Here is a 72,089-nt window from a genome sequence, read left to right as displayed (position 1 = left end):
TATCGAAGAGTTATTTTTCAATATATTCCTGGAATGAGTTCAATATATTAGACTCCTTTTCCCTATATTGAATAACACTAGAAGGGATGCAAATCCATAAGGGATTATTGAGTAGAGAAAGAGATATTCCTTGTGTTGTGTGGGCCAATGGAGGAGGGTGTTATGATTGTTTGATGGATATATAAGGTTCCTAGAGAGTTCTATAATGAATATATTTTCTAACACAAGAGAAAATGGGTTGAGTTGAGTGAGATAGAAGCCAATAAGTTCAATACATTGCTTGATCACCTCATACATTATCATGGAAGTGGTAATTATCTTAAATTCCTATGGTTCGGTGAAAATTTAGGATTATATCATTCTAAAAAATAATTTTCTATATTTTTTTTACAAATTCATTATTTAATCATATTTTGTGTTATGATGTGCATGTGATTATGCTTAAATATAGTGATGTGCGTCTGGTTTTCAAGGATTTTTTATTTTATTTCATGCTTGTTTAAGGTAATTATATTTTAATTATCACATCTACACATATGTTTATTTAATTTTCTCTCCACAAGGGACCTTCCTTGTGGAGATTGTGGTGAATGGTCTTTGATAATATGCTTTGTTACTACTTATCCAACAAATAAGGGTTATGATCATGGATGTCATAGTGTGATGTGGGAGATAAAATTTAAAAATAAACCCATTTTGGTGTTTTTACATGAGAATTTCAAGAAATGCGTCACATCTATGTAGGACAAAACCCTTTTCTTACTGATGAAATCACATATTTTGATTGAGTCAATATTGCAGTTTGTAGCATGATCCTACCATTTCTTCCTATTGCAGTTTGTAGGAGTTTCTTGATCCCACCATTTCTTCCTATTGAAGTCTTTTCATCTAGGTTGAAGGAGCTAAGGGGGTTGAGTTACAGGTGAAGCCAAGGAGGATGCAGGGACTACAACTTGCTCAAGGTTCTTGATATTTCCTATTAATCCTATTGAAATTGAACTACTTTTATCCCATTTTAAGGAGCCGAGGGGGAGATGAGCAGGTTGAGTCATAGGGATGGTCAAGGAGGATGCAGGGATTGCAACTTACTCGAGGTTCTTCATCCCACTAATTCTTCCTATTGAAATTGAATCCTTTTCATCCTGGTTGAAGGAGTGGAGAGGGGTTGAGTCATATGCACATTCAAGGAGGATACATGGACTGAGCTAGAGGGGACATGATAATGACCAAGTTAACTTTTTTTTCGTTTTATTTTAGTTTAGAAGAGGTTTAGGGTTATAATACTTTGTTTTGTGGCATATTTTCATGCCATCATGGGTGTGTGGTTGGGGAATTTCCCATTCCAAAGTTTCCTTACCACTACCTAACATACCTTATCACTCCCTGCTTGGCACGCCTAACACCCATTGACACTCCCTGACACACCCTCATATTAATTCACTTCCATTATTTTTGACCCGGTGCTCCCTTGTGTTAGCCTAGTACTCCCTAGCACTCCATGTTATGCATTGGCACTCTCTGGCACAACTTAACACTCTTCAACATGCCCTATGACTTCATAGCATGTGTAACATTCCTTGACACATATTGGCACTTGGTAAGTCATAACATGCCTAACATGTGTTGAGATGCCTTGGTATGATTTGGCATGTGTTGGCATGGTTTAAGATTAAAATTATTTGAGATCAATTATTAGAAATTAGGATAGAAGTAACAGAGGAAGATTGATCCAAGTGGATATTGGTGGCCACTCACCTACTCCACTTGGACCCCCAACACTATTTCTTTCAGTTTCATTAATTGTAGCACAATTTACTAATTTTGAAATGTTTTCAGGTCCTAAACTTCTGAAGCCATTTTAATGCCCGAAAAGACATTTTTTGGGAAAATAGGCAGGCACATACCTTGCAGTAGAGGTTTGTAATTGAAATTTGTTGCTCCTAGATAGATCTTTCCAAAGAGGTATTGTACACATCAAACGAAGATCATATGCGAAACTTACGACCCAGAAAGGAAGAACCAAAGTATTTTTAAGAGCTCATTGAGGTTCTCACAACAATCAGGACATCTAAAATACAAGTAGATGAAATAGAACAGTTATAGGATGAATGGATCATGATAAAGCTTGTAACGCTTCCAAAATTTACTAGTAAAATTTTTTATTTTTGGGAACTGTCAAAATGAAAACTTTTCTTTAATGTAAAGAGTTGATTGAGTATCGATCTAATAAGACATATGATGAAGTATGTGATGCCTTAGTATTGGATCTTATAAAAAATTCATTGGATGATAAGTCGTGCAAGGTAGAAAAAGCTACATCTTCCTAGGAAGCATGGGAGACCTTGGAAGTAGAATTTGGTATAAAGGAAATTGACATAAAGCAATAAATTCCATTACAATTCCCTTAACTAGAATGGGCCTTTTCGATTCGTTGTGTTGTCATATGAACCCATGTGAAGAAATACAGAATAGAAGTTCATTGAAAAAGTAATGTTATGAATATAATTGGGTGTTACAAACATGAAGAAATCTTTGTCTGGTCATTGTCATCCTTTTATAGACACCTCTATTGGAATCTAGTGAAATTTGCATGAAAAGGATGAAAAAGAGCGATGCAAAATTTCACTTTCAATAATGGTGAGGTCAATAAATGAGTACATTCCTAGAATACTAGGTGAAGAGGTCCAAGGATCAATAAGTGATAATCCTAGCATTAATCATTTGTAGAAAATACTAGTCAAATATGGTATCACTAGAGTTTGGAACTTATACAATGCTAATGAGTCCAACTAGCTTGGGAAAAGGAACTTCTATAAAGTAGAAGATGGAACAAAAGAGTTTCTACAAAGTAGAAGGTTGTTCCATTTCCCTAGCCACATTCCAATGAAAATATCTATACTTATAAGGATGTGAAACATCATACCGTTCATAAGAGAATGATAAGAAATCTACATTTTATGGGTGTCAAAACATGTTGAATGTAACGCACCACGGGTCCGACATCTACCCAAGAAACTGACTAGTCAGGGTAAACATGCGACAAGAGAGGCCACTATAAGGGATTCAACCTTCTTGATGACCTTTAGGAAAAGGATTTAATGGAACACATTATCCAAACCCATCCATATTAGCAACAACATGCTCAGGAGACATGTCAGCCACTCAGCCATCATGTCCCTAGGTCCCACTAATTTTTTGAGACTTTTAACCCCTAGTAACTCTCATGTTATAGGCATGTCAATGTTCAGAAACCTCCAGTCACTCTCACAGGCCTATGTGCCAGGGTCTAGGGATTCTTCCCAATAGACCCGTGTTAGTGTCGGTGGAATTCAAGGCAGTTTTTTAGTCTAGAATTCCAACCACCATCCAGAACTTGTTACAACCTCCATAATCCATCGAATAGATGATGAGAAGACTAAAAATTAAAAAATAAACCTCAGGACTAGGCCTGAGCATCCCCAACCGAGACTGACATTCTATCAAAAAATTGGCATCAATGCAACCTACAGGTCTAGGATACAAGGTAGAGCATGAATGACTTAAATCACTTATGAAAACGTAACAAGAAGGATCACCAACTTCTCCATTGAATTTTTATAACATCAATTAGGCCTTGCATCCATCATTTTAACAATTACAAGTAGATAAATGAAATAGCCATGGAACCAGTCATATAACCGTGCTTATAACCAACATTAAACCATGTAAATATCATAGATATGACAACCATCAAATCCATATATAAACAAGTGTAAAATTCTGAGAAATTAGCTTTCATTAATCATAGGCAAATCCAAATAAGTTTGAGACTTCCATGTACCACCTGGCCATAGACATGGATGAACCAAATATTTCTTTCATCTAGTCACCCCGTGCCATATTCCAAGAATGAATGTGGGATATCATAGAACAAGTCATCCAATAAAAACCAAGGGAATCTAGAGGTTAAACCAACTCCACCCTTATCAAACCATGTTCACACCAAAACTGGTGCTCCAATCACAACTGAACTGAACTTGAAATGCCATCTCGAATCCATCACTCTCTTTGAGAATTTTTCCATCTCCTTGTCTCTTATGATTTACCACAATACAATCCTGGATCATTAGGCCCTAAATCGATATCAGTCTCTTAGTATTTACCACAATCCAAACCTGAATCACTAAGCCCTAAACTGAGACTCCTCCCTCAGGCTTTGCCATGTATCTCGCCAAAACCAGTTAAGGGATTCCTAGGACTTTGGGAAAGAAACTTGACACCACCTCTGCCCCAGATTCTGAAATCCATCTAGAAAACCAGAGCTCAAAAACCACTCTCATAACCTGACAAAACCATGTCGCCAACAACAAGAGAACCATGCACCAACATGAAAAGCCATGCATGTCCAAACTAGCTAGGAAATCACACATGTAGAAGGTTACCTGCAAGTAGTTCTACTGAAGTTTTCTGATCCTGCTCTTCTTCCTTGATCCTGTCTTTCTGTCCTACCCTTTATGCACTTTTCCTTCCTTGATCCAAAGCTAGAGTGCTCCAGAAAAATCTAAGTGACCAAGAGTGAGTGAGACAGAGAGAGAGAGAATAACGAGAGAGCTCCAAACGTGAACTAAGAAAAGGTTACCAACTAATTCTCAAAATCCTTTTTATGAATGAGACCTATGATTTCTTCATTTTTCATTATTTTTCTTCAATTTTCTCCTCACATGAAACCTATGACGTTTCACCTTACTTTTCTCATAATTCCCTTTGTTTTTACAAATAAATGTGCCAAAAATTCCTTTTCTCCTTTTCGTGCCTTTGCCAATTTCCTTAGGCAAAAACACACATACAGTTATGCCCACTAGGATATCTATGCCCAACATTAAGCTTGGAATAAGTCTCCCTTAGCCATGGTCTTATTTTTCCTTTATTAACTTTTATTACATGAAATTTTCACTAGGGCTATTACATTGAAACATTTAATAAGATGTTGCATGAAAATCTATAACATGAAATACACACATAATGTTTTTCTCTCTCCTAATGTGAGATATACAAGTGTCCAAGAAGTACCAATTGAACCCTCTAAAAGTTTTCCAGAGATTGTCTTAGATTTCTACTAGGGCCATATTTATGCCCTATTCATTCTCCCAAAAAGCTTGGTCTTCACCACATAATAGACTCTTTTTTCAACTCTGAATGGGATCAGATATTATCATAAACAAGGCTTGAAATTCACCCTCAGAATGGGCTCATACTTCATCACAAAACTGGCTTGGAATTTATCTTATATAAGCTTGCATTTTACAAATTCAATATAGATGGCGTTCCACTGGAGGCTTGTTCAAGTCTTGACCTAGTCACCATAGGGTTTCAAGGAAAGATATAAAATGAGAAGAGATATCATTTGTTGGGGGTGGAGAGAGCTAATAGATTACCTCCAATTCACAGGACATATATTCTTCTCGGTCAAACACCTTAGCCTCTATGATGGCACCATCTATAGGGATACCCATGATGTAGTCTACATCCTCTAGTGTAGGTGTCATCTTTCCCAGCAAAACACAAATGTGTCTCTACTAAGATTCCAATATGGCATTACCTATACTAACTACATATGAGATGTATCGATAATTTTTACTTGGTTGGCCCTCTCCTAGCCTATCATTTGTCTCATCCATCATAGTGTGATCCTAATAAATTTTCTTGCTAAGATCCATATACTCTCTATATCTAGCCACTAGCCAAGATGACATTACCTCTCTACATGGTTTCTCCAAGATTAGTGGCAAAAGAGGTAGCATCTTTGTGACCTGTCTCATGCTCTCAATGGTATCATTTACTGGCTTTTCCTCCTATCTACCAATGTCATCATCACCTCTCAAACTATTAATTGTAGGTATATCCCTCTCCATTAGCATGTCCAATAGCCAATCCAAAGATACTAATATCAATAGACTTTCCAACTCATCCCTAGTAAAAACTTCCATTGGATGCAACTTCTATTTTCCATACTAGTCATCCGACCTTATTTACCTTCACGTCAACCATAGGCATAAAAATTCAACCCATAGATACACCTTCCTTTGCTAGTGGTACATTTGCATCTATCTCTCCAAAATATGCTTCTTGAACTCTCTTTCTATCCCCATAGATATGTTTTAAGATTTAAATAGAAAGGGAATAGATGGCTAATATGCCATATGTTGAAGTTGTAGGGTTTCTTATGTAGACTTGAAATTACACATTTAATTAGAGTTGTTGGTCTATTTATGTCTAATCCAAGGAAGGAGCATTGGATCAGTGTGAAAATATTTTTTTTGGTATTTGAAGAAGATCAAGGACTACATTTTATGTCATAAGAAAAATCAAAATGAATAATTCTATTTATGATATTTTATAGATGTTGATTAGGCTAGAGATGTAGACATCGGAAAATATACAAGTGTATTTCACTTTTTTTGATGGAGCCACCAACTAGATGGCTAAGAAGTAGTCTATTGTTGCTTTGTCAAGTGCAGAAGATGAAGACATTGATACTACCTCGGCTACCAAAGATGTTATAAATAATACTATGGGAAATTTTTTTGTTACAGTCAAAGTGCCATTATATTTAGTAGATCATAGACATATTATACAAAGACTAAACATAATATAGTTTAGTTTCGTTTTCTCATAAACATGATTGAGTTTGGTTTGATGTAGCTGGTCAAGTGTGAGACTAAATAAAATGTAGTAGATTCTATCATAAAAATTATTGAAGCTATGAAATTCCATTTTTATAGCTAAACCATCCATTAGAATATGACAAAATATAATATCAATAGGTTGGAATCATTTTGTTTCCACATAATTTTCTAACTTATTAATTTTGTTTATATTAATTATTTATTATTAGCGTACGCTACTACACTAAAGTAATTTAAAACACTCTTTTAAGATGGAATTATCCTACTAATATTTTCTTGAGTATTTCAATAGCCTTAATTAAAACAAAAAAATCTTGACTATTTTAATTATCTTAATTAACACAAAAGAAAAAATATTTATGGCGGGAATTTATAACATGTTGAAAATCTGAGGTGATAAAGATAATGTGCGGGAAGGCTCAATTTCCTTTATTTGGGAAGCCCTTGTAGATGGAGAGTTCCATATTGTGAGCGATACCCAACAATATAACATCCTTCCTGAAATTTAGAGATGACCAGATTGATGCACACATTAATAGCTACCATTAGAGCATCCCCTCCATTTTGAGATCGATGCCCAATTCAATAGAAAGCATTAGAGAATATCTGATTCCCAGATTGATAATAATAATTAGATCATCCCCTCCATGTCAAGATCGATTCCCCGATAGATAGTCATAGTGTACAACTACACAGGTAACAGTAAAGGTAGCAACTAAGCTTTTACCAGCAGACATATCGGAAAAGGTAGCAAGCATACCCAACAGAGACAGGGGAAGACATGTCAAGCATACAATTGTACAGGTAACAATAATCCACTAACCTTTTACAAGCATAGGCAGGGGTAAAGGTGACAAGCATACCTAATAGAGACAAGGGTAGACACGACAAGCATATCCAGATAGAGAATACACTCATATAACAAATACACATTGGAAAAGGCAATGGCAAGCATACCCAGAAGATACAGGGGTAGATGCGACAAACATACCTAAATAGAGAATACACACGGGAAAAGGCAATGGCAAGCATACCCAATAAATGTAGGGGCAAACATGGCAAGCATAGCCATATAGAGAATACACAGGGGAAAGACAATGGCTAGGGCATGGGGAATTCCTCGAACCTACGCGTCCTTTTAACTTTTGAAATTACCACTTGAAGGCTTCGGTCATCATGTGAAATGAAGGGCTTTTTTTAGTTGTTTGGAAGTTTGAATCTGGTTGAAGAAACCCAACTTCAGAATTTGGCAAATCTAGATTTGAGTTTAAGTTTTGTGCAAGTCTACACAGTTAGGCAATTATTGGAACACCCATCGCAGCATTCCATCCACAATGGGGGAGAAATCCAACAGTGAAATCAAGTTGTAGTGAGATGTGTTTGAATGCTCAACTGTGACACTTCCATACCTCTTCTCTTCTTTGGAACGCCCAAGGAATTCTATATGTTCCATCTTTCCTCCCACCTTCATATAAAAGTATAATTTTCTTGACCTATATTATCGTCACTAAGTTATTAATTATCATGTATCTTGTGGGTTATTAATTCTCCTGTATCTTATTCTTTTTGCACTCATGTTCATGGTTTCTAGAGTAGTTGTGGAGTCTTCAAAAACTTTGAGAAAATCATGGGGATTCCTTACCCATGATTCCTTACCCATCATCGAAGCCTATGCAAGTTATTGGGAGTCCTTGGAATGGTGAAAGTCAACCACTGATGAACGTGAAAGATAAACTAGAAGCAACTCTCTTTAGCCTAGGGATTCCTTACCCGTCATCGAAGCCTATGCAAGTTATTGGGAGTCCCTGGAATGGTGAAAATTGGCCACTGATGAAGGTCAAAGATAAACTAGAAGAAGTCCCCTTTAGCCTAGGGATTCCTTACCCATAATCGAAGCTTATGCAATTTATAGGGAGTCCTTGGGATGGTGAAATTTAGCCACTGATGAAGGTCAAAGATAAACTAGAAGTGGTCCCCTGTCATAGCCACTTTCCAAAGCTTCGTTATTCAAGGTCACAAGTGCTAGGGAGATTCTCAGTCATCCTTTTTGTCCATCCTCTCCTTCTATAGAGTGGTGGGAGGATATGGGTGAAGTGATTGAATGAAAAACACATGAGGCTACTGAGATGAAAGCCTTGGGTGGAAGGAAAGGCCTACTATTTGCATAATGCACTTGAATTTAGAGAATGCTCCAAAAACGCTACCTCTAGCTCTTAGAAGGTGTTGGTGATGATGCTCTATCGAATCCAAAATGGATGACTCGTGCTATTCTTAAAGAACTAGATTGTGAGGTGTGTCTAAAGGCTTGGTGCTCAAAGTTTTTCCTTATGTATAAACACAGATAATTATCGAAAATGATTTTTTGATGTAGGAACAGAGATCCAGAAAAAAGGTAGAAAGATTTCACTACCTAGTCCTCAAATGGGCGTTGTCCATTTTGATTTGGTTATTCATAGGATTTGTTGCATCCTTTGGGAATGTGGCAACACAAAAAAATACAGGCTTGAAATTCCATATTTCGTCTCAATTGATATTGCAGAATAGGTACAGACTACATGATGAATTCTCTTTACATTTATAGCATAAATTGCTTTCCCTATTTATTATGCGAGACTAGAGATTATTTCTCCTCAATTCAGAGCATTAGGATTAGCTGCTGGTATAGAGAATGAGTATTCTTGGCTCCAGGGAATAAATGGGTAGTGTAAAGTCTAGACTTAAATCAAGAGATTGTGATGGTGGAACAACACTGTAAATTTGATTGTCTGGTATAAATTCTATAATACAAGTAAATTTTAATTGTTGTTGTCTTATCGAATCTCTACTGTGAAATTGTATTAATTCCATATTTACTGTGTAATCTGATTGTGGCTGGCATTTGATGTCATAATCTATAACAAAATTTCTTTCTTTGTTGGTTCTCTATGTACATCACCAAGATTACATGCTATAACTCACAACATTGAAGTGAAGTATCATTTTGTTCATGATCAGGTTGAAAAAGGAAATGCACAGGCATAGCTCTGTGAGACAAGGAAAATGATGACAGATGTAATGATGAAGGTTTTAATTTTGCAAGAGAAGCTTCAACTTGATAGTAGATGCAGTTTGACTCTAGTTAACATTTTTAATAATTTGGCTAAGTTGGAATATTAGGAATAGGTAGCCAAATTGTTTACAATACAAGATGAGTAGGTGAACCTATTGTTTTTATAGATTCAATAAATGAAACAACTTGTAAAACAAAACATCATGCCTATTTGTATGTAGTTTAGCAAGTATATGAATCAGACATTGCAATAAAATTCTCATTTTCCAGTTAACTCTGTTGTGCATACTTTTTTTTCTTCGGTTTGTTTTGTTCAATTGTTCAGTTCTTGTCTTTGAACTACCATACCTAAATACATTCTCCTTTTAATATTTCAAGACTCTGAGATTTACAGGTGTTCATGACCAGCGATGACACATATATAGTTTTTTACATTAAAGTCTATATTTGAATTGCACCTAGAGAAACAAGTTTCATTCTACAACCTTGGTGGGGTGCAATGATCCATCAATTATGTGTGTAACAAACCCATCAAACCCATTTTGTGTGTTATTTTATGTTAACTTCATCAGAAAACAATATGTTGAAGGTGTCAAATATTTTTCCATAGCTTTAAATTTGTAGCTGACAACATGAAACTTATTTGAGGTGTTTAACGAGTTACACACCCACCAATAGTCCGCAAAATTGATGAATTCCCTTTTTCAAATGAATCAATAGAAATTTTCATGTCAGATATCCTTAATTTGCAAAGAAATGTACAAATTACAAGAGTTTCCATTATTAACATGGTACCCATTTGAAGATTATTTTTCTTGTCACTGAATTTGATATTTATGTAATCTTATGAATTATCAAAACACTCTCTTAGTATTGATATCTTGTCAAGTGTATTAACCATCTAGACAAAGTATGCCTCTAAAGTAATTTTTGTAAATCTTAGATAAGGAGTATCATGTCTAATTTGTTACATTCATCAAAATTCCCTTTCCACTGAAAGCATGATCATCAAGAAGTTTATACTTTGTTAAGTAGTGTGGAGATCATCCATCTCCTTTACGATCATGGTGGATATAAGGGTTCATGCTAGATATAATGACAAGTATCAAGACTACTCGAAATTATCCCCTACCCTGAAAGTGTTCTCCCCCATTTTGGGATAAGGTTGAATTCTCTACATTTTATTGAATTTATTATTCTCATTATCTCTAGAAAAGTATAACACTAATATCTCTAGTGAACAAGGATTTTTTATTGCAGGTGGGGTAAGAATTTATTACTGTGGGTCTAGTGAAAATTTCTTTATCCAAATCCAGTGTTTGAGATAAAAAATTGCTTATTCTTGATCAATTTCTCCATCATCCTCTTGGGCTTTGTCAATAATATCATCAATGACTTGCAGATCTTATTCCTCCTCTTCTCATTGAATCTAGATAGTGGATTGTATTTGAATATGGACACTAGCACAAACCCATCAAAACCTACATCAAATGTGCACCTCGAGGTTGTAACCTTCGAGGTTGCATATCCAAACTTGATAGGTTTTTCCTAGTGGCAAACATATCGAATAGTGCAACACAAAATATGCATCTTTCAGCTTGACAAAACTCAAGGTGCATGTCAGTCCTAGGGTTAGATGGTATGTACTAATACCAACATATATCCTTCATATTTCTTGAGGTACTAAGCACGAAGTGAAGGCCGACCAAAGAAACTCCAAAAAAAACATGAATCATTAGAATAAAATCCATACCTTTTGGTTTGAAGATGCACTTATATATGAATCCCATGTTTGAAGAGAAACTAAATGCATCATTCCTTTCTTCTTGTCTGCATATTTAATAAAAGAACAGGAAGGACTTTTAGAATTCATGAATAAGATATTCCAACCAAAATGATAAGGAAAAGGTTTCATTGCAGGTAATCTATCAAGATTTTATTGTAGTAACACCCCAAAAAACCTACAGGACTTACATACATGTTCATTATACAAAACATGTAATGTCAGGCCACTTTGTTAGTGACGTTGGTTGTCATATCCATTATTTTTCAAAATGATAGACTAGAGAATTGTGATATTAGATCTTCTCCATTTATGGGCACAATATCGTTTAGCTGAGCGTTAACACCAAGCACGCCAATAAAACCACATATGATCTACAATTATAGAGTTGAATTTCCCATTTCCTTGCTCTTTGAATGTAATTAATGCAAGGTCACAAGGAGATATAGCTATTTCATTTGAAATCATAGATTCATTTTATGTTGTTTGAGGATAAATAATTTATATCTAGAGGCCTATACTCTATTCTATATTCACACTCACATACCCATATAAAATTAGGTATCATGTCTAACACAAATTTATGAAGCTTCAGATGGTTTATACGGGTCTGTGTTACCATATTCAATGGATTTAATGCATTATATAGACTTATTGCACAATTAGGAAGAGACAAACATATCTAGAGGCCTATACTCTGTATATTCTATCTTCACACTCACATACCCATCTAAACTTGGGTATCATATGTAACACAAAGTTATGAAGCTTCATCTGGTTTAGATGAGTCTATGTTACCATATTCAATGGATTTAATGCATTATATAGACTCAGTGCACAGTTAGGAAGAGACAAACAAAGTTAATAGTGTCCATAGTCAATACATTCAATGTACCCTCTAGATTCAATACACATGTTGATGAACACACAACAAAATTTGATCAATTTGTATTAGTTTGTATCATAATAGTAGTGTGAAATGCACCACATTTTCAGTCGAGGAAATATGATATGGTTAAGCTTACTTTTCATAATATTACTATTATGATGTAGATATTGCTATAATTATTGATGTAAATGGTACAGTAAATATCACTATTATGATAATATTAGTTTTATGATGTGGATAACCCATGCACCCAAACCATCTAGATTCAATGCAATGTTACACAGAGGGGAACAAATGTTGATGAATTAATCCAACCTCGTTGACCTATCAATTCATTTGTTTCTATTGAATTTCTATTATTTGATGATGAGTTGTTGTTGATTGCAATAATAGTAGTGCTCAATCTATTTTTTTTTAACAGATGTTTGATACATGTTTCAATGTAGGTATCCATTAACCTTGTCAGTGCTTACATGTGTGAATCTAGTATTAAATTTATTGGTGGCAGTACTTATTGCTTATATTGCACCAATAACAGCACAGGCCAACATGCCAGAAATCAAGGGTTTCTTGAATGGGGTGGATTTGTCTACATTTCTAGGTCCAAATACCCTTTTTGTTAAGGTATGTACATATCAAACACAATTAAAATCCCATGAATTGTTAAGATCTGTGAATAGTTCAACAGAAGCATAGTCCTCTATTCAATTCCCCATGAAAAATGCAACTGAAGTGTAAGAGAATTTATGATTTTACTCAATGGTACTATGGAAAATTTCAAAAAGAATAGATGCAATGCTGGTCAATCGCTGCATATCTAAAAGTCAAAATGTAACCTCTCTAGTATTTCATTAGTTTTTAAATGGTTTTTAAATATTGGGTGTGTCAAAGTATTTTGAGGTATATGTGTTGTATCCAATGGATTGGATCTGGGGAAGAAAGGTCCCATGATACACACTAGGTCTTTCATAGCATCTCTCCTCAGTTAGGGTTGTTCAAAATTTTATCGCCTAACATGGAGATGGTTGAGGTACTTCAAAAATGATCAAGATAGTTGTGATATTTTCATATGTAGTGTTTCTACTAGTGTTGCCACAACATTCCATTCTCTGATTGGTGGTGTGGTTTTTTCCCTAGAAGAAATATCAACATGGTATGTTAACATTTCATTTGTTATTCAATTTCAATGTTGTTAGATGCATGGTAGGAATGTTGATGATGAATCTTTGTTTTGTGTTTTTTATATTTTTCTTGTTTTTTCTCTCTCCTCATTTCTTGAATGTGAAACTTCCAAACTCTATTTCTCATCCTGTTTTCATTTCTTGTTTTATTTTCCATTTCTTGTTTAAGGTAACATAGCTTCAAGGTGGAATAGACTTGCATAGTTCACTGTGTATGTGTGTGTGTGTGTGTCCATTTTTAGCTTTGGCAAGTGAAATTTTATTATCTCATACTCAAATAGGAAAGGCTTAGGGTTATTGGTTTGACAAGATAATCCTTTCCCCCTTTTAGGTCATCCCATTTTAGGCTTCAAGAAAGAGTCAACATATCATGCATTTATCAATGGACTTAATGCATGCTCTATCATAATTAAGCTTGTTAACATTGTCTTAATCATTAACCCAATCCATGCCCATAGTTAAAGCATTTGTTTAGTGCATATTATAAGAAGGAACAAGAACATAGAAGAAGCATAAAAAATCACATACTGATCAAATACAAGCCATAGTTTTATAGTCTTAAACTTGGGCACTGAAAGGGAAACCCACTTAAAGCCATTTCTTCACTTTAAAAGCTATCCATTACATAGCTTGACCATGTAACTAGTCCCTGTACTCAGTCACATGTCCTAGTCCACATTTAGTATTAGTAATGTCCACTGTCCTACAGAAAATTTAAGACATTCCATGAGGCATGTTAACACCCAGGTTGTTCCCTTTGACTCCCAAGGGAATACGGCCGGGGTAACCACTAACCAAGCTTTGGATTACAGGCCCTAGCCTACCTGTAATCAGAGAGGGCTCTCTCTTTTAGATTTAACTTTGTTTTGTGAAGATTTTAGGCTAGTTATGAGGTCAGATTGTATTTGAAATTTTGGTTGTGAACTGTTGTTTTGAGAAGGACATGAAATGTTTAAAGAGAATTTAGTCCATTGGGCATATGGAGTCAGAAGTTGAGAAGGTCTTGGTGCCTGTGATGAAGAAAGGTTTACTGCAAAGCTAGATAGCCATTCATGATACAACTTTTGATTTATAAATAAAACAGTAAGACATAGAATTTCTACACAGTGTGACAGTAAGTTGAAGAGCAGATTCTACTCAGTAGCATTTAAGAATTACTGAACAGAAACTATCAAAGATTTAGGGTAAGTTGGAGCATTTAAGAATTCCAACCAGACAACTAAATCTGAAGAAAACATTCATAACAAGAAAAGATTGAATTCAGGGTGTCTCCATGGACAAATCCTGAGTTAGTCTTTTTCTTTCTTGCTAAGTCTAGATCACATACATCAGATATAAATTAAACAGAAGATAAAACAAAAACAGAGTTAGAGAAGACTTATTGTATCATGCCATAACACCAGAATTCTGCAGCATTCAATAATTCCAACACAGCATACATCAGATGGACTCAACTTCTGAAAACCCAAAGCTTCTTTGTATTATTTCTCCAGAATCATACAGCCGAGTTCTCTTTCTTGAACAACAGAAGTAAACAACAACCCCCAAATGAGCTGCGCGGGGGTGAATATATACAAAAATATCATGTAAAATATCTGAAGTAAGAGTTATTGAGCAGTAATTGTTTCTATCAACTTTTACAATATAGTGGTTACAAAATTTAAAGCCTCTGGCACAGGTACACAACAGCTGTCTGCTGTTTGTCAGATTTATTTGACTTTTGGGCCCATGGGCCGGCTGAGCTCTTCCCCGACGGTTTGCGCTGTCTTTTCGCTTCTTTGCTGACACGCTGGCACAGTCACCTCTCAAAAGGCTGATCTGTAATCTCCTCAACTGCTTGCTGGTTGCTGTGGGATGCTTTTAATCTGAATATTCAATTTAATCAAAGCAGAGTCCTGATCATATTCGTCCACCATTCATCAATAGGCATTTGGTGTCTCTGCATCTTGTGTAAAGTTTCATCAGCATCGGTATATTTGTAGTAATTAGGGGGCACTACAAACAGATGGTTGATTTCATGTTCTATATAAAACAGATTTTCTAGTTTATCATACAATTCTTGTCCTGTAGGCGGCCCAGTTCCTTCTGAAGTGCTAGATGAGGTAATCAACTGATCAGTGATGTAGTTGTTGACTCTTTTTGCATATTTCTCATGAGACAATAGCCTTCCTGCGCTGTTTACTAAACTGGGGAGTCCCCTGTCATATAATGTTGTGACCTTGGCACCAAAAGTATTTACCTCTGCTTGAATATCCAGACATTTTCTTTCTAATGCCTGTACATAGTTTCTGAGGGTGAGTACCGTTTTGATCAGCAAAATTGTATCAGTTCTATCTCTGATACCCATGTTTGCTAGTTGTATGCCAGTTCTGTTGTTCAACACATTGATCATTCTAGTAGCTACATCTGGCATACTTCCTAGAGAAGCTCTGGCCTTTTGATTTTCTGCATAAGCCCTGCCCAGCAAATCCATTTGCTCATGGATGGTCTCTATATATTGCCATTGGTCTGTGATTGATTGACCAATCTTCAGCCACATGATTTTCTTGAGCTCCGTTATTACTTTGCCCATGGTCATCTCTTTCTCTAGCTCTTTTATCTTTCTTTCCAGGGTCTTTGCTTCCCTTATCTTTTCTGCCACTTGTTGCTTAGATCTATCATATTTCTCATTAAGTGTGGCCAATTTCTCCTTGGCTTCATTCAGCTCTGCCATCTGGGCTTCTAGGACTTGAATCTCCTTCATCATCTTCTGCATGTCTAGGCTTGGAGCCTGTTCTGGTGCCGTTGCTGGTGCTGATGTTGATGGAGCTGTTTCAGCTGTCTGCCCTGTGGGAGGAGTGATAGTTTGAGGGGACTCCTCAAGGTTTATGACTTGCTGAGGGGGCTGAGATGTCTGGCCTCCCTCTTTCTGCTTTAGTGCCTCCTGCAGTGCAGCCTCTGTTTCTACCAATTTACCTTCTGTTTGGACCAGTTGCTTATGTAGTGTTAGCAGCATGGCTGCTGTATCCTGGTCCTTCCTCTGCTGAGAAACCTCTTCTGTTTGAGGGTGAAGGGTTGCTGGGATCTTCACCATCTTTCTCAAAGATGCAATATCTGCATCTCTTTCTTTTAGCAGTGCCTGCACAGCTTTGGGATCCTTTGGGTCATGCCCAAGCTCTATAATTATATCCTCCAGAGACCTGATCCTGTTGTCTTTAGCCTGGGAGGATGCCTTTTCTAACTCAAGTTGGGCAGTTGTATTATGCAGACTGTTTTGTAATTTGTGTGCCAGGAAGGTCTTGTCTGCCAGAGTTGAATAGACCATCTCACCCGTTTGCTTGTGAAGCTCTATTTGGTCCATTGGGTGGATGTCCTTTGCAAATATTTCCAAGTTTGTCCTTATGTAGTCTGCAGCTGACTGTGGTTGTAGCATAGTAGGCATAAAGTGGCTCATGGTCATCTTGCCTTCAGTGATATCATAGGCTGACATAAGCCTCTGTTGGTTGGTGGGAGCCATCTTAAGTAAGTGATTGTAGAGCTGCAACCTCACTGGTTCATTCCTAGCCTTAATGTCTATGAATTGTTTCTTAATGCTAGATTCTGCTTTTCTTTGCTATCCTGAGGAGCTGACCTCTACTCCCAATGGTCTTTGCTATTCCTGCTGAAAGGAACTTGCTGATGCCTCAGTACTTGGGGGGCCCATACCCATGGATGGACCAACAGGCATCTCTTCCTCTGAGAAGGGATTAATCCTTTGTCTTTTCTCCCGTTGCTAGCTTGCTAATGTGGTGGGGGGAGTGTCTTCTTGTCTATCTCTCTTTTTTCCTCTCTCTTCATTGATGGGAGTTTGGAGCACAAAAGTCTCTACTGCTGTATTTTGTGCTTGGGGCTCCTTTTCTTGGGCCTGTTGCTCTCTAGGTCCAGGGGCTTCTGCCATTTCTTCCTACTACTCAGGCTGATCCTTTTGCTGTCCTTCAGGGGGTGGCTGCTCCTGCTCTTTTTCTTTTTCTCTAACTAAACTTACTGCTTGTATGTTCGTCTGGGCTACCTTTTGTGGAGCTGTAGATGATGAAGCAACTGCTCCAACTTGAGTGCTGGGAGGAGAGAAGACCTGGTCGTGGAGCAATGGCGGAGCTTGGTTGAAGTCAATTGGTAGGCGACAGCAGCTCTGGAGTGGCTTCAGTAGGTTGGCGGCAGCTCTGGACGTAAATCGCATGCAGAAGGCAGAATACTCTTTTGCGTAAAAATGTGAAAAAACGGTGAAATTCGGTGAAATATGGGTAATTTTGGCTTTGGCGCGCTTTTTTTAGATGACGTCAGCATGACGTCATCAGGTGGGGCCGAAATTTGGATGACGTCAGCATGACGTCATCGGGTGGGGTCGGGTACGGAAGGGTGACATGGCGGCCTATGAGTGGTCCACGGGGAGTGCTGAGGTGGCGGACAGCTCGGATCCATGGCGGGGGGGCGCTGATGCACTGTTGAGTTGGCATGACGTGGAAGTGATGTGGACGTGACGGGATAGGCGGTAAACAATAGGCGGTAAGTGGTTTGATCGGACCGCTCTGGATACGGTCGCGGTATTGTCAGAGGGCCGCCCGATCCAATATATTTGAGCCACGTGTCCTCACCCCTACATCAGCCTACGTCAAATTTCTGGACGTAAAGGGGGAACGTCGGGGCCGCTCCGAAATGGCAGATAGCCGTCGGATGGGAAAGCCCAGATCTGACGGTTGGCGGGAGGCCGAGATGATAGGACGATACGGACGGGCGGCCATATTAAATAAATAATATTTATCAATATTTGCGCTCGGCGGAACTTTAGAATATGATGAAAATTTGGGTTTTTTCAATGCTTTCGGGAAAAATGGGTTATAAGGGGTTTATTTACAAAAACAGGGTTAGGCTATTAAACCAAGCGGATCTTGGTTTAATCCCAAAAATTAAACTCTCGGTGCCTTTTTGCATCGCGCTCTAATGTTTAGCGCTCAAACCTTTTAAACCATATATAAAGCTATATCGCTTGGGAAAGGGGATATGTACATATTTGGGATTTTTCTATAGGATTAACCTAATAATAGGGGAAATGGAGTATAGGGAGTTAAATAATAAGAAATTAGGAGTTAATATGAATGGAAGAGGTGGATAAGGGGACAAAACACTAAGTTTTATATGAAATCAACTTAGTTTAGGGAGTAGATCAAAATGAAAAGATTTTTGCACAAGAAATGTGGATATGGCATATAATACAAGTGAAAATGGGATGTTAGTAAGACTTTTGATAGGGAAACTTGGGAGGTTAGACATGCTTCACCCTGATGCTGCAAAATGGTGGAGAAGAAGATCTTCTCTATCCAATGGTGTTTCCTTAGTATCTCCTTTGCTTAGACCAGCCAAATGAAAGAAATGATGCTTCTGCAACCCCATCTACCTACCCATCTACTTGCCTAGCATTTTTTGTTTCTTCATGGAGGGTGCACTTGAGCTAGCAAACCCTCAATTTCTTTTTTCTTTTCTTTTTCACTTTTTCTTTTGCTTTTCTGTCTAGAACTACCCTTATTGCTTCCAAGGCCCCAGATTAAGCAGTTGGGAACCTTAATTCTCTACCTAACTACCAGTCTGCCAAGATTAAATAGTTTGGACAGACTTCTTTCTCTATTCTACAAAAAGAAATTGAAGCATGGCATGATCCAGATTAGGCTATTGGATCACCCATTCAGATATAGGATAACATCAAACTATGTACAAAAATGTTTCTCCATAGAAATATGAGATCTTTGCATCACCAAAGCAGAGCATATTTGGAACTTTTCTTGCCAATCATGAAAGATGAAACCTATTGGTATAGGTAGATAACAAGGCATTCAAGAGATTGATGTTTCCTAGACAAGTTCTTCCAATACTTTCTCTCTTAAACTCACTTCTATAAATATGACATAGTTAATCTCTATCTCAAACCCTAGGGCAACCATCAAGGTCAGATTACAGTCATTTAACTAGCTTTATAGTGAATCATTTAACTATTTTAGTCCTTAGTCTATGAAAGAGTCAAATTTACATGTAATACATCACATCATTATGCCAAAATTTATCACTAAGGAAAAATCCTATACAACATTACTTTGGCTTAGATGATGAGAATGAGAGCATTTATTCTGCCAAAATAGCCCAGGACTTGTATCTGGCTTCATTTGAAAAAGCTTGTGAGATATTTGTGGTGCAAACCACAATGAGAATGGAATCATGGCCAATGGATTAACATTTAGTGAACCCCCTTATTGGTAGGTCATACCTATTTTATAGGATATTAATTTTTTACAACAAAGAATAGAGGTTCTTACAAAAATAGAAGTTAATTAAAATGATTGAAATAATAATATTTATATCTCAAATTAACTTATGCTATAACAACTTGAGTAACTAAAAATTTCAAATCCCAAGAAATGGAAATGAGTTTCTCAAAATGAAAATACCTTAGGAGATATTTTTCACTGAAGAATGCAATTCAAGTTTACATGATTTTTGCATTGATAAAAAGAATTCTTAAGTGTTGCAAATGGACAATGCATGACTCATTTTAATTCTTTTACCTAATTGAAATTCTCTTTAGATAACTAAAATGGCACATTTATTTTTATAATTCCACCTATTTTATGTTGGTGAGGACATCTCATAACTTCAAGTGACAACTTAATTTTAGAATGCTTAAATGGACCATTGTATTAAGTATTCCTCTGTTTAGCGGCAAGAAAATTACCTACTTGTGGTGGTGGAATCAATATGTTAGTTCCTAGATTGTGCTTCCTATTGCTTTGTATATGTCAATGTTTGTGGGCCTGATTTGCATGTTTTTTGATATCATAAGGTGGGACTAAGTAGTTCAATATTGCAGTTAGTGATTGTCAAATAGTGTTATAAGATTAAGTCATGATGGTGTAGTAATAATTTCATACAATACACTAAATATAATGGAAAAATGTATATCCCACTTGTCCCTCGAGAGCATAATCACTTTGGAAAATTGATTTAGTACATTTGGATTTTTTATTCTATCTAAAAAAATGAAAATATATTTCGTTATCAGTAAAAAACATTAAGATAGTGCCACATATTTCAATTTGCAAAAATATCGCAAAAAACTATTGACTTTCCAACTTGTGAATGTCATAAAGATAGCTCCTCAATTGGGGATTCGAGCTAAATTATAGCCATTGGAAAGGGTCTTGTAGAGGAAAATAAGTTTGTATCGTTAGTTTTTCAAGAAACACTATGCATCTTAAGAAAAAGTTTGTAGAATAGTGGACAGGCTTCGTTTTGACTGAAAACTGCCCACATAGACAATTCAATCAATTCGTTTAACCATTAAGAAATTATAAACATGACAATCTGACTGACATCAATTGTCTTTGCATATACATAATTTGTCTAGTGACATGCCATTAACATCTTTAAACCTAGTATTTTTGAAACAATACATTTCAAGGAAATGAAGTTTGTGCAATCTTGTGATGAGAGTGTGAACTAGTTTGTTGCCTTTACTTTCAGCCTTCATAATGCTAGGTGCCTTGGTATGATTGTAGATATATTCAATTATGAACTTGGCATTGTATACTTTTTCTTGGACCCAAAAAAGTTTTCCATTTCTCTAACTTGAGTTTTGTACAATGGGTGACATATGGTATCTATAATATAGTGGGGTTTCTCTTCATGAACAATATCTGAGAAATGACGTAGTTTCCTACATTTTTAGTGACCACTCGGAACTTGACCAATGATCGACATATTCTGTACAGAGTCTAGAAAGTTAAAGAGTGTAAGCTTGCTAAGTTTGTGGCAAAGTTGTTAAAGATCTAGCATCATATTTCCCTAAATATCAACTTTGTTTCTTGACAATTCTCGCTTCTCATACTTTTTAAGAATGTTGTCATGCATTTGATAAGGCCCCTCAAGCTATATAATAGATCTGTGATGGGCATTTTTTTCTTTTGCAGTTCTATTTGATTCAGCGTCCATCGTGGCATGTATTAGTCAATAGATGCAATTTATTTATATTGCAAAATAATGAAAAAAAATATTCAAGAAGGAAGAGTTGGGTTTGATTTTAATTGACCATGGTAGCCTTGCAAGCGAGATATTCATTCCTAGGGGAGTAGGCAGTCCTACAATGGCTTTGAACTTCCATTCCAATTCAGATTCAATTCGGGATAGGGCCTCCAATGATTCTTTCACTAGAGCATGACTTGGGCGAGTTCCCATGCATCACCATGCATCACCTACCAACACCATTGTCACAACCTCACCCTGATCCAACTCAAATCACATATTTTGGAGCCTTTTGTATTATAATTACAGTCAAAAATGGTTGTCTATTAACATTGTATTTCAAGACTGCCTGTTATGACAATGTTTGGAACACCAAAACACGACATTTTGTAAGTGGTATTTGAAAAGGAAGTATTTATTTATGATAATATGTTACAAAGGTTGATTAGTCACATTTTTTCTTTTATAAGTCTACACTGACAAAAGTAAGACAATACTTTTATAGATACCTTCTATACTTTTTCTTGGACCCAATTTTTTTTTCCAATTCTCTAACTTGAGGTCTATACAATGGGTGACATATGTTATTTATAATATAGGGGGTGTCTCTCCATCAACAACAACTAACAAATCACATAGTTGGTTGCATTTTTAGTGACCACTAACAACTTGAATGACATGTTTTACCCCCACCTATATGTTGACTGAATCAATCAAATCACCAAGAAGTTCAACATTCTTGACCTGGATAGAGGCATTTACATATTTTTTGAACATGGTACTTTTGAGGTAAGACTAGAAAACCAAGTAGGGTTAGATTTAGTTCTTCTCTGTCCACCCCTCTAACTTAGTGCATTCAATTTTTCTCCTTGAATTGTGAATTGTTTGCAAGACCTCTTTCATGATTTGAACTACTTCAACTGGCATATTAGTGTTTAACATGTGCCTAGGGGGTTTGAAGCCCATGCTAGAAATGGCAATAACATTATGATTACGACATAAAATGTTGTTGCATGGTAGCTACTACTTGTAGGTTGTTCTCTTGTTCAGTTTGTCCATTCTTTTAAAAACCATATTGTGCATTGATTGTGGACTTTTATTTTCATTATCAAGTGTATTAGGTTTTCTTCATCTAATTATATTGTTACCTTACACTTGCACAAGTTAAGCTTGTTAATTCAAAAGTTTTGTGTGAAATATCATTTTCTCTTGGTACCTCCTACTCTACCCTTGACTATATATGGTACACTTGTTTACGAGCTTTGCAGTTATGTTTTCCAAGTTGCACAAGGTTGAATGCCAATGGCATTGGAAACAATGTCAAAGCACACAGAGAATGCAGAGTGTGTAGATTGAAGCAGTTGAGAATTGGTGGTCTTTTTGGGATAACAAGAGAGCACCTTAAGAAGTTGAATTACTTTTTGGATGGTGGTTTACAACAGAAGTCTCATTCAGTAAAACCATGGTTTTATCCTAATGGTTTTTATTATTCACTTTCATATGATGATGACAATACAATTGATATTGAAGCTTTCTCTAAATGTGGGAATGCAAGGCTTGTTTATGACTGCACCAATGAAAGTTGCCGAAAGAAAAAAGACCAGGCAATTAGAGAGTGTCGAGCTTGCACATTTTGTATTGCACATTATGACCAATGTGGAAGGTGTATTGATGGTAGTGAATATGAAGAAAAAATAATGCATTCATGCTTCTCAACTACCGAGAACTTGAATATCTTGCTTGTGGTAAACACACATTATCAGAATTTTAGCTTTACTTTAGGCTTCACTGATTTTGGGCTATTGCTTTTAATTTGGGCCAAAAATTGATTGTTTTGACCCTATCTCAGGGAGGTGTCGAAGACAAAGAAAACAAATCGTTATCTTTGTGTGTTTTGAGGTGTACATATTAGTTTTCCTTACTTTGAGAATCAAAGGTCTATTGAGGACAACAAATATGAAGAAATGCTATCCCAATTTTCATGATAAGAAGCGAACAACAATTTTTCCTTTGGGAGATTTTTTAGAATGTTGGCTGATAATTTAGACCCTGTGATATTAAAATTTTTGTTTTCAGGCCTTTTTCATGAGAAGGCTACTAAACAATAAAGCTACACATGGCTTGGTTGTATATAGCAGTAGACAATAGTTGTAAATTATCTACATTTATCAATCTGAAACAAAAAAGTTATACAGGAAAATAATCTGATGGGTCAAAAGAGAGAAACAATGTCTACCTTCAAATATTGTGGTGTGTTTGTTGGGTTGTGATATGTTAGGTGGACACTATCATAGAGCTGCCCCACTTATCAGAGTATTGGAGTAGGGGCCATGGTAATGTCAGGACTAAACACAATCAGAAAGGTGGCTTACTTATCAAAATGGAGTGTTGTTTATGGTAATCTCAAGACCAGGATCATATTTTTTTAACAAAATCCATTCATTCATTTAAATAAGAAATAGGCAAGCCTAAATTACTTCTAATTTTCAGCTAATGTTGTGGTCAATTCAAAGACAAAGGAAACAAGGGATCATAGTGTGCTTGTCCCACACATTAATATGCAATTGATCAACACTCTTGAACCATATTCTTGGAAGCTTCCCTATAACATCTGTCACAACCTGACATAATTTAGTAGAAAATGTATTCACTCTTTTAAATAAGAGATGGGAAAGCCTAAATTACTCCCTTGGATTTTCAGCGACTGTTGTGGTGAATCGAAAACCCAAGGTAAACAGGGGATCATAGTGCTTGTCCCTGACATTCAGATCAATCCAAAATCCAAGGTAAACTGAGGATATAGTGCTTCTCCCTAATTGTCCCATATATTCTTACCTATCCAAAACCTAGGGGAAGCAATAGATCGTAGTGATTGTATCCTACATTAATAGGAAGCTGATAAACACTCTTGAACCATGTTTTTGGAATTTTCCCTTGAAAATAATAATCTCCAAAAATAGCATCTGCTACACCTTGGCCCTTAGTGTCAAGAAGCCATGCAACAATAAAAGCATCCACCAATGGAAGATAAGGTTCAATAATGAGTGGCCTTCCAAATACCAAGATTACAAGGCATTTCAAGGAGACACATAAATTCTTAGTTGTGTTGCATCTACCTAGGGGAATGGTCAAATTAAGTTTGTCCCCAAATTTTTGTGTATAAGGTGCCTCACCAACAACCACAATCGCATATGAAAACCCTTTTACTTTGACATAGTTAACATCTGGATTCTTCTCATAAATCACTTCAGTAGAGGGACTGACAATTGATTTCATTGCTTCAAGAATTGTAGTTCCTATGGTTAAGTTTCCACTTAATTGTTGCCATGTCATTGTCCATCCACCACACTGATAACCCAGATTATTAGGATGGGTCGCTGCAAAAATAACCTTGGAATAATTATTGTCCAAAGGGAGCAAAGGCTTGTTGGCTAACTACCCATTTTTCAACAAGACCAAATATTTCCTAACAACTTCTCTTTCCAACTCCATATGCTCCCTATGGCAAAGCTAGTTGGCGAGGCTTGGATTGGATAGAGGACACTCAAACAACGCCATGGTGAATTTTACTCTCAATATTCTTATAACCACATCATTTATTATAGTCATGGGGAAATAGTCTTAATTTTTTTTTGTCAATTTGGGCAGATTTTCCTTAATCATTTACCGTGAAGCTAGGTGAATTCCAAGGGTTCCCAAAGCATTTTGGGTCATCTAGGAACACAACCTAGGTTCCTAAATTTCCATGTCAATGCCCAAAATATCCAAACTAAAGGTGCTACCAAATCAAAAGGCAATGCTTACTTCAGAGAAACCATCAAATTAGCTAGGGTTCAAGGAAAAACTTGTATGTGCTAAGGGATCCTTCAATATCTGGTGCTCACATATAAATTATTGTTTATGCACAAGAGTGGTGAATTAAATCTCTATGGTCAATTGGATAGCTAATATGAATTAAATCTAGATTGAATTCATGTTTGTGAGATATATATTATGAAGATATTGTAATTCTCTATTCAGAATAAGGGAAGATGGCCTATGCTATAGGTAGTATGACAAAAGTTGCCACTCTGCCTCATTGGGTAATCTTGGAAAGGAGAGGAAGTTGGGTGCAGTATCTGACAAAAATGCTTGGAAATTGTCTTCTCTTGTTAGTTTTTCACCTATCTCCTTTAATCGCTTAAGAAGAAGGTAGACCACAAGATTACGTAGCAGAGAGAAGGTGGTGAATCCAAGATCTATGGCAAAGGAGTTGTAATTGAACCAGGATGGGCCAATGACAACAAACTTGCAGGTCATAGAAAAAAAGTTCATCTAAAGGGAGATTCTTTTCACGTGAAACTTTACTATGGTAGATCTTTCCTTGCCCATATACATTTGCTGTTAATTTGCGGTTTGTATGTAGGTTATTCCAGCATTTTTTTGTGCACCTACCAAAATTATTTTCAAATTATCTTGCAGGTAGGTGTCAACAAGCTTGATGATCATGTGGGAGTCACCCTTGGAGTGACGGGCGTAAATGTTGTTTTGGAGAGAAAGTATGGTTCTTCGAGATTGTCAATGATGGTGTGAAGTAGCTAAGGAGGTAAATTGTAAATGTGGGTTGTAAATCTTTTATGTTCTATATTAGTTTTCCTTGCCTAAATTTCTTACAGTCCTAGACCTCGAAGGAAAATTTTTGACATGTCATAGACAACATACTTCTCTTTTGATGATGTACCTAGTCTATGGAGTAGCCATAATAGAGTGATGAATGATGCTTTAAACATTTGAAAACAAATACTTGTGTGCTAGATGTTTGATGAGTCAAGTTAAATTTTTATTTACAGTCGAGTTAATGTATTTAAATGCTACACCCTACTTTTGATAGGTTGAATTATAGGATCCAGTTTAAAATATTGGGGCCAATTTGGTAAGACAGGTTGCAACAAAGGCAAATGATTTAGCCGGTGATGGAATTACCACATCTGTTGTACTTGTACAAGGTTTAATAGATGAAGTTGTAAAGGTAATTTATTTATCACAATTAATGGCTTAAGTATTTATTCATTTTTATAGGCCCTTGTGGTGGTTGTTGTTTAGTTATTTATTTTCTCAATTTTCAAGGCTTTAGGAGGATCAAGATAGTATCTGAGTGGAAAAATAACCTTGTTGAACATAAAATTGTGATCATGTTTTCAATTGGTATGATCTAGTTAGGAAAAACCCAACAGATAATTTTGCCTTGTATTTTTAAAGATTTGTGAATAAGAATCTGAATCATAAGCCTGTTCAGGTTGCTGCAGCTGGAGCAAATCCTATTCAAATTACAAGGGACATTGACAAGATAGTAAATCCTCTTGTTTTTGAACTCAAGAATTTTTCAAATGAGTTAAATGCACACATTTGAGCTGGTTTTAGTCTATGGTTGAGGTGGACTTTCATTAGGGGAATAGTTGACTTAAAATTGTTAGCTAGAGTTTCTTGAAGACTACAAGGTATAATTTTTAGGATTTACTTGTGGAAAATTTGGGGAAAATGTTATTTGTAACGGAGTACACATGCTAAGACTTAACACCCTGTAATTTTCATTATTCTCAAGGTTGAAGATAGTGAATTAGTTGATGTTGTTGTCATAGGTGCTGGTAATAACTATGAAATAGGAAACATGATAACAAAGGCTATGAGTAAAGTCAGAAAGGAAAGATGTTGTGACACCTAAAGAGGGGAAAAGTGCATAAAACTATATGTATGTTGTAGAGGGAACGCAATTTGATCATGGATATATTTCTCCATACTTTGTGACAGACAGTGAGAACATGTCCGTATAGTATGAAAATCGCAAGGTAATTGATGTGAATGAAATCTTCTTGCTTTTTTTGTTGTTATGCTACTAGTTATTATTGCTCCTTCTAATGAAAACAGAAAGGATAGAAATCATGTGTAACATATTTAGAATAAATTGTCATCTTAGTTGCAAAATTGTTTCCCAATTACCTCCATTTTTCATATATTCATGGCACATCCTTCTGGTTCAATATAGGTTGGTGTTGTTTTTGCATGGAATTATAAATTATGTGCCTTATGAACCTTCTATTATTTTTGGAATCTATACAATATTGGATTGATAACACTGATCTAGTAATTAGAAAGAAATATGACCACTACTAATGATGTGAAGAGGGTTTCTAAATTTCTATTTATTTGCGCTTGATTTTTCAAATTCAGTGATCAGTAAATGAGCTTGCATATTTACATTTTCTTATTATTTGCAACTATTATTGGTTCAAAAAAATATCACAACTTCAAGAGACTTTATTATAATATTAGAAGAGGCCATTCATGGGGGGTATCCCATCTTGATAATTGCTTAGGACATTGAACAAGAAGCCTTGGCTACTCTTGTCATGAACAAACTTTGTGGTGCATTGAACATTGGTGCTTTGAAAGCTCATAGATTTGGAGAGAGGAAAAGAAAATATTTGGATGACATAGCTATATTGATTGGAGGTTATTTTCAAGTTTATCTACAATAATGACTTACATGCACTAAGAGATTAAGTACAAATTTCAGTGTGTATATAAGCAGTCTTGTATCATTTGTCATGGAAACAATATTTATTTGGTGATGGGTTTTCTATACAAGTTCAACTTTTCATGTTAATAGGATAAATTCTCACTGAGCGAGAGGTCTTGAGAATAAAATATCACCACCGTGTCTATAGTCACAGGTTTCTAAAATCTTAGGTAGCTATTGTTTTTTTTATTCTTTCTCTTTGCAGGCACTGTTATCAGGAGGAAGTTGGATTTTCCCTTGGATAAAGTTGGTGTTAGAAAATTATATATTACAGAGAAATGGAACACATAAAATATATTGTAGAAATATAAACACGAAAAACACGTAAAACAAGCAAGACATAGATATACGTCGTTCACCCTTGGTCTACGTCCGAGGAGAAAAAACGAGTCCTTCCTTTTATATTATCCAGCAAACTAAAGAGATACAACCTACAACAAATCTACTATAATTCCCTCTTCGCACTCACACAATCTTCTCTCTCTTTCTCACTTAGAATACAAATCATCATAGACATAATACAATTCCCTCATATAGTGACATATTGCCTTCTAGGGAAAAAACCCTAAATTAAACATAACTTCTACCATCAAATCTCTGCCTAATGAATGGCCCAGATTGAATACAAAATTACAACATTTTACAAGGCAATTTTACATCTATTTTTTTATCTTCAAGGGCACTACCCCTGATCCCCCACCAGTGGGGGCTCCAAATAATCATCGTCACTCCCCCTTGACTCCCTGGCGGCGTACATTTTATGGGTGCCGTTGCCACCACATTGTGAATTGGGGTCCAATGTGGCAATACCTCTAAATAAAGAAGATAATCAGGCTCCACACCCAACAATCTCCCACTTGGAGACTGATTATAGAAACTCCACTGTTGCTTCATTTCTTGGACAATGCCTACACTTTGGACCTGGTTGTTTCTCATCTTTTTCATCATACTTTAAGGCTAAAATAGACTAAGCAAGATCTCAGTTTCTCCCTGGTTACAACTTTTATTAACATATCTACAGGGTTTGAGCTAGTGTGTATCTTTTCCATCTTCACATGTCTATCTTCCAACACTAACTGTATGAAATGGTACTTGAGTTGTATATGCTTAGTCTTGGAATGAAATGCAGAGTTCTTTGCAAGATGTATGGCACTCTAGCTGTCACTATATAACCTTCCCAACTCCTGGTTCTTATCGAATTCATCCAAAAACCTTCGTAACCAAATCATTTCTGTACTAGCCTTTGTAGCAACAACATACTCTGCTTCTGTTGTTGAGAGTGCAACAACACTTTGTAGTTTTGAAACCCAACTAAAAATTGTTCAACCTACAGTAAACACATACCCTGTTGTGCTCCTCTTGTTATCCCTATCACCCGACATAACTACACCAACATATTCCTGTAGAGTAATGTTTGAACCACCAAAGCATAATGCTTTATTTGGGGTAACTCTCAAATACCTGAGAATCCACTTCACCACCATACAATTTTCTTTTCCTAGATTGTTCATATACCTGCTTAAAACTCCCACTACATGTGCAATATCAGGCCTTGTGCAGACCATTGCATACATTAAGCTTCCAACTGTTGATGCATATGTAACTTTAGACACATATGCCACTTCTTCCTGAGTCTTGGGACACACCTCCTTACTTAGTTTGAAATGGCTAGCGAAAGGTATACTATCTGGTTTTGCATTTTGCATATTAAATCTTTTCAACACCTTTTCTATGTACTCACTTTGAGACAATGTTAATTTTCGATTCTTCCTGCCTCTAGTTATTCTCAAACCAAGGATTTGTTCTGTAGCACTGAAATCATTCATTGCAAATGAGTTCACCAATTTTCTTTTGAGCACATTCATTTCGTGCGTGTTATAACCTTGAACAAGCATGTCATCTACATACAATAACAATATAATATAGTTGCCATCATTTTTCCTTTTGAGATTAACACCATGATCAGAGTGACATCTAGTATAACCTTGTTCAGACATAAATCTATCAAATTTTAGATATCACTTCCTTGGAGCCTTTTTAAGCCATATAAGCTCTTCTTCAACCTGCACACTAGTTTCTCCTTCCCTTTTATCTCATATCCTTGTGGTTGCTACATATATATCCCTTCCACCAAATCCCCATGGAGAAAGGTTGTCTTTACATCTAACTGCTCAAGATGCAAATCTTCAACTACTACTAGACTTAAAATAGTTCTGATTAGCTTTATACATTTTCCTACCTCCATTTTCTTCCTTAAACCTATGAACCCATTTATTCTGCAATGTTGTTTTATCTGCAGGCAACCTCACTAAGTCCCAAATCTGGTTCTGTGCTAAGGATTCCATTTCTTCTTTCATGGCTTGCTCCAACTTCTTCCTAGTTTCTACCTACGCTGCTTCTTCATAACATTCTAGCTCACCAGAATCAGTCAAAAATACATAATATAATGAAGGAGAGTTTCGTTCAAGGTGTCTACTTATCCTGGTAGACCTTCTAACACCACATTCAGGTGTTTGAGGTGCTTGTTGATATTGTGGTTGCTATTTTTGTTCTGGTTGTTGATCATCATGATTTTCAGGAACCATCACTTTTTTTGTGATATCATAAAGCACTGTGTATTCTTTGTTTTCTTTTTCCTGTTTCTTTTCCTGCAGCTGATCCTTATACAAAATCGTTTTATTGAATATGACATCTCTGCTTCTAATGATTTTTTGCTTTTCATAATCATAAAATAGATAACCAAAATCATTAACACCATATCCAATAAAGGTACGTTTCATTGACCTTGCCTCAAGATTTGTTCTATTTTCCTTATTAATGTGGACAAAGGCTTGACAACCAAAAGTATTTAAAAATGAGTAGTTTACCTTTTTACCTATCCATGCCACATCTTGAACAACACCATCCAAGGAACTTGAAGGCCTTCTATTTATTAGACAAAAATGAGTATCTACAGCATATCCCCAAAATTGTAAAGGCAATCCTCCACGAAATCTCATGCACCTTGCGCGCTCCATGATTGTCCTATTCATCCTTTCTGACACACCATTTTCTTGTTGTGTTCCTCAAACTGTCTTCTCTCTACGAATTCCATTCTCTAAACAATACCTATCAAACTCTTTGCTGCAATATTCACCTCCATTGTCTGATCTAAGAATATTCAACCTTTTTCCTCTCTCATTTTCAACCAAAGCTTTCCATTTCTTGAATGTATCAAATACATCAAATTTATTCTTAATACAATAAATCTAGGTTTTTCTAGTTGCATCATCAATAAAAGTAACATAATAATGATAGCCACTGAGAGATGATACCTGAGAAGGTCCCCATACATCTGTATGCTCAACCTCTAATTTTTTGCCCTTCTTTTCTTTCCCAACTCTGAGGAATTTGACTCTCTTATGTTTTCCATAAACACAATTCTCAGAGAATTTTAAATCAACATGCTTCAAACCCGAGAACGAATTTCTTGAGTGAATAATCTACATCCCCTTCTCGCTCATGTGACCGAGCCTATGATGCCATAATGTTGTATCTTCTCCTGTAGAGGTTAAATCATTGACATTATTATAAATACCATTGCATAAATATAATCTACGAACCTTTTCTCCTTTTACTATTACCAAGGCCCCTTTAGTGAGATTCTAGGCTTTATATATAAAACTAGTCACATAACCTTCACCTCCCAACTGCCCTATTGAAATAAGATTTTTCTTTAGATCTAGAACATTCCTTACCTCTTTCAATAGACATTGATTTCCATTCTATTGTTTTATGAAAATTGTACCCATTCTAATGATTTTACAGGGTTTATCATCATCCAATCGAACCTGTCCAAAATCTCCTTGAGCATAACCATGAAAATGTTTCCTATCAGGTGTAGCATCGAATGAGACCTCTAAATCTACCACCCATGAATCAATAATATTTTCAAATGAAAGAATCAAATCATATTGCAACACATTTCTTGTCACATTCGCTTCATGATTGTTTTCTTGATGTGTGTCTCCTTCTTTTCCCTTCTGAGACTTGCAGTCTTTCTACAGGTGTCCTTTCTTCCCACATTCCCAACACATTATCCCCAATCTAGACTTGGATCTACCTTTCCTTGACTTACTACGATATTCTGGGCTCTTTTCTCTTTCCTTTTTTCTTCCCCTAGTCTCTATAGTGAAAGCATTACCTGATATCTTACCGGAGTATTTCCTTCGCATTTCCTCACTAAGGATTGCACTAACAACATCATCAAGCTTTAAAGTATTAGATCTAGAGACAAAGTGACTAATGGCCATAACTAAACCATTCCAACTTTTCGGCAATGAGCACAAAAATAACAAAGCCCTAAATTCATCATCAAAAGTTACCCCTATAGAACTTAATTCATTTAAATGATCAGCAATAGATCAACCTTCTGACATCTTCATATTAAATATATTCTTCATAATAAATACCTTATTTGAGGCTGAGGGTTTTTCATATAATTTGGCCAATGCCAACATTAAACCCTCTGTTGTCGTTTCCTTTGAAATATTAAAGGCTAATGATGCTGCTAGGCACAACCGTATTGTTCCAAGTGCCTCTCTGTCGACAATATCTCATTCTGTGTCTGTCATACTCGTCAGCTTCTTTATCTTTACACTCAATGGTAGGTACAAATATTTCTGATACAGATAACCTTCCATCCACATCTTCCACAACTGGTAGTTTTGTCCATTAAATTTTTCGAGCCTAAACCTACCATCTTACACCATTTCTCCCACTCAAAACAGGAACCCTTCTCTCCTGTGAGTTTATCATACAAATAGGCCTTCGGCCTTGATACCAGTTGTTAGAAAATTATATATTACAGATCAATGGAACACATAAAATATATTGTTGAAATATAAACTCAAAAAACACATAAAACAATAGAGACACAAATATATGTGGTTCACCCAATCCGGGCTATGTCCACGGAGCAACAGCTAGACCTTCCTTTCATATTATCCAACAAACTGAAGAGATATAACCTACAACAGATCCATTGTAATCCCCTCTTCGAACTCACACAATCTCCTCTCTCTTTCTCACTCAGAATATAGATCTACATAGATGCAATACAATTTCCTCATATATAGCAAAGGATTTCCTTCTAGGGAAAAAAACCCTAAATTAAACATGACTTCTACCATTAGATCTCTACCTAATGAATGGCCCAGATTGACTATGAAATTGCAACATTTTATAAGGCAATTTTACATCTATTTTTTAGATTCAGGGGCACTGCCCTCGATCCCCGCTTGGGGGCGGGGGGGGGGGGGGGTGGGGGTCTTCCAAATAATTGTTGTTGCCCCCCTGGCGATGTACATTTTACGAGCGGCATTGTCGCCACATTACAAACTCGGGTCCAATGTGGCAATACCTCTAAATAAGGAAGATAATTAGGCTCCACACCCAACAGTTGGAAGTAAGGTTCAAGGTATTGTTGTCAAGGTGGTACTTACCAAGGATGAAACAATGATAGTTGGTGATGGGAGCACTGAGGAAGGTGTTAATAAAATATTGTCTCAAATTAGAAGCTTGTTAGGGGTGTGTTACTTCTCTATAACTTAAAAATAGGTTTGTTTACCCAAATGGAGGCTTCAAATTATTGTCTTGTTTTCTCTCTATAGCCACCATATATAGTAAATTCCCCATCACCTTGTGGGGAGGAATCCACTCATTAATATAATTCATTATGATGATATTAATCTCATATTTGTTTTGTGAGTTGTCAAGACTGAAGTGTAGAAAGAAACAATTTTGATGCACAATTTATAATTCGAATATATGCACCTCTAAAGGAAAATGCAACAATAATTATAGAAATTAAATTTAAATAATTTAAGGTTTCTTTAATATCAAAATATTTTTGGGTTGATACTTAACTTCCCTACCAATATATTTTAACAAAGGTTTTCACCAATGTTATCATTCTCGCTTTCTTTGCAGGTTGTAGAATAAGACTACAAAAAAGAAAATTTGAATGAATGAATTACCAAGATTTCTAGTGGAATTGTTGTTATGCAGGTAAAGTTTGGCATGGTTGAATTAGTGGTAGGTATTTGTAACAATTCCATGTTATTGACATTGTAGCAGTCTGAATCTAGTTGATGGATGTTGGTAACTACATTCCAATGTATATTTATCTAAAGTAAGAATGGAGGGTATATTATAGTGTTCATTATTGTTGATAGGTGGGAGCACAAACAAAGACATAGTTGAAGGAAAATAACTTAAGACTGGAAGATGCCTTAAATGCAACAAAGGTATGCATGCAGAACATTATCCATAATCAATTACGAAATCTGATTCACTTTTTCAAAAGCATGTTGTCGTATGAATAAACATGAATAATGAATGTTAATTGAATCTTGTCATGCATGGAGGTGCCATTATATCATAGGAGTATAGGAAATAATATCGGAATTATTTGGAGTGAGGCTTTCAGTTGTTGCTATGTGGGATTGGTGTTTGCAACAGTTTCAAGCTAAGCATCATGTCCAACAACATAAGGATCTCACATTCCTGTTTATGATCAAAGTATGGTGGAGAGAGGGTTAATTGCCCAAGAATGAGAGAGTGCTTGGTTTGATTGTTTGATTGATTTGGCTACTTGGAACTTTGAAATTTATCCTTTCTATGAAATCATTTGGAGAGGAATTCCCTTGTAGGGTTGTTATAACATCGGTTTTGTTTAGTGTAGCATGTCGGCAATGTGTTGCTAGTCTTTCTTCCTCGTACCTCTTCGAGATCTCTTGTTGTTTATCTTCAAAAGTGTTTGGACAATAATCAACTTGTTTAGATGGAACACGGATGTCACTAGAGACGATTATGATTTGGTGAGATTCCTTATTTAGAGTTGGATGATAGGGTAGTTGTATCGCTTTTGGGCTCATCATATAAGTAGCCAGGGAATTTACTAGTTTGATTTTCTCTTGAGTATAAATTGAGAGAAGCATAATAAAAAAATCTTAAATATGTTAAGTATAGATGAAACATTATGTAATGTACCCTAGTTTTGGTAGAAGTATCACTGTTTTGGTTTGCATCCTCATGTGATAGCAACCTTCATTCCTCTACCCATTCTCTATATTTGACTCCCTATTATCTTTTCTCTATGCTCCTCCCTTATCTAATATCTATATATTTCTAAAATTTGGAGGCCATTTTCTAACTATCGTTGAGTGGTTTGTTGGGAAGTTAGGGCCAATGCAATATTTCATTTTCTTTTTCTTATTTTAGTTATCAAATACAAATACAATTCAATTAATTGGTGACTTGAATTTCTTGATTAGTGATTTGAGTGTATGTATCAATCGTTTTGAGGATGTGATTCGCCTCCCAACTATCAAATGACTTGAAGAATATCTTTCACTCAACTCACATTTATTTCAATTTGGATACTATAAGCTTGAGAGAAACTAGTGAGATGGGAAATTATAATTTTAGGAGTCCCCAACATTGCATTGTTTTTTGAAGTAGTATTGCTCAATAATGGTACTCATTTTACAAGAGCTGATGATTTTTCCATATTATTTTTTGTTTCACTAATATTCCATGAATATTTCAACAATGTTTGTACCTTTGTAATATATATGACTCTTTGCAAGCTTGAAAGGCCCTAGTTACCTTTCAAGACCACTGAATGATAATGCATACATCCTTTGATTACATATCCAATCACTAGTATCACTACTTTACGCGTTATTTTGGGAGGATTGGTTCTCTTGAGGTATTATTGATTTATGATGCCTTGATTTTGAGATATTGGTTTAATAATTCCAAGTTGATATCTAGCTTTTGTTGCTTTGAGGTAGGTCTCGACTACAAATTTTATCTGTGTAATTTATAATGATAGTTTATGTCTTCAAATAAATAGTATATTTTAATATGATTTTCGACGAGACTTCAATTGTTACAAAGTCTTTTAACAAAATTGAACCCTAGGGGTACTTAAGAAAGTTTCCACTCTCTCCTTGGTAACTCTTCCACTTAATTTAGGCCAATGTTTTTCTAGCATAATGGGTGAATCCCTATAAAATATTGGTTTTGATATTTTCTTAAGAATAATATGGATGTTGGAATTTATCGAGACTAATTCTTATACAATTGGTTTGTAGAGTCAAGACCAATGAAGAAGAGGGTTAAAATGTGATGAAGAGGCATGGCTAGGCCACGAAAAATATTATCTAGCCAACCACATAGGTCTTTTCAAATGTGGAAACCAATAGGAGGGCCCTTCTAAAGAACCCTCACAACAATTAAGAAATCGACAAATATAACATGTAGCCATGAACAAGAAATGAAATAAGAACAATATCCATTAAATGAACAATGATTACAACATGGAGTCCTACATCTCGACCTTCTCTTCTTAGTGGAGAAATGTGGCCCTTCATTAAAGACTAGATCAATCATTTGTAACAGTAATTCAAGCCCTCTTTGGATTTATGCACAATTATGGATTATTGACTAGGAGAGCCTAAATTGCAGTGACCCCAAACCCTAACCATGGACAATATACCTTAGATATTCATTCCTCTATCACAAATATATGCTTTAGAGCTTCTCTCCTCTTTCACAAATATATGCTTCAGGACTTTACTCCACTGTCACAAATAAATGCCTTATATTCGAGCCCTATATTTTCACCGGGTTCCACAAAGATATAATACATAGTTTCATTTACTTTCATAAAAGAAATATCACATATTAAGGCTCTTTCCATAGAGGATATAATTCAGAATCTTCATCCTTCTTATACAAAGCCAAACCACATAATTTGGACAAGACCACAAACTTTATTCTACAAAAAAATTAGGCTAAATCACTGCTGCCTCAAATCCATACAACAAAACTTATCTTTCGTTCCACAAGCTCTTTGATCTTTTTATGTCACCAAGTTTGATTATTTCATATCTTGGACTATTTTTGGCTTATTTGACCCACGAGTTCCTCAGTTGCTTCTTTCTCACCGAACTCCTATCCTAGAAATGGAGGAGGCATCACTTTTATATATGCGATTTCAACTTAACATAAACCTATTTCGAGCAAAGAAAACTAGAAAACAAGGAGGCCAACATGAACATAATGATAATTCAAATTATTCTCAATAAACGGGGGAGACAATAGTAAGAATTTAAAGGCATCGCCATCTAATGCTTTGGCTACTTCCTTTGGGACTAATCAACAAGGTGTTCATTTTCTTCCCTTTTACCTCTACCACATATTTTTTATTAAGTAGATGGAGAGGGAAGAACATGAGTTCAACACCCTCTCAATGCTTAGATTTTAGGACTTAGTGACAGTTTTCATTTAGGTCACTTCATTCATATATTTGGTGGGATTCTTTGGCATCGATTATGTCCAAAATTTCATCTCTAGGAACAATGATGGTGATGATGTGAATGAAGAGAAGGATCTCATGAACCTTGTTTCCAAGAAATAACTCATTGCTAAGCTCAGCTCAAGGTCATAAAGAAGTTGTTGGTAAGATCATATCAAAAGAATTGTATTGGGGGGTAATAAGGATGGTCATATTGCTACTGTTTTCTTATTACTACTTTTATAGAACTCCTTTTTCTCTGAAAAACTTCTGCAAAAGAAGAAATCGAGGAACAATTGTTGTACATTAGATCCTCTGAAAAGCACAATATCATGTATAGATCTTTTGTATTGGCATCATTTCTTAACCAGTTCAAATTCCTAAGAAAATTCATGTTGAGCTCCTCAATCTGATGTTCTCTTTGCCCTTTCACAAGTACTAAAGGATGGCCAATATAATGGCTCCTTGCTTTGTTCTTGAACATTACTCATGACATAAATACCATGAAGATTGTTCAAAATTGTATTATACTGCTACTCATTTTTACTGAGATAATCCTCTTTCCTTTTCTTAAAAATAAAATACCTCTTTTCATATTTTAATATTTAATGGTATAACAATATATATAGAATTGTCAAATTATTTTTTGAATAGTCATTCTTATTATATTTTTGGCATCACGGAAGATTACCTAGCTTTCTTCCTGTGCATACTATTGCAGAAGCTCTACTTCCCATGTTACCATCTTATATGTAATTATTTTTCTTTTTTAATATAAAAGGTACAAAACAATTTATTGAAAAAAAAGAATAGTTAAAAAATTTTAGTTGAAGTGGTTTGGTATATAATGACTCCTTGCTTGGTTATTGAAGATATGATAGGTGACCCATTGTCATCAATGACAATAACTTAACAATTTCCTCTTGGATCTTCCTAGTGAAGTTTGTCTAACTCTTCCACTTTGTTCCTCTTCAAAGATTTTCCTATAGTATCTTCTTCAACATATATGACAAACTTCATGTAATACCATATGGTTATAAATGGTAAAACTATGAGCTATCCATTTTATCATGATGGATCCTTTATTTAAATATAATTTATTCTCTCTTCAATTCCAAATTTGATTATCTTATCTTACTCCGAGGTCGATTTCGCTATGCATCATTCTTTTGTTTCTCATGTATAAAACACCATTAAATTTCCATGCTTAAAATAAGGAAATACATTGAAAGATCAAAAAAAATATCAAAACCTATTTATTTATAAGTCCAAATTAACTCAATGCATTGTAATTCATATATATTATTGAAGTGGAAGCCTTGATGCAGATGCATACTCTATTCGTTTATTTGTAGGAGGTGGTGCTAAATGCTTTATTTCTCAGAGTTATGCAAAGGATATGGGGTTGTATGGGGAGTGTCTGGGTGCTCTTAGAATTGTAAGGAAAAGTAACTTCAAAACCACTATGTTTTCAGGGATGAGTTTTATTATTAAAAATATTGTATGTTTCAGCTGACTTAAACTGTTTGAATTTGTCATATGCACAAATATCACCACTCTAGAATATCCAATTCTCTGATTAGTTTCTTGAAGTGAGAACTTTATCATTATAGTGTATTTAATGCATGAATATTTACCTTTATCACAATTGGACTGTTAAATTGAAAAAAATGACAAATTGCATTATTAATATATCTCTGGATAATCATTCACTGGCAGGGATACCTGGAGATTGGAGCCACATTTAATTTTATGGATTATAGGAAATTCTTGCGCTACTCACAGCTGGGTCGCCACCTTTATATGAATTAGCCCTCAACCGATGTGATCTAACTGAGGTATCTATAAATGCATTGACAAAAGCTTGCCAAATATTTGGGTATGTTATCATTTTTCCACAATTCAATCAACCATAATCAACTCTCTTAACATTACCTGTATTTTTCACAGAAGCATAGCCGATGTTAGGGGTGTTTTTTATTAATGAGATATCTTCTATGTGCTTGAGGAAGGCTATTGATTTTAATGCTCATTTCCAGGTTCCTGAGGATCAAGGTCTTCATTCTGGGGTTCCTCACGACTCTAAAGGTGAGTATTGCCTATTTCCAAAGTTAAAGATGATTTTCTTGCCAATACATTTATGTTGTCAATTAATTTCATGATCTCACGGAGCTTTTGCCTCGTGGATGTAGGACTTAAAATATCAATTGGGTGTTATTGATGATGTTTAAGAATGCCAATTATCAATTGGGTGTTATTGATGATGTTTAAGAATGCCAATTTGCAGTTTGGAATTTAAAATAATTTATGATTGGAATCTAGGGAGCCTCTTGTTCTCCAACATCTTGAGAGTTTGCAGTATTCACACCCTCAATTGGAAACCTTTCACCCGATTTGGAACGGTTATAGCGGACCAAGGGAAGTACAAATTTATCCCTTTACACATAAAGGCAAATGGACTATTTTGATATGCTTTTGTATAGATGATGCATGGTAAAGGGGTTTAATTATTATTTGAAATGGGCATTTAAAATCAATATCTAGATAGGGTATGTTAGATATGTTTATGTACAGATACTTTATTGTAAATTGATGGAAATTAAGGGTGCAATTATTATGTAATATGAGAAATTTAAATCAATATCTTGGGTGATTAGGAAAATTTCATTCACCTACAACATATAGTATGTTGGTAATATGTAAACAAGGTTATTAGCAAGATTTGTGGATGATTGATATTATTGGTCTTTTTGTGCTCATATTCATTCTTGTGCTGATAATATGGAATTGTAGCAATATATTGAATGGACTCCACAACCCGTGTGGGTCATGCTGCGTGGTGTGACATTCAAGTAACTCCCTTGAGTTTTTTAGTAAGTTAAAAATAAAGTTTGCATGATTATAGTTTTTATAAATATTATAGATCATGATCATGTGTCAAGAATTTGTTTTAAAATCAATGCCTATATATGTAATTTTAAGGGCTTCCATAACTCCTCAGTTAATTCTTTAAAGTGTACTAGATCAATGAACAGCGCTTGCCTTACAAGCAGGTGGTTGGAGGTTTGATTCCACTTTGTCCTAACATGAATTAGTCAACAATTTTGTTGTTTATTTTTAATTAAATGCTTTGCATATCGATTTATTTCAATGGTGAGATATTTATGGATTCATTGTTTTATATTGTCTCTAGAGAGATAGAAGTGATCTTTAAATAATTTTTTTATTATCTCTAGAGAGACAATAGCTAGTATTAAAGGCATATTGTCTCTAATCTCTAGTGTTGTCTCAACAAAGACAAAAATGAAATTTTCTCCATAGAGACACAATGAAATTGTCTCCTAAGAAACAATAATGTTTGTGTTATATATTTTCTTTATAGGGACAAATTTTAGACACCCACTTAAAGACAATATTTAACAAAATAGACATTTTTTTTGTCTCAAGTTAAGACAATTTACCCAAAAATTGTCTCAAATATTGTATTAAAACATTTGATGTATTAATAATTATCATCTTCTAATTAACATAATACATTGAATATTCTTTAAAATATAAGAAGAAAGTCCTTTATATTTATTTTTAATTAATTCAGAGTTAGGTTACTAATTAACAATTACATATACTTTTCATTGCAATCCTCCACTAGAAATAGTACACTAAATGTTATTTAAAATGTGGAATTCTTTTAAATTGTTTATAATACTTTGTATGCTCTCCAAAATGTGGGATTTTTTAAATGGATTGGTGCATTATTAAAGTGTTATTGTATATTTTATGTATTTATCTCTATAATATTTATTTTCTTTTAACATGTTTCTTTAATAAATTAGTTTGGTAAATAAATTATTTAAATTAAAAAAAATAAAGGTAAATAATATAATTTGTAATATATGTTATATCTTCTAAAATTAAAAGAATAAATGATTTATTTATATATTCAGTTATATGTTATAAAATTAAATTGAAATAAAATATTTGTAAAATATTTTGATAAAAAAATCAATTATGGTTTTTGAATATGTGGTATTGATAAGTTATGGTATTTAACTATAACATTGAGATTGGTTTTATCTAAGAAATTATTTATAATTGAATTACAATATAATGAATTGATTTTTTATTATTTTTATCTTTTTATTACTAATTTAGTTAACATTTAAATGTTTACACTCTTTAATGGACATTCTAACATGTCTCCATATACAGAACTCTATATTACTTTTAACTTTTTTATTATTTTTTAATTTACGCTACATGAAAATGTTTACAAACACTTACACCACTATAATATAACCCCGTATTAAACTATAAACAACTTTCAATATGAGCTATTAACTATTAACTAAAAGTTAAATCTCTATATATAACAACTTAATGAAAAACATCTTTACTATACTAAATTATAAAACTCTTGGAAAACAAATATATATAATTTAAATAAAATTAAAATATAACTCAAAAAGGGATCAAAATACATATAATCCATAAAAAAATACAAGAAATTCATCCAAACATGGACATTGAGTAATTTGATTGCAATTTATTTTATTTTTTGTTTTGCTAACCCACAAGGATTTGATCTTTCAATCTCATGCTTTACATATTACTTCATAACAAGGAAATCACTAATTGAACTACACCACATGAGCTATTGATTTTACAATTTTATTTGGCAACTCAAGATTTTAGTTTTCAACCTTCATAAGGTTATATTGTGGTATTTAGCTATTCAAGTTATAGAGTTATGATTACTTTTTTTACTTGTGTTTGATTAGCTAAATGAAATTTTCATGGTGGTTAGTGTTGTATTGTTGGGGTTGGGTATGGAATTTTTGTTATTGGATAGATTTTTTTCACTCAATTTGATAGTGAGTATATTTTGACTCTATCTGGGTAATGGTATTTTATTATCTACTTAAGTTGTTTGTTTATGGAATTAGATTGGTTGAAATTTTCGGTGTGTTTCTTTTCTGCATTGCTCTCTATGTGGGATTGCAATGGGGTTGTTGAGTTTGTTGAGGCTCTTTAACTACTATGGATGTTGTTCACTTTACATTGGATATGTCACAAATATATGTTCATGATAGGCTTGCATCATTGGATATGCCACAAAAATATGTCCATGATAGGCTTGCATTAGTTTGTCCATATAGTGCATGGATTTCCATATGGGGATGTAGTTTTTATTTTTGGTGTTCCTGAATGTTTACATAGGATTATGATGAGGTTATGAGGTTGTGCCAGTGTTCTATGCTTAAGGTGAAGTTTGAGTGCATTTTAGCTTTGGTGGAGGGTCCTTGCCCAGCTATGGTCTTAGGGTGGTATGTAGCTATTGTGATGCATTGCTATAGGTGTAGATCACCATATGGCATTGTCCTATAATTTTTTTTTCCATGATGAGTGCATGCAAAACAATTATATCTTAATATTGTAAAAATGACTTATTTTGGTAACTTCTAGTACAATCATCCATCTTCTACATGAACCATCTTCTACATGTTGAATGGAGGCAACTTATATTTTCAATGAGCACCAACATTTTAAATATTTTTTCCCATGTTTAAAAAACTGACATGACACTACATTAAATCTCTGGTTTGAAATCTACCAAAATTATGTTCAATCAAATTTCATTATTTTTTATTGCAATATACTTTGTCTTTATAGAAGATATCCTAAAATACTTTTTATGTCAACAAAATACCTAGCCCACTTACTACTTTATAACAAGCTAATTCAAAAAAAATAGTTAATGTGTAGTGTATGCTATACTTATTCATTCCAAGGAGATAAGTCAAAATTCCTTTTGCTAAATATTACATGAACCTAAAAAAATACTCATCTCATAATAATAATAGGTCTCCTAAGATAAATGAAAATACCTTGTAAGATCTGCATTTAGCATCTAACTTTTATGCTCAATACTCAATATATAACATTTCATATATCTTAAAAGGTATGATGAATTTAATATTTTCCAATTTTCATGTGTGAGAAAAACATATACTTTATTTTTCTTTTGAAATAAAAATGCCACCGTTCAATTGAATGACTCTTATACAAAGAAAATAATTCTTTAGTCCAAATTAACTATCTCCCATGCTCCATTCTTTTTAATGGCTAAATTATCTTCATCAATTACTTTGCTAAATTTTTAATAACTACTTTTTCTTCATCAACAATAAAATTCAATTTCTATTATCATATCTTTTATTACTGATTAAACTAACATATAAATATTTTCACTTTTTTAGAGACACTTCAACCTGTCCACCCTACAAAACTCTATAATAATTTTAACTTTTTATTGTTTTTTAAATTACCCTACATAAAAATATTACGCTAATACAACATAAGCCTTTAGAATAACTCTGAATACTATTTTATAAATATTCATTAGGGGTTAAATCTCTATTTATAAAACCTTATTCCAAAATATTTTTATTGTACTGAATTATAAAATTCTTCACGAACAAAAATATAAATAAAATAAAATTAATATATAATAACTCAGAAAAGGGTCAAAACACATACAATCCATCCAAAATTACAAGAAATCCGTCCAAACAGGGACACTGAATACTCTGACTCTATACAAATAAACAATTGATCACCACGATGGGCGCACACAAATGTCGTTAACATATTTAACATACATTACATAACTTAACCTCGTAAGTGCGCAAAAATAACGTGGCATATCATCCATTTCAATGAGATGACCCTCTTCTCATCTGATGGTGCAACTGTAAAAATTTACATTTCTAATGTCCGTAGATACAACGAATTAGAAGTACAGGATGGTGAAAGAGCATGTAATTGTTCCACAATGTAGTTTTAACGTTTTGGTGGGGCCGCAGGAGAAGAATCAGAACACAAGGAACATTTTGGATCACAAATGTCCACGGGAGAAGTAATTTGTTCGAGGCAATCTGCGTGATATACATGACCGCAACTAAGGACAGCTATTGTGCGATTATTCTCAGCTCGCAAATTATTATCGTACGAATTCATAAGCTCATACATTATATCGCTATCGCTGCTTATGACGGGAGGTCGAAATAAAAAAGTTTTGCACAACCCACAAATCGTTGATTCTGTTGCTGCTGCTCCCATAGAATTCGAACTAATAAATTGATCACAATCCATGATACCTCCTTTCATCGCAAGTTACCCCAGTAGATTTTCTGTGTTTTCAATGCAATGCTCGGATATCTAAGCAAAGCAAATGTTAATTGAATTGCAATGTCCGCCTCCAAGCTAACTTCCTGTAGACTTCTGTATTTGGAGAGCACGAGGGAATCCGTTCTGATGTGTGAATTTCAACCTCCATCTACTATATTAATAATTAATAATACTCTTCGTATTATTTTTATTACCATTAATTAGCCGACCATAACCGAGGAAAAGATGAACAGGCACTTACGGATCCTAATAGGTCTTCCATTTTTATTGGAGGGGTTCAATTAAAATTTTCAGTTGGATGGTGCGTCTCAACCAGTTGTGGTATTTACTCTCCATTTTATCCTCGCCACGACTTCGTTTAGTGTGGGTTATTATGATCTTGTCATCTGGGTATGTGGGAGTGTAGAAATAATTTCATGTTTTATCTATTATTAACAAAGGACTTTTCATATTACTAACAAGGCTATTGCAAATTGAGCTACATTTTAATTTTGGTGGAGGGTTCTTGCTAGTTTACGGTCTTAGGGTGGTAGCTAGCTAATATCATGCACAATTATAATGCTGTAGATCACGATATGGCTTTGTCCTATAAATTACTTTTCCATGGTGACCACATGAAAAACAATTATACTTTAATATTGTAAAAGAGACTTATTTTGCTAACTTCTAGTACAATTAACTATCTTGTACATGTTGAATAGAGGCCACTTACATTTTTAATGAAAACAAACATTTTAAATATTTTTTCCCCATATTTAAAAAGCTATGTGAGATTATTACCGCATTAAATTTGTGTATAATGATTTAATACCACACACAATCTTCTTTTTATCACATTACTTTGACCATTTTTTTGTTCTTGTGTGAAATATATCAAGATTATTTCCAACCAAATTACTTTATTTGTTGTTACAATATACTTTGTCACTCTAGAAGATATCCTAAAATACTTTTTATATCATCAAAATATCTAGTCCAATTAGTATTTTATAACAAGCTAATTCAAAAATATCAATTGATGTGTAGTGTATCCGATAATTGTTTTTCCATGGAGATAAGTCAAAATTCCTTTTGCTGAATATTACATGAATCTAAAAATTAAACTCATTTGTTAATAATAATAATAATAGGTTTTGTAGGAGTAGGATACCTAAAAATATCTTGCAAGATGCTATAGGATTTAGCATCTATCTTCTATGCTCAATATTCAGTATATAACGTTTCATTTATGTTAAAGGGTGTGGTCATGAGTTTAATATTTTCCATCTTCCATTTGTGAAGAAAATATATACTATATTTTTCTTTTGAAATAGAATTACCATCATCGATTTGAGTGACGCCTATGTAAAGAAAATAATTCTTTAATTCTATCATTGTAGGCTATCTAAATTCTTCCACTTACAAAATACTTGAAGACTTGAAGATATATATATATATATATAGATATATATATATATATATATATATATATATATATATATATCTATATCTATATCTATATCTATATCTATATATATTCTTGTACATCATTGTCTTAGAGGTTGCTAATTCCCACAAAGATCCTCTTCTGATTGGTAATATTTGTGTTCATTTTGTAACTTCATATACATAGGTGTATTGAAAATAGACTTCTTTTTTCAAAAACCCATTCAATTTTTTTTATTCATATCAAACTCCTAAACAAACTAACTAGATTGTTCTATTTATGCTAAAACAATTCTAGTTGTACCTAGTCTTACAATATGATAAATTGTTAGATTATAATCCATACTAGTTTCTTATGTAAAGAACAGTTACCTCCAACCTCTCTTTGTAATTTTACATAGAACCTTCAATTTAATACTTCATATTTTACATTCACTTTATCAAATAACTTATTTTCTATTATACGATTTCACAATTTCCCATGCTTCATTGTTTTTAATGGCTAAATTTTGTTCATCAATTGCTTTGCACTAGGCTTCTTGTTTTACAACCTCTTCACAAGTGTTTGGTTCTAATTAAATTTGAGACATTGAAGAAAACGTATAATATAAATAAGTTTTGTTTAAGTATTTCAAATTTCTTGTAGGGGAAGGTGATATAGGAGCATTAGAGCTTCCATGTCATCAAGATTTTTGGAGACAAAGCTCAGTTATTTTATTTTTATAGAATAGTTTTACAAAAAAATTATGGACAAGAAATATTTTTTCCATAAGGAAAAAGAAAATTTACCTTGAAAAGCATGAGAGCTTTATGGAATAAATCATTAAATATTTAGTGAATAAATCATGAGTGATTTATGAATATAAAGAAATGAACTTTTAATCTTACTTTGTATTTAATATTTGTAAGCCTAAGGGGAAATCTAATGGCCAAATGAATGTAGAATCAAAACAAGAGAGAAATGTATGATTTTGAGGTTATGCATGTACACATTTTCTTTGTTAATGGAAATGGAGATTTACCAAAGGCTTTGCGTATGACTCTTTATATTATTGTGTGTGTTAGTTTAAATTCCTTGAGACATGGAGAAGAATAGCTAATTTACTAAACAAAAGAATATGTGCATGTAATTTAGATTGACAAGTTGAACTTTGCGTGGAAATGCAATTTTTCTTGCATCAAGTGGTATCAAAGCAGGAGATCTAGAGATAATAAAATAATTTTATGCTACAATATGGAGGAAAAATTAGAACAAGATTGAGACAGTGGCAGGTAATTTGATTCTGTACTTTTATAAATTGTGGATATTGATGACAAGTAGTAGCAATTGAGAAGGATGATGTGGTGAGAATTCTAATAGCTAGGGCATCTATGTTGGAGGGAAAAGAGTTACTACCGAAACCTTAAGAGAAAGGAGTGCTTGAAATGGGTTTGAGAGGAGGGGACCAAGAAAGGTCAACAATCCAAGCTTAAAGGATATATATTGGTGAAGCATGTTTAGAAGGAAAGAGGTCTACTATTCCAGATGTGATTTGCAGGTCATAATGGGTAGCGAGAAGCTCATGAAAGGGGAAGATGAAGATGATTATTGGAAATCATTTGAACAATTCAAAGAGAAGCCACAAAGATGCCTAATGAGTTAGCATAAGGAAAATCAATGATGAAGAATATGAGAGGGAAATTGTTGAGATAAAAACACAATTCAATGTGCTTACAATGTTTATTCAATAGAATAAGGAGAGCCAGAATTATGGGTGCAACCCAAGGAAAAGAGTTAAAAGTCTTGTTGAAAGATTATGGGCCAAGAAGAAGAGGCAAAAAATGAGACATATATTAAAAGAAGAACTCTAGGCTACTGAGTCTAAGAAAAGTGTTCATGGGGGTGAACCCAAGCAAGGATAAACCCTTTAACAGGATGGTGATGAGGTTGATGAAACTTTGATGTCTGAGACATCAAATGAGGCTGCAAAGCCTTACATTTTTTTTATGATGATTCGTTTATGGCTGCAAGTGTTATTGCAGATGATGGACAATCTTTTGAAACTATCATGAAAAAAGATAAAGATATAGGACAAAAAAGTTTAAATTTTGTTCTCAACAGAGAGGAGTAGAAATACCTAAATGGGATGCTCATAAGGAATGATGTGCTAAAGGAAGATACAAGTTTCAGTCTTCACACTGATTGTGTGCATGTAGGTATGGAAAAAGTTATTTTCGATTTTCAAACTAAGGCACATGGAACAAAAACCGAGGGTGAACAATTTGTAAAATTTGTTGTGAATGAGGATGCAACAAAGTCAAAAGAGGATGAGTTTGATGGAAGCACGAAGAAAAAGTTCGATCAACATATTGAAGTGAGGCAAAGATTTCAAAAAGAAATTTTACTAGCATGGAATGAGGCTAAAATTATGCTCGGATGGATGTATATTTTGTTTGTTTTCATGGTGGGAACATTTCCACTTCGAATGGTGAGCAGAAGCATGGTGATGACAGATGTCTTGTAATTAGAAAATCAAGAGTGGAATCATGATGGAATTGGAGAACTAGGTGCAAAAGTACAACATCATGAAAAGGCTGATGATCAACAACAAAACTATGTATGGGATCCAAGAGGATGTCAACAACAACAACTCAGGGTCAAAATACCATGAAATTGTTTCTACCTTGGGAGTCTGAGGCATGATAATTAAAGCTTCCAAGTCCTCAATATTTTTGGAGATAAAGCTCCAAAAGGGGTTTCAATGTTGTAAAGGAATTATAATTCCTTAATATTAAATATTCTTAGTTCTTTTATTATAATTTATAGAATAGTTTTAGAAAAAAACTATGGATAGGAAAGATTTTGTCCATAAGGAAAAAAAAATTACATTGAAAATCATGAGAGCTTTATGGAATACATCATGAGATCTTTATGGAATAAATCATGAGATATTTATGAAATAAATCAGGAGCAATTTATGGGTGTAGAAAAATATACTTTTATTCTAACTTTTTATTTAATCAGTGTAAGCCTAAGGGGAAAACTAATGGTGAAATGAATGTGGAATCAAACCAAGAGAGAAATGTATGATTGTGAGATTATGCATGTACAAATTTTCTTTGTTAATGGAAATGCAGAATTGCCAAAGGCTTTCTGTATGACTCTTTTTATTATTGGGTGTGTTATTTTAAATGCTTTGAGATGTCGTGAATAATAGTTAATTAACTAAATAACATAATTTGTGCATGTAATCCAAATTGAGAAGTTGAACTTTGCAGGAAAATTCAATTTTTCTTGCATCAGAAGGACTTGGACACAATACTTGAGGTTAAATAAGATGATGGATTAGATGTTATTGAAGAAGTACATGTACTACTTCATGAATTTGTAGCAATATAAAATTCATCTTCTAGTATAACAATTCTTTTTCTTATGGTTGCAATCCTTTATTCTACTACCAATATTCTCTTTCATGAAAAACACATCACAGCTAGCCAACATATTTTTTGTTGGTAGATTATAAAATCTATTAGTATTTGTCTTTATCACAATAAGAAATAAAAATTCACTTCACACTTGTATTTATTTTTCTTCTTTGTTTAATAGTAACATGAGCATAAGTAATACAATAAACACTCTCCAAATGTGTTAAGCTAGGCTTCCTTTGAACCCTTGCCTAATAAAAAGTCATATTTTGCAATTATCTTGTTATATGTATGTTAAATAGCTATATAGATGTAGTTATACTTTAATCTCACAAACTATGTGGAATAATTTTATTTTTAACATGCTCCCATCCATGTCAACTATTTAATTGTGCCTTCGACAACACCATTTTACCTAAGAGCATAAAACCCTCAAGAAAATAAATAATTCTGAAGAAAATAAATACACTTAGCCAACCCGTGGCTAACAAAAGCCTAAAGGGTGCTAATTTCTTGAGTAAGAGACAAAAATTTCAACCCATTATATTATTTGTTGTGGTTGTGGAGGAGAGCATGTGTATAGGAAACACTCAGAAAAAGAGTGAAAATTGAGGAATATACACCACATCCAAGAATTTCATATAGTGGAATATATGGGTAGAAGCATGCCCAAGTTCTATGTAGTGATGGAAAACAGATTTGTTTTTTATGTTTGTGGAAAAACCTGTGAACAGTTTTTTAAACCAATGTTTCGAACTAGCTTAGTGACTCCATCATTAGGGCAATGTGATTTGTATTTTGAGAAGAGAGAGCGTGAAATTATGGAGCTATTAATACTTAAGTGAAATTTTTTTATGTCTTCTTTTATTGTAGACTTTCAAATGACTAACTTATTAACAATTTTATTATAATTATAATTATATATATATATATATATATATATATATATATGTTATTGGTTTAATTAGTGATTGATTATATTTAAATTTATTTATTTTATTTTTTTATATGTTATTGGTTGAAAATAAGGCATACATGATTGGAGTGCCATTTAAGTTAAATAATCAACATAGTGTCATTCTAATTTATTTCAAAGATATTCATAGTTATCTTGATCCAAATTGGTTGAAAAAAATATCTTGAAAAAAACCATCCATTGTAGGGCTTAGTTAGTCGAGTTAGCTACAAGAGCTTAAAGGAGAATAAATTTGCACATAAAGGAATGTCCCATCAAAATGAATGGGTTATATACAAATGTAGATTTAAATATAATACCATTGGGATCGTATGATTGCCTCATTTACATGGATTGGTTGGACAAACATTATGAAATACCATATTTTTACAATAAAAAATGTAGTTTCCTTCGAGAATAGGGGTGCAAAATACAATTGCAAGGAATTCCAAGGTCAATTTCTTTCAGTGAAATATAATCAATGGAGCTAAAGAGAAATTTTAGAAAAGGGTGTCAAATTTATGCATCCTACATGGGGGATATAGTTGAGGATCAGGAACCAATAATTGTATATGACATTGTACTTAAGGAATTTGAATATGTATTTAGAATAATTCTAAGGTTACCACCTAAAGGAGACATTGACTTCTCTACACACATGGCACCTAGAGCCTCCCAAATTTCAAATCAACATACTCGATGACCCACCAAAAAATAAAGAATTTCAAATGAAACTAGAAGAACTCTTAAAGAAAGGGTAGATTCACCCAGGTGTGTCACCTTGCGGTGACACGATACTCTATGTTAAAAGGAAGGATGCTACACAAAAATTGTGTATTGATTTCAAAAAGTTGAACAATGTCATAGTGAAGAATAAATATTCCTTTTTTAGAATAGACACCTAGTTTAACTAGCTTAGCGAAGCTAAGGTGTCTTCCAAAATCAACCAAAGTTCAAGGTATCACTAGTTACAGATAGGGAAAATTTTAAGGATGGAAATGTATCTTAGAGTTTAGAAGCATTGGTGAATCATACTAGACCCTAATATGAAAATTGCAAAAAGTTGGGGGATATTTTTTGTAAAATTACTTAGATCTATAATAATTTTATAATATTGTATAAAAAAAATTGGGAAATTTCTAGTTAAAATAATTTATACAATATGATGTGGGTGAGTAACATTTAGAAAAAACTAGATATTGATGAATTTTTTTTTTTTTGGAAAAACAATGGAAAATTAGCCCACTTACGAATATTATCCCCTAAAATTTTCTCTAGTTAGGGATTAACAAATAGGATATCAATGATATGACATGAAAAACATGATAGGACAATTACGAGTATGTAATAGTACCATTTAGTGCCCAGGACATCTATAAAAATTGATAAAAACATTTTAATATATGGCCAAAGAAAGAGGGACCATGATGGCTGAAATGAATGGTCTAGTCCAAAATCCAAGCACCCAAATCTCGAATGGCTAGGTCACTGAGGATTACAAGGTTTAAATTACAAAGATGACTAGAGGGAAAATTTTATAGTTGAGGTAATTAAGAATTTGAGCTTAGAATCTGCAAAACGAATGAAAAAAGAACTACAAATATGAAGTAATTTACACTAGGGTGGATCTCCCATTAAGAGGTTTAAATAAAAAATATGAGTACCACTTCAATGTAAATTTATAATCAAGACTTAGAAGCTCCACTACTACATATTCTCATACAAGTAGAAAAAAATATCAATGAATGATAATAACATGGAAAGAAAAGAAATATTTCAATTTATGGAGTGTTGGAATCAAAACTATTTCTTATTATTAAGTTTCTCACAAACTTCTCCATTACATGTTTCTTTAGAATTCTCAACTCTAAACCCCATAGAAACTACAATAATGATGGTCCATAACACAATCCATCAAAGGTTTTCATTCTTAAATTAATAACCCAATGGTATATATATATATAGCATGGGTAAACCATCATCCCCAAAGGTCTAACATAATTAAGAAAAATTGTTGCTAATCACTAAAATTTAAATGATTTCAAATTAACATTGGGTGCAACATCTACAAAATAATATCCATAAACTTCGCAAGCATTTTAGTTGTTATAAAGACATATCTAGTGACCATGGATTAGAATAATACCTTACTTTTCAAAGTTATAGGTGTAGATTTTCCATCAATAATGTCAAGAAATTATAAATTGTTTCATTATCCTCCTTCATTCAATCTGTGTGTTAATGATTTATGAGTCATGGAATTTGAGACATCTCCATATAATTTTAGGGATGAAGGGAGTTGAATTCTTATTTTCTTTCATTGAAATATGACTAATTGTATTCCCATCTATTAACCATGCAAACATGAATTCATTCATAGCAATAAATAAGAAGGAACTAGTTCCTAAGATGTCTATAAAAATTGATAAAAACATTTTAATATGTTGTGAGAGAGAGAGAGAGAGAGAGAGAGAGAGGGGCCATAAAGGCTGTAATGATTTGTCTAGTTCAAATCCAAAGCATTGAAAACTAGAATGGCGAGGTCACTTAGGGTTATAAGGTTTAAATTAAAAGTATGGAAAGAGGAAAGTTGAACATGGATAATTTTATAGCTCACTGAACTAAGAATATAATTTTAAATTATCTAGAAAGAATGGTGAAAGAAGTAGAATTATGAATGAATTTCTGACATGGTGGAATGCCCATTAAGGGATTTAAATGAGAAATACCAGTAACATTTCAAGGTAAATTTACAATCAAGATTTAACATCGCTATTGTTACATACACTCATAGGAGTAGAAGAAAACATCAATGAATGATAAAAATAGGGAAAGAAAAACAATATTGCAATGCACCTAGTCCTGGATTCAAAATGGCTTTTGATTATTGAATTTCTAAAATATTTCTCCATTACATGTTTCTTTAGAATTTTATAACTCTAAACCCCAGAGAAACTACAATGGTGATTGTCCAAAAAAATCCATCATATCTTTTCCTTCCCAAATGAATAACCCAAGGGTCAAACATAATCACGAAAAAATTCTGCTAATCATTGAAATTTTGAAGACTTCAAATCAACATTTGGTTCAGCTTCTACCAGATAAATATCCATAAGCTTTGCAATCATTGTAAATGATATAAAGGCACCTGTGGTGACCATAGATTAGAATAATTCCTTACTCTTTGAAGTTATAGGTGTATATTTTTCAATAAGAATGTCAAAAAAAACTTTAGAATTTTGCTTGATCCTCCTCAATTCAAAGTGTATGTTAAAGATTTACTAATCATGGAATCTAAGACATATCCATAATTCTAGGGATGAAGGGAGTTGTACCCTTATTTTCTTTCATTTAAATACCACTAACTTTATTTCCATCTGTTAACCATGTAAACATGAACTAACTCATAGTACTAAATAAGGACATATTTCCTTTTTTTAATTTTTTTTTGGCATACTTTTAATTTTGACTCTCTCGTGAAGTCTTCTTAAAGAAAATCATTTCCATTTTACCTCGCATGATTTATCTACAACGTCATATCAAACTGGGGATAGCTTCTTGTCCTGCAAGGCACTCCGAACAATAGCCGGCGTTCCTTGTTGGCATGGAGCAAAAAATTATTTGAGCCTTTCAAAAGTAAAATCCAAAAATATCCATGGAACATATGCTATGGAACTTTCATCCTTATTCAAATACTGAACATTGAACTAAAACATTTGAAATGTAGAAATAAAAGTATTTAAGCACTGAGCTTATTTATGTACAGGTGTTGCATGCACAACTCAACTAATTTCCATCGAGTGAAATTAGGTTTCCAATGGTAACAACGTAATTTTAGGGTTCTCTCCCTTACTCCACTCTGCCCTGGAGCTTTAAAAATAAAAATAGGCTTTAACATGAGTAAAATAAATTGATTGATAGAAGACGAAACATACATAGGAAAGTAGATTTCCTGCAAAAGGGATCTTAATCCTGGACTCCCCATAGACTCCATATAATCTGATACAAGATCGTAAAAAATATGAGAAAATAAATCAACGTGGTCAAAAAGTTCATTTTCTTTGAATTATGTAGGAGATGGATGATGTATATTATGAAAATTTGTCATCAATAGTTCTCTGGGCTAAGCAGAGATCTTCTTTTATAAGAAAATCGTCATTATTTTTTTATTCTTGAGCTTCATGTACTCTGCAACAAAACTAATCCTTTTTGAACATGGAGTACAAACCAACATTTTGGAAGTTACTTACCTTTGAAGGAGGAGCATCAGTCGTTTCGTATGATTGTATTTTACATTGGGTCATAGTTTATTCATGGTCTGAGTCATATACATAAAAGCCATGGTTTCCTGAAAAATGAACAAGATAAGACCTGTGATGATTTTCTTGTACCTCAATAATTTCTCCTTCTTGACTACTAAATTGTGGCCTTTGATGCAAGACTGAAATTTCAACAAATTCAGTTCTCTTTTGATTTGCTTCAAATAGTGATGGGGGCCCAGCCCACGTGGTCCCGCGCTAGCCTAGTCCTATGTGGACTTGCACTGTTATTTGATTTTGGATATGGTGTGATTGCAATTTATGAGGTAGGTGATTAATAATCAACCCACGGTACTTCCCTGGGCTCTTTCTGCAACACCTGTCCTTCTCGAGATTTGCCAAACCCTAACTTTACTCCTTCCCCTTTTCACTGCCGTTTCACGCTCATTTGGTCATTTTCACTCTGTTGCTTTGCTCGCTGTTGTTTTTTCAGGTGTTCGGCTACACCTCTGGTTCTTGTCCGACGTTCGGCACTGTGTCTTCAGGTGAGGGTTTGTTCTTTGCTATGTTTCATTAATCTCCGTTCGAAATGGTGCTAACCCTCGCAGCCCCTCTGTGGTCAGGGTTTCCCTTTGTTTCTGCGACTTATGGGTCGGTTCACTACAGGTATGGCTTTGCCCCTTCAGCCATACAAGGGTTTTGCTTTCTGTTGTCTCCTTTACAGCTTCACGGTATTGTTTCGGTTGCGTGGGTTTGGATTTGGTTATGAACCCTAACGTTGCTCTTCTGTGGTGGTTGCAGGTGACCGGTCCCGTGGCTTTGCAGGGACTTCGACTGTCTATCTTCCGGGTAGCTCTGTTCTTAACTTAGTTTCTTCTGTGGTCCTTCGTCTTTGCTGTATTTGCTTGCTTCGGTGGTCAGTATGCGAGATAGCAACAGAGTCTGGTCTTTGTATTATGTCAACCCGTAGCCGTAGCTTGGAGGGTTTCTGTGGATGCTTTTGTTTAATGGCTTGGTCCACCGTATCTTCGTTGCACAGTCGACTCGTAGCTGTAGCTAGGAGGGTTTCGGTTAATTCTTTTACTGGTTGGTTGGGACCAACGAGTCCTCGTTGCACAGTCCTTTCATGTCACGGGAATTTTATAACCCTGCAATGTATTTACACAGTGGTATGTAATAAATATTGAAGTTCGGTGCTGTTGCTTACCAGTTTGACTGTGGACTGTTGTATCTTGCGTTTTTGCTTGTCTCTCCTCGCCTTATATTCGCTCTCGGTCTCGGCTGGTCATGAGACTTTTGGAGTCGTGATACTCCGTTACTGTGTCGACCTGCAATGTATGGAATGAACAGAAATATATGTATGTGTATTCTTTTGGAGTAATGAAACTCTGTCACTGTATCTGTCTGTAACGAATGGAATGAACAGAACTATATATGCATGCGTATTCTATCTTAGAGGACATAAATCTTGCAATCTTGAAATTAGTTGTGCACTGAACATTTGATGAAGGAAAAAATGTATTTTTATTATTCTCTTTCCAATGCTTTGCTCCGGAACCCTCCTGGGTTATTTCATCTGTCTTTTTATACAATAGTCCATCAGTTAGATAACTGCTTGGTAGTTACTACATTACAGTTGCTTGGCAGTTACTATCAGTTTACGCGACTTGACTATTTGTTTGTTTATCTGTTTCCTCTGTTCCATAAGGGTTTACTGCTTACATTGATTATTGTCATTTATCTAATTCTTAACAACTCTAGTTTAAGACCTGTTACTACAGTCCCCTAACAACTCTAATTAAGACCTGTTACTACAATTAAAACAGAACAGAATAAATAGAAATTTAAGCTAATAGAATCAAATGCTGTAGTTGACCTTGGAAGAACAAAATAAAAAAACAATAAGAACTCTGACAATCTTGCTGTCCATTTGTCGAAATATTCATCTTTCCCAATCTTCTTCAGAAACTTTGTCTGCCCCTTCTCGGTCTTCGCCCTGTCGACCAGATGCTCCTGCATCAGGCTGCGGGGTAAAAGAGAGATCTCATGGCTCCGTTCCATGAGTTCGTCCACCGAGTAGCCCGACTTCCGAATCTGTATCTCGTCGAGCCAGGAGCTGTCCTCCATTGGGCGGTCCTTCCACTTAACGAGATAACGCAGATACTCCTTTCTGCGTGTCTTCTTGGCCACCTGTGTGCTGATGATTCCTTCTATTTCATGGGTCTTGACCGACGGTAACTGTTTCTTCCAAAGACTGTCCTCGAACTGGGTGTCCCGTTGTGGCTGTACCATTCTTTCATCTTCTGCCTGGGCATGATATGGAAACAGGTCTGCCACGTTGAATATGGGTGATATACCTATATCAGGTGGCAGCTGAATTTCATATGCATTTGCTGAAAATTTGCGCAGAATTTTGCATGGGCCGATTTTTTTGAACTTCAGTTTGTTATACGTACCCTTAGGAAATCGTTCCCGGTGCAAATGTGCAAGGACTTCGTCTCCAATCTTAAAATGTACCTCATGCCGTCTTATGTCTGCATGCTGCTTATACTTCTGCATGCTATCCTGTAATCTCAATTTGACTTTCTCATGCAGTTCGCTCATTGCCTCAGCAAAATCTTCCCCGTCTGCACTTCTCCTTTCTAGCTGTCCCAAATCCTGTAACTCATGTACTCCTCGCGGATGCATACCATACAATATTTGGAATGGGCTAAGACTGGTGCTCCGATTAGGCGAATCGTTATAAGCGAATTCTGCCTAGGCTAGAGCTCGATCCCACAATTGCGAGTTTTCTCCTGTTAAGCTTCGTAGCAAGTTGCCCAAACTCCTGTTCACTACCTCTGTCTGCCCATCGGTCTGCGGGTGATATGCAGAACTGAAATTTAACTGTGTGCCCAGCTTTTTCCACAGGGTGCGCCAAAAATGCCCCGTAAACTTCACATCCCTGTCTGAAACTATAGTCTTTGGTAAGCCATGTAATCGAACTACTTCTGTGAAGAAGAGATGTGCCACGTTTGTGGCGTCGCTAGTCTTCCGGCACGGAATGAAATGAGCCATCTTTGAAAACCGATCCACCACCACCATCACTGAATCATATCCTCGCTGCGTTCTAGGCAGTCCTAGGACAAAGTCAATGCCGACTGAATCCCACGGTCTGCTTGGAACTGGTAGGGGTGTGTATAACCCAGTATTCTGGCTGTGTCCTTTCGCCAATTGGCAGATTTTACACCTGGTTACATATCTCTATACGTCCCGACTCATTTTCGGCCAGTAATAAAAATGTCTTAGCTGTTCCAATGTTTTATCAACGCCAAAATGTCCTGCTAAACCACCACTATGTTTCTCTTCTACTAAATTTTCTCTCATTGAACAATCCGGAATACATAGCTGTCCACCTCGGAATAATAATCCTTCCTGTAAATTAAAATCTAGCCATGGGCTTGTATTCCTTAAGACAGGATTTTGGCATGCCTCAAAGGCTTCTTTGAAATCCGCGTCCATCTGGTACAAATCCTTCAAATATTCAAATCCCATCACCTGTATGCCACTTTCCTGTAAGAGCAAGGCTCTTCTGCTCAAAGCATCCGCCACTTTGTTGGCTTGCCCACTTATGTGTTTCAACACAAAAGTGAAACTTTGCAGGTACTCCACCCACTTGGCATGTTTATGGTTCAGTTTGTGTTGCTGAGTTATGTACTGTAACGCAGAATTATCAGAGAACAAAACGAACTCATTACCTAGTAAATAGTGCCTCCAATGCTTCAAGGCCTGAACCACTGCATAGAATTCTTTGTCGTATGACGAATACTTCTGCCGACTTTCATTTAGCTTTTCACTAAAGAATGCCACTGGTCTGTCCTCTTGACTGAGTACAGCGCCAATAGCTGTCCCGCTGGCATCACACCGAATCTGAAAAGGTTTGCTAAAATCGGGCAGTCTCAAGATTGGCCTCTCTATTATTTTCTGCTTCAGAAGTTGGAAACTGTCTTCTGCTGCCTTAGTCCAGCAAAAAGGTTGGCTGGCCTTTTTGATGGTTTCTAGCATGGGCGCGCAGATTTCACTAAAATTCTTAATGAACTTTCTATAAAAACTCGCTAAACCGTGAAAGCTACGTCCCTCGAATAAACTCTTAGGTGACGGCCAACTCATGATCGCTTCAATCTTCTCCGGGTCCATCTTTAGCTCATTCTCTGCCACTACAAATCCCAGATAAATCAACTCCTTCTGCAAGAAAGTGCATTCCTTCAAATTTATCAGCAGTTTGTTCTGCTGCAGCTTCTCGAATACTCTTCGAATATGTTGAAGGTGCTCTCTTTTCGTCCTGCTAAAAATTAGAATATCGTCCAGATAGACTATCACGAATTTTCCAATAAATTCCTTTAACATTTCGTTCATGAGTCTCATAAAAGTACTCGGAGCGTTACTCAACCCAAATGGCATAACCAGCCATTCATACAGCCCTTTGTTGGTCTTGAAGGCTGTCTTCCATTCGTCCCCTTCCCTGATTCTGATCTGATGATACCCACTTTTCAGATCCATTTTTGTAAAATATGCTGCCCCACTAAGACAGTCCATCATGTCATCCATCCTAGGCAAGGGAAACCTGTATCGAATGGTGATCTTGTTTATAGCCCACGAATCTGTGCACATTCGCCATTCTCCTCCCTTCTTGGGCGCAAGGACTGTAGGTACTGCACAAGGGCTCAAACTCTCTCTGATCAGTCCCTTATCTAACAATTCCTGCACTTGTTTGCGTACTTCTTCATTGTCCTTTAGACTCATTCTGTACGCTGCCTTGTTCGGTAAACTTGATCCTGGTATAAAATCAATATGGTGGCTGATGCTCCTTTTAGGAGGCAACTTATCAGGTAGTTCATCAGCCGCAATATCTTGAAATTCTTCTAACAGTTCTTGTATTTCTTTGGGTAATTCTGATTTCTCTAAGTTCAGTAATACTGGCTTCATCCTCCTCACAACTGCAAAGTTAATTTCATTTTCCTCAACCTCCTTTATGAACTGTTTTCCTCCCATTAATAGCGCCTTTGTCCCACTTGACTCTGCCGAATCTTCCTCTTTGATGGGTACAAGTGTGTGTTTGACCCCATCCTTCACGAACTTATAACAATTAGTTTTCCCATGGTGTGTCACCTTCCTGTCATACTGCCATGGTCTTCCGAGCAGTATGTGGCACACGTCCATGGGCATAATATCGCAGACCACTGTATCGTGGTACTTGCCAATGCGAAATTCTAACTCACATTGTTCATCAACCAACAGTTGGTGGCCTTTCTGCAGCCACGACACCTTGTAAGGTGTGGGGTGTTTCAGTCATTTCAACCCTAATTTTTCCACCATTTCAGTGGCAACCAAGTTATCCGTACTCCCGCTGTCTATTATTACCTTACAGCATTTTCCATGTGACTTACAGACTGTTCGGAACAGTGACTTCCGCTGTGTAGGTTCAGCCACTTCCTTGGTTGGCTTAATCAGCACTTTGTTCAGAATCAACGCTTCTCCCGTCTCTGCCATGTCTTCCACTTCCCGTGGTTGCGCTTCAGCTTCTTCAGGCTGAATCATATATGTTCCCCTCTGACCTGTCTGCTCAACCTCTGGACATTCAAAGGATCGATGCCCCCACTTTTGACACCTGTAGCACTGGAAACTAGTTCCTCTTCCGCGGCCATTCCCTCGTCCTCGCTGATATGACCGACCTCCTCTAGTGCTGTCTCCTTTGTCTGCTGTCCCTGAAGGTTTTGAGCTGCTGCCTTCTTCGCTGTTCACAGCACTCTTTCCTCTTCCGTAGGACTGTCCTCGTCCTCTACCATTCCCTCTCCCTCTCCTGCTATTCTGCTTCCGATTAATCTTCTCCTCAGCCTTCACAGCACTCTGAAAGGCCTCTTCAATATTTCGGGGAGAAAGGATGCTAATTTCATCCAGAATTTCCATCCTCAAGCCATTGACATATCTCGCTGTTTTTTCTGGAGTTTCATCTGTATAACCAGCACGTAGATTTACCCGGTAGAACTCTTCCGTATACTCTTTGACAGTCATACCTCTCTGTCTCAAATTCTGTACTCGCCGACATAGTTCAACCTGGTAATCTTTCGGCAGAAATCTGCCCTTCAATTTTGCTACCATTCTTGACCAATTCCGTATAGGTAATTTGTTCAGTCTTTTTCTGTCTGCTTGGACATTATCCCACCACAAGAGGGCATGTCCCTTCAACTTAGTAGCAGCGAACTTGACTCTCTTATCGTCCTTAACTTCCTCATTTTCGAAATACTTATCCAGTTCGCTTATCCAATCCAATAGGATATCAGCAGACAGACTGCCATCGTAATTCGAAATCTCTGTTTTGGGTTTGCGGCTGGCCAATAAAATTGAACGCAGCAGTCTCAATTCTGGAGCTTCTTCATCAGAACCGTCTGTAGCAGCTACCGCTTCTTCCTCACTATCATCTCCCAGTTCCGGGTCTCTTCGTCTACCCGCTTCCACTGCTTCCAAGCGAGCTGTCAAAATTCTAATCTGTTCCCTCAATCCTTCATCTGCTCCTCTACGTGCACCTCTTCCACGTCCTCGTCTTGGCACTTGCCCTTCTGCCATGTTCCTCTATATATATGAAAAAAAACTTGCCTCTGATACCAATTGATGGGGGCCCAGCCCACGTGGTCCCGCGCTAGCCTAGTCCTATGTGGACTTGCACTGTTATTTGATTTTGGATATGGTGTGATTGCAATTTATGAGGTAGGTGATTAATAATCAACCCACAGTACTTCCCTGGGCTCTTTCCGCAACACCTGTCCTTCTCGAGATTTGCCAAACCCTAACTTTACTCCTTCCCCTTTTCACTGCTGGTTCACGCTCATTTGATCATTTTCACTCTGTTGCTTTGCTCGCTGTGGTTTTTTCAGGTGTTCGGCTCCGCCTCTGGTTCTTGTCCGACGTTCGGCACTGTGTCTTCAGGTGAGGGTTTGTTCTTTGCTATGTTTCATTAATCTCCGTTCGAAATGGTGCTAACCCTCGCAGCCCCTTTGTGGTCAGGGTTTCCCTTTGTTTCTGCGACTTATGGGTCGGTTCACTACAGGTATGGCTTTGCCCCTTAAGCCATACAAGGGTTTTGCTTTCTGTTGTCTCCTTTATAGCTTCACGGTATTGTTTCGGTTGCGTGGGTTTGGATTTGGTTATGAACCCTAACGTTGCTCTTCTGTGGTGGTTGCAGGTGACCGGTCCCGTGGCTTTGCAGGGACTTCGACTGTCTATCTTTCGGGTAGCTCTGTTCTTAACTTAGTCTCTTCTGTGGTCCTTCGTCTTTGCTGTATTTGCTTGCTTCGGTGGTCAGTATGCGAGATAGCAACAGAGTCTGGTCTTTGTATTATGTCAACCCGTAGTCGTAGCTTGGAGGGTTTCTGTGGATGCTTTTGTTTAATGGCTTGGTCCACCGTATCTTCGTTGCATAGTCGACTCGTAGCTGTAGCTAGGAGGGTTTCGGTTAATTCTTTTACTGGTTGGTTGGGACCAACGAGTCCTCGTTGCACAGTCCTTTCATGTCACGGGAATTTTATAACCCTGCAATGTATTTACACAGTGGTATGTAATAAATATTGAAGTTCGGTGATGTTGCTTACCAGTTTGACTGTGGACTGTTGTATCTTGCGTTTTTGCTTGTCTCTCCTCGCCTTATATTCGCTCTCGGTCTCGGCTGGTCATGAGACTTTTGGAGTCGTGATACTCCGTTACTGTGTCGACCTGCAATGTATGGAATGAACAGAAATATATGTATGTGTATTCTTTTGGAGTAATGAAACTCTGTCACTGTATCTGTCTGTAACGAATGGAATGAACAGAACTATATATGCATGCGTATTCTATCTTAGAGGACATAAATCTTGCAATCTTGAAATTAGTTGTGCACTGAACATTTGATGAAGGAAAAAATGTATTTTTATTATTCTCTTTCCAATGCTTTGCTCTGGAACCCTCCTGGGTTATTTCATCTGTCTTTTTATACAATAGTCCAGCAGTTAGATAACTGCTTAGTAGTTACTACATTACAGTTGCTTGGCAGTTACTATCAGTTTACGCGACTTGACTATTTGTTTGTTTATCTGTTTCCTCTGTTCCATAAGGGTTTATTGCTTACATTGATTATTGTCATTTATCTAATTCTTAACAACTCTAGTTTAAGACCTGTTACTACAGTCCCCTAACAACTCTAATTAAGACCTATTACTACAATTAAAACAGAACAGAATAAATAGAAATTTAAGCTAATAGAATCAAATGCTGTAGTTGACCTTGGAAGAACAAAATAAAAAAACAATAAGAACTCTGACAGTCTTGCTGTCCATTTGTCGAAATATTCATCTTTCCCAATCTTCTTCAGAAACTTTGTCTGCCCCTTCTCGGTCTTCGCCCTGTCGACCAGATGCTCCTGCATCAAATAGGCTCAGAAAATCATTTGTTTGTGTGACTGTTGAAGAACATTCTCCTTTCAATTGTTGAACATCATCTTGAGAAAAAATATTATTTCTTACATTCAACAGCTTCTTAGTTATCGTCCCCTTGGGTGCTCAATACATTATCAACGCTCACCAGAAATTGTTGAATCTCTTTCCCATATGTTTGTTCAATAGGATGATCATCATGAAGTTTAAAAGCTCTTTCACAATCATAATACTCAGAACAATCTTCAAAAATAATCTGTTATAAATATAAATTTTTGCAAAAAGAGTTGAATGATGCATGAAAATTTTTCAAAGAAGAAATTCTTTAACAAGGTAGAGTTTCATACCAATCAGGTATATATTTTTCAAAGGAATAGAAAAATAATTTCATCAAAGTGTATTCATGTGTGATCCCTTGTTTATCCATACATTTATCAAAACTGCATTTCTATTGAATCTTGGTCGATACACATTCCACTTATGAAATGCAAGGACATGATGATGATAACCAACAATACAAGAAAAATCTAGTGGTGAAAAAATATTGGCCAATAATGTAGGGACAACTATTAGAAACCAAAAAAGGAAGGAGCCCAAAGATAAAAACAATTAGTGAGGATTATAACCAAATTCTGACACTTGTCACCGTCAAGGACCAGTTATAATTTTTTTTTAAATTCACGAAATGTCCCAAACTCTATCCCTAGTAGCGATGCAAACTATTGTTGTATCCCTATAGACATTTCCTAGTTGGAAGGGATCCAATTCCCAGAACATCTATAAAAAGTGATAAAACACTTTGTAATATATGGCCAGAGAGAGAGACCACGAGGGCTGCAATGAATGGTCTACTTCAAAAACAAAGCAATTAAAGCGAGAATGGCCAGGTCACTTAGGATTACACGGTAGATGAAGACTGACAATTTTATAGCTCAGGAAATTTAGAATCTAAGCTTAAATTTCGTATAAAGAATGGTGAAAGAACTATAATTATGAAGGAATTTATGGCATGGTGGAGCACCCATTAAGACATTTAAATCAAAAATATGAGTATCATTTCAAATAAATTCATAATCAACACTTAAAAAATATGTTTCTACTTCCACTCATACCAATAGAATAAAAAGTCAATGAATGATAAAAACATGCAAAGAAAAACAATACTGGAATGTACCTAGTGTTGGGTTCAAGCTCACTTCTTATTATGCAATTTCTAAAACATTTCTCCCTTAATGTTTCTTCAAAATTCCCCAACTCTAAACCCCAAAGTTACTACAATGGTGATGCTCTAGAACACAATCCATTAAAGATTCTCCTTCTTAAGTTAATAACAAGAGGGTGTGTGTGCATGTGCATGTGTGTGTTTTTTTGTGTGTGTGGTGGGAAAAAAATCATCCCCTAATGTTGAACATAATCAATAAAAATTATTTCTAATCTCTCAAATTTGAAGGATTCAAATGAAAATTTGGTGCAACTTCTACAACATAACTATCCATAAACTTTTCAATCATTGTAGATGGTATAAAGACATCTATGGTGACTACGGATTAGAATAATACCTTATTCTTTGAAGTTATAGGTGTAGATTTTCCAACAAAAATGTCAACAAATTCTAAAAAAATTCTTAATCCCCCTTCATTGAATGTGTACCTTAATGATTTATCAATCATGGAATTTGAGACCTCTCCATAGAATTTTGGGGAGGAAGGGAGTTGTACCCTCATTTTCTTTCATTGAAATATCACTAATTGTTTTCCCTCTTGTGAACTATGTAAACATGAACTATGTCATAATAGTAAATAAGAAGATCATATTTCTTTTTTTATAGAAAATATTTTTAGCAGACTTCTAATTTTGACTCTCTGCTAAATTTTTCCTAAAAGGAATCTTTGACATTTGACTGCATAGGATATAGCTACAACATAAGCTCCAACTAGAGACAATTTCTTGGCCTCCAAGACACTAAGAGAAATAGAACAAATGCCTTGCTGGGAATGAAATCAAAAATTCTTTAAGCTTTTTAACAATAAAATATAAAAATATCCCTCAAACTTATCCTATGAAACTTTGATCCTTATTCGAATACTCAAGCATTGAACTAAAACTTATGAAAACTCGAAATAAAATGCTTAAATGATGAGCTTATTTATGTACAAGCCTTTTATCGAAAATTCAACTGATTTCCATTAAGTGAAATCAAATTTCCAATCGTACCAAGATAATTTATAGGTGCCTGATATTACTCCACTCTGCCTTGGAGATTTAAATATAAATATAGGCATGCACGCTAGTAAAATAAACTAAATGAGAGAAGTTGATATATACAGAGGAAAATAGATTTCCTACAAAAAGGATCTTATTCCTAGACTGGTCATAGACTTCGTATAATCTACTACATGATCATAAAATAAATGAGAAAATAAATCAAATTGGTCAAGAACTTTATTTTCTTTGAATTCTATAGCAGCTAGCAGATGCATACTATGAAACATTTTCATTAATAATTCTTCGGGACAAGCAAGGATATCTTCTTTTATAAGGCAATCATAATTATTTTCTAAATCTTGAGCTTCAAGTACTCTACCACAAAATTGTCTTTCTCTAAAATAGAGTACGCAACAACATTTTGTAAGTTTCTTACCTGTGAAGAAGGGGCATCAGTTATTTCTTGTGGCTCTGATTGACATGTGCTCATAGTTTGTTCGTCGTCTGAGCCATATATATCATAGAAAATGTCTCCTTCGAAATGAACAAGATAAGACCTGTGATTATTACTTGTAGCTCAATAAACTTTTCTTCTTGGCTGCTAAATGGTGACCTTTGATGCGGCACTAGAATTTCAACAAATTTAGTGCTCTTTTGATTTTATTTAAATAGGCTTAAGAAATACTCTGTTTGTGGGACTACTGAAGAATGTTCTCGTTTCAATTGCCCAACATATTCTTAAAAAAAATGTCTTTTTCTTGCATTCAAAACTTCTTTGTTATGGTCCTCTTCATTGCTTAATACATTATCAACACTCACGAGAACTTCTTGAAGTTGTTTCTCATCAGTTTCGTCAACAATATGATCAACATGAGATTTAAAAGATTTTTCAAAATCATAATACTCGCAAAGGTCTTCAAAAAACAAAGCTCTTGCGAATACCAATGCTTGAACGAGGTAGGGTTTGTACCGATCATGTGCATCTTCCAATGGATAAAAAAATAATTTCATCAAAGTGTCTTCATATGTGATCCCATGTTGCTCTATACATTCATGAAATTCCTTAAGGTGTTGAGCTAGATGTTCATCTCCATCTTTGTTGAATTTTGGCAGATATTCATTCCACTCATAAAATGTAGACATATGATGAAGATAACCAAGAATACAAGAAAACTCTAGTCAAGAAAATTCATTGGTGAAAAATTTTGGGACAAAAATTAAAAATCTAAAAAAGAAAAGAGTACAAAGGTAAAAATAATTAGTGAGTATTACAACCAAAGGCTGAGTCTTGTCACACTTAATCAACTATGAAATTTTCTAAAATTTAGGGAATATCTTTCAACTTTGTCCCAGACAATGGCACGAGTTGATGTTGCCTCCCTGGAGACAGTTCATGGTTGCAAGGTAGCGAGTTCCGGGGACATCTATAAAAACTCATAAAAAAATTAATGTATGCTGGGAGAGAGAGAGACCATGAGGGTCACAATGAATGGTCTAGTTCAAAAAACAAACATTCAAAGCTAGAATGCCCAGGTCATTGAGGATTATAGGGTTTAAATTACAAAGATGGTTAGAGGAAAGATCAAGAGGGATAACTTTATAGCTCACCATATAAATAATTTGAGCTTAAATTTTGTAGAAAGAATGGAAAATGAACTAAAAATATTAAGGAGTTTCTTTCATGGTGGAGCGCTCATTAAGATATTTAAATCAGGAATATGAGTAGCATTTGAAGGTAAATTCATTGTCAAAACTTAAAAACTCCATTTCTACTTACACTAACACCAATAGAAAAAAATCAATAAATGATTAAAAAATGGAAAAAAAATGTTGCAATGTACGGATTATTGGAATTAAACTCAGTTATTATAATTAAGTTTCTAAAAGATTCCTCCATTACATGTTTCTTCAAAATTCTCCAACTCTAAACCCCAAAGAAATCACAATAGTGAGTCATGATAGTGCAAGATAAAATCCATAAAATATTTTCCTTCTTAAATTAATAACGTAATGGTATATATTTATATATAGAGAGAATAGGTACACCATCATCCCCAACGGTCTAACATAATTAGGAAAAGATGTGGCCAATCACCGAAATTTCGAAGGCTTCAAATTAGCATTTGGTGTAACTTCTACGAGATAAATATCCATAAACTTTGGAATCATTGTATCTAATATAAAGACAATGGTGATAGTCCAGAACACAATCCATTAAAGCTTTTCATTCTTAAATTAATAACCCAAAGGTATATATTTCATTATATAGAGCATGTGTACACCATCATCCCCAAAGTTCTAACATAATTAGGAAAAAATGTTGCTAATCACTCAAATTTCGAAGGCTTTAAATTAACAGGTGATGAAACTTTTACATCCATAAATTTTGCAATCATTGTAGTTGATATAAAGACATTTCTAGTGACCATGGATTATAATAAGACCTTACTCTTTGCATTTAAAGGTTTATTTTTTTAAACATGAATGTCAAGAAATTTAAAAATTTTAATTTATCCTCCATTCAATGTGTATGCTAATGGTTTATCAATAAATGAATTTGAGACCTCTCCATATAATTTTAGGGATGAAGGGAGTCGTAACCTTATTTTCTTTCATTTAAATACCACTAATGGTATTGCCACCTGTCATCCATGTAAAGATGTTACTCGTAGTAGTGTAGTAGTAAATAAGAAGAACACATTTCTTTTTTATAGCAGTCTTTTTTTCCAGAATTTTCATTTTGACTTTATATTGAATTTTTCTTTAACAATATATTTAACATTTGGCCTTGCAAGATTTAGCTACAGCATAATGCACATGGTGTTTTCTACGATGATATCATAATATACTCTAAATTAGAGGAAGAGCATGAAAGACATTTGAGGATGGTATTACTACTATTTAGTGAGGGTTAGTTTTGTGTTGAGTTGAGTAAGTAATTATTTTATTAAAGTCAAATTTATTATTTAGGTAATATAATTTTAGAAATTGGGTATTAATATATCCAATAAAATGATGGAAATCAAAGAATGGATAGCACCAAAAAAAAGTGATAAAGATGACATATTTAATTTAGCAGGCTATTATAGAAGATTTATTTATATATTCTCAAAAGTAGCCCATCCTATCACTTTCTTGCAAAATAAAGGTGTGAAATTTCAATGGTCTCATAAATGTGCAGATAATTTCAATGGTCTCATAAATGTGGAGATGCATTTCAAAATTTAAAGAGATTGTTAACAAGTGCACTTATATTGAAGATAGTTCATCCAAATGAAGACTTCCTTGTGTGGGCAAATGCATGTAAAGAGGGACTTTTAAGAGTTGTCATGTGAAACGGCCATATAATATGTTATGAATCTAGGAAGCTAGAAGAGCATGAAAGGAGTTATGCCACTCATGATTTGTGGCTAGCATCCATTAAACATTTATTGAAAATGTGGATGTAGTACATAGTGGGAAAAAGGTTTGAATGAGGAACTAGCCGGAATGGGTTAAAGCATTTATTTGGACATCCAAATTTAAATTCCAACAAATTAGATGTTCAGAAAATAAAGTGGTTGTGCACATATAAGAAAGGTGCATACAGCCCATGCTACAACCACAAAATAGTAAATATGATTTTCAAAACTAGAATTTTAGAGGATGGAAATTCAAAATAGAAATGGAGGAAAATAAAAAAAACAACCTACAAAATGACAAATTGCATCCAAAGTGTAAGGAATACTAAATATGACAAGATGGAATACCTTTATACAAAGGCAGTATTTATGTTCCAAACTCATAGGGGTTCAGAAATTTAGTGTTGAATGAGATGCATAGCCTATTTTATGTTTGAAGTAGAGTGATCCAGGAGTATATAACCTGGGTCAATAATTTATTAGAGGAGTTAGTTTGTAAATTAGGATTTAATTAATTAATGTATATTTTGAATAGTTTTAAAAGAGAATGAAGATTATTGTAAATAGAAGAAGATTTTAGAATATTGTGGAAGGTTTGAGAGGATTATGGATTGGTTAACTCTTACCCAGGGAGAAGGATTTGGATGAGAGATTTTAGAGATAAAGATAGATATTGTTGGAGTTTGTTGAGGGATCTAGAACCTACCTTGGGTTCTAATCCATTTGTATAAATTGATGTGAGACCATAAGGAATGTAAGATGTAAGAGTGTATGAGTGGATGTGAGTGAATCAGAGATCATGAATAAGCCATGATTTCTCCTGCAGACATTTTATTTTATTTTATTTATTGATTAATGAATCATTTGTTGAATATTTTTATCTGCGTATGTTTGGTTTGAATCTTCAGTTTAGTTTTATTGTTTTTGTGTGACCTATGGTTAGAGATGCTGCACCATTTTTGGTATCAGAGTCAAGGAAATTGATAAATACGGTATTTGTGCGTGGAGACTTGCGAAAATGCTCATGAAAATTAATAAAAACGTGTGTCAGATATCGAAACTGCGTGGATCTCATCTTTACCTGCGTATCTACATTAAAACCTAAGTAATGAGCTTGAAGTAAAGCGAAAGTGGATGTGAATTTGTTATTGCACATCGTAGGAAGAATCTCGGTGCATACGTTGTTGTCTTCTGGAGAGAGACCTGTCTACGTGTTTTCTCTCAGTGTATACATGTTTTTCCCACAGTGCATGCGCTGTCTTTTTATTTGTTTGCGTGACCCGGCAGACATACAAGGTGGAAGGTTAAACGCTGCATCTGTTGTTGGCTATCTTGGATATACGACAGTTCGAGGGTTGAATGGAGCACAGCATTATGGATATGAGCACAAGCTCTGCACATAAATGAAATACTGGCTGGAGCAAGAGGAGGCTTTAATAACTTCCCACAGGAAAGAAATTGAAGACACGCGAAGAAATGAAGCTGGCATCGGGAGTCCGGAGATCTGCGCGTGGAGAACTGTGTTGAAGATCTGATTGATGGTGTTGCGTTAAGAAAGCAGCTGAGGCTGTAAAAACGCAAAAACGTTGAAGCAGTGTTTTTGTTGTACTGTGTAAAAGTTGATGAGAATTAATTAGCTCGTGAGTTGTTTGATGTATTAAAATTTCATGCACTCGAACTGAGAACTCGGAGCTTCCAGGCGTGGATTTGAGTGGAGTAGTGTGGGGATCGTATTGTGTTGATGGAGACCGAATGCGCATATGCAGAAAGTGGTGTGCAGAGGACGAAGTTGATGGTGGAGATCAAGCCGAAATATAATTTGTAGTTCTCGTGCTTGTGGTGAGCGTGGAGCTGCAATGACCACATGTTTTTCCATCCAGCAAACGAGTTGTGATGGCCCAACTGCTTTTCTGCAACTCATGGAACTGTATTGCATTTGGTTGCTCGAATTTGAATAAGGGAAAGGGACGATGATATTTCCCTCAACGAGATGAATCTTCCAATATATAACTTAACAAACTCTTTTGTTGTGTGAAACGCTCACAAGACCGAGGGTATATGTTTTAGTTGAGAGTCTACTGGTATTTTTTTTTGCTATCATTTAATAGCAGCCAGAGGAGACAATTCTACACAGTTTGATCTCAGCGGAAGCGTGGTGCGGTGGCATGACCGGAAAATCATTTTGGTAAGGCATATTCAGCGAAAGAAGACCTTGGTGTGGTTGCTGGAATTCGAGCAACAACTTCAAAGTCGATGACTAGTCAGGTGATAATGTACAATGTTGGGTTTCTTTGTGTGTGGAGTCAAGTCAGCGTGTAACCCATCAAGAAGCAACCTGTGCAGAAACATTTGTTAAACTTGCCTGCATTTGTTGAAGCCAGCGTGTTAAATAAAGCCTATGGTGTATACAGTGCAGAGAGGAGACAATAAAATTGAGTAAGGCCGAGGAAAGTAATGGTGATAAGTCGATGATGACGCTGAGGAAGAACATGATCATGAAGCCGAAATTGTTGTTCCCGCAGAGCCAGTAGTAAATATGCCCCTTCTTCCTCGCATGAGTCGTGTCACAAAAGCGAGAGGGACATCTTTCCAATAAAAAATAAAAAATGAAAGAATTGGCTGAGCTTGATGCGTTAAGCCTCGGATCAAAGGAGACAAATGAGTCAAATGCATTTAATGAAGAAAACAAACCAAGGCTTGAAATCATTGCATGCATGAGTTTGAGAGTATTTCATTCGGGTGAAAAAGTAAATTCTTTAATGAATCTTAAATAGGGTGAAAGTTTCTGAAAATTGTAAAGTGTCAAGTTATAATGGATATTATTAGTGAAGAGTGAGTGGAATAGGTTTTTTTTTTTTAAGGAAACATGAAAATATTGTGTGTTATATAGAGTTATATGGTGAGGAAATCAAATAAAGATTTACTGAATTTGAAGAGTCAAAGTGAGGTCGTGACAATTCCTCATATAAACAAAAGTCCTTACAAACGTTGACTTTAAATGAGAGTCTTTCAATCTAAAATTCAAGTAAAATTCAAGTCACTGTAAAAGTTAAAGTTAAATTAAGAATTCTCAGTCAAAAGGAAATTAATAGTCATAAAATCAAGTCAAAAGTTTGAGTCTTTCAATGTAATGGGTGTATGATTGGCGGAACCCAACACCCAAAGTCTCGTAAAAGTGTTGTAAGGATAATTTGAAGAGTTACTTAAGTTGTTGTTTGCAGCAAAAAAAGGAGCAAGGTTTGGTAAGGTTCAAGTGAAAGGAACCATTGATCAAGGTTACAGTGAACAAGGTGAAGTTCACGAGAGAAGATGCACA

Source organism: Pinus tabuliformis, chromosome 3_2, assembly GCF_031772625.1.
Source record: "Pinus tabuliformis cultivar Carrire ecotype Pingquan chromosome 3_2, CPIR1, whole genome shotgun sequence".
Taxonomy (NCBI): Eukaryota; Viridiplantae; Streptophyta; class Pinopsida; order Pinales; family Pinaceae; genus Pinus; species Pinus tabuliformis.
This window is presented reverse-complemented; position numbering follows the sequence as displayed.